Here is a 71,787-nt window from a genome sequence, read left to right on the forward strand (position 1 = left end):
TCAGAGGAATCTCTTGGTCAAGCCATAGCACAAGCATTAGAACAAGGTCTTATTAAAAATCGTAGTGACATTTTTGTCACTACTAAACTATGGTGTACTGAGTCACACCCTGGTCTTGTTTTCCCTGCACTGAAAAATTCATTGAAGTAAATCAATTACTCTCTTTCATTTCATTGGTGCAATTTTTAATATGAAATTTGAATAGTTTGGATAATTTTTTTTACAGAAAGTTAATTTAGTTTTTATTGGAGCTTCTTTTCTCACATCCATGATTATTAAAAAACCGCACTTTTGGATTTATTCGTCCGGACAGGAAAAACACTGTTTTGTCCAAATTTACTCATCAGGTTGGAAGAGAAAACTTTGTTTTTCCTTTCCGTTTGGATGAATAAATCCAAAGGCTTGTGATTTTTTTCTTGAATAGGGTAAAAATGGGAATAAATTCTCTTTGTTAAAACCATCTTTATTTTTTCTTAATTCCTACATCTCAACCATTAAACACGAGAAAAAATTAAAAGAGGTATATTATAAAGAAAAGATGTGCTTGAGTTTGATGATTGAGATGTAACAATAAAAAGAAATGGAAAAGATTCATTGATTCTAACAACTGATTCCTGAGTGCATCATTCGGATGTTTCAATTCATACATGTGGATCTCACACCTATGAACGAGAGTTTTTTTATTTTTCTCTTAATATTTGGCATGTGTTGTATTTGATTATGTCTAGCTTGACTTAATTGTTTTATATATATATTTTTTTTGTGATGATTCATTCCATAAGGAGGTTGGGCCTAGAATATGTGGATCTATACCTAATCCATTTTCCAGTGAGGTTGAGACAAGGGGTAAAAGCGATCAACTACACCAATGAAGACATTCTTCCTTTTGATATGAAAGGGACATGGAAAGATATGGAACAATGTGCTAATCTGGGCTTGGCTAAGTCTATTGGTCTTAGCAATTTTGGTGTGAAAAAAATTTCAGAAATTCTAGAATATGCAACTATTCCTCCTGCTCTTGTCCAGGTACAATGCATTGATTTTTTTTCTTCCCTTTTTCATTTTCTTTTTCTTTTTCATTTTTGGGAAACCATTTAAAAATTTAGCTACTGATATAACCATTTAAAAATGTAGCTACTGATATACCTAATGTATTTGATATATATTATAGATCAAATACATTAGGTGTTGAATGAACCTAAAAAGTGATTTTTTGCTTATGGATATGACTGGAGGGAGTACAACGATTGGATTCGTTGTATTTTGAGATTAAGAAAAACATAATTAATTTTCAAAAATATCATCAATGTTCTGCCAATAACCCATTAGAAATATTCATTGGTTTCTTTGCCAGGTGGAAATGAATGCAGCATGGCATCAAGAATATCTGAGAAAGTTCTGCAAAGAGAAAGGGATTCATGTGAGTGCATGGTCCCCTTTGGGTGCTAATGGAGCACCGTGGGGTTCACTTGCTGTTATGGACAATCCAATAATAAAAGACATTGCAATCTCATCAGGAAAAGCTATAGCTCAGGTGAATTTTCATACTAATCAAATTTCTTTGCATTGTTAGGAATTTAGAGGTTCTTATAATAAATCATGGCACTAAAATTTATTTTTTGCATTATACAAGTTTTCAGTTATAGGTGTGATTGCTTTTACATAGTTATGTTACAACTTATGATATAGTAGAAAATAGTGAATAAATGTAACTAAAATCAAATATTATGATGAAGGAGAAATCTACCATTAATAATTTTCTTATTAAAAGCTGAGACTATTTATTTTGTCTCTTAATTAAATTGATTTTTTTTTTTTTAATCAAATAGTCTAGTGACTGAAGATCACACATTTTAAATGTGGAGAAATGGGTGTCCGGGTTCGAATCTCATCCCCTGCATATGTTATAAAAAAAATAAAAAATACTCAAACACCCTTTATTTTTCTTTCGCCATAAAGGTAAATAAACACCCTAACACATTTTCAATTTCAGGTTGCATTAAGATGGCTAATAGAGCAAGGTGCTACTCCAATTGTGAAGAGCTTCAACAAGGAGAGAATGAAAAAAAATATTGAACTATTTGATTGGGAGCTAAGTGAGGTTGATTTGGAGAAGATTAAACAAGTATCACAATGCAGGGGTTTTAAAGGAGAACGTTTTATCACTGAAAATGGACCTTACAAAACTACTGAAGATCTTTTTGACTGAGAAGAAATGAAATTCAAGAACATTTTCTTTATGTTTTCTTAATAAATAAAAAATTATGTATGATAGTTATTTTAATGTCTGCAATTTAGAATAATGTTTGATAATCATTATAAAACACTATAAATTGTATAATAAATCAACGGTTTAATATTTGTGTGTTTGTACATGAATATGTACCTCAGACACACCAAATACAAACACACTTTTTATTGTCAAATTCCATAACTATTTATTTTACTTTATTGTAGGTGAATATGAATTTTTCATTGACAAGGTTTTTAGGTGGTGGGAGTGTATATATTTTTAATGTTTTGACTAATGACACCTCTCCTAACAAGATTTATGCCACACTTTCACCCAAGCCGGGTTAGACCAACTTGGTAAGCCCAACATAATCGATTTATAAGAAAATTTTGCTGATTATTTAAACACTAAATCCCTATCATCAAATTCTAATTGCCTAATAGCCAAGGACTACACACTTTTCCCACGAAACTTATTAATTTATTTTTCTCTCGTCGTCACTTCCACCCCACAAAAAAAAAGTTTAAAGAGATATTCAAGATTAGATATTATACCTAGTCGAACATTGAAAAAAGAGAAAATAGACTGGGATAGCTTACAAGATTGATTTTAATATAACCACTCAAGAACCAATAAACAAATGTTTATACTTCCATATAGACAATATGGATCACTGAATTTATCAATGGTTGCAATGTCAATCTTCTCCTCGGGTTTGCACCAATCAATAAACAAAGGTATTTAAATGGGGTGCTTCCTATTATGAAATTTAAAATATTTGCGGCTTCTTCTAACAAACTTTGTGCTATGTTTATCCTATCAAAGAGACTCTCGTGGAAATTAACTTTCATCATCCCCGATAGAACACAAAAGATATAAATTTTTAGAAAACCTATAAATAATCGTTTTATGACCTTGGGTGTGCAAAGTGGTTTCTTATTAATTTATTTTTTAAATAACACAAATTTTTCAAAGGAATTTCATCCCTAGATATAATCTCATCAATAAACCAACATATTTTTGCAGTGTAAGTTCGTTGGCACCAACTAAATATAGATGCTCACTCACATTATCTCAACATATTTTTCATTTTGTAAAATAAACAATAATATTACCCTTGTATTTTCTTTCGTTCCACTTTTTTCCCTTGTATTTTCTTTCGTTCCACTTTCGCATTTTAACCAAACAAAGTATATATTCATCTTCATTTTTCTTCCATGTCGACGTTGGGAAATGGAATCATAATCATTCACCACCTATCTACTATCATTCATTATTTTAATCAAACACGTGTCTTCTCTTTCACATGCACTCCCTACATGTATCTCTTTCCCATAGTATATATACATCACTATAGTACTATTATTTTGATCAAACAAGTGTCTTCTCTTCCACTTCCACTCTCTATAATCACACACATGTATTGCCTTTAAATGGCATTTCACTACTATATATTAATTCTTATAATCTTCTTTCTTTTGCCTTTGAATTATAAACACAAATAACAATTCACACGAAATTAAGGAATAAGTCTTGAAGGTAAGCGTGGCTACTTCAATTTATTTTCTTCCTAAAATTGTGACATCGTTTCTTCAATATTTTCTTCCTCTTCCCTTTATTAATAAATATTTGTGGTGTTGTAGGATCTTGAAGGGACTTATTATAGAAGGTTGTGAGAACAAGATTAAGATTCATCATGCTAAGGGGTAATTGGATGCACCGTGAATTCATAAACTTGGTTACAAGATATATGTGATTATATTCTTGAAGTGTCAATAATCCTAATCTTAAGGTTTGATCCTTTCTCTTGACTTACATATTATATGATAATTACTTCGGTTATTTTATTGCTTGAAAATATTGTAGTCTTTGAAAATATTAGAAAATTGAAAGGAAATAGGTAAAATGAAAAGAAAACAATCTAGAACCAATGAAACAAGACCCTCCAAAACTCTTAAAACTAGTAACCTCATGGAGGGGATAAAAAATGAATCTATAGAAACTTCAACAAAATCAAATGATATCAACAAAATTTTACAATCATTTGAACAATTAAAAATAGTTGAAAAGGAAAATAAAAACATACAAAAATTAGAACCAGCAGAAACAAGTGATGACAATGAAGTAACATTAGGTTATACTACTTCAGAAGAATTAGATAATGAAGAAGTAATACTAGGTTACACTACTTCAGAAGAATCATACATTAATGAAGAGGAAGCAAAATATTGTATTTCGTCGGATGAATTCGACCATTTAGAACGTGAAGAATCAAATTATGATCAAATATTTATAGAAAAATGAGAAACAAACATTGATGAAGAAGAAATATATTGTTGTATTTCGTCAGATGAATACAACGATTTAGACCGTGAAGAATCAAATTATGATCAAATATTTATAGAAAAAGGAGAAACAAACATTGATGAAGAAGAAATATATTGTTGTATTTCGTCAGATGAATACAACGATTTAGACCGTGAAGAATCAAATTATGATCAAATATTTATAGAAAAAGGAGAAACAAACATTGATGAAGAAGAAATATATTGTTGTATTTCGTCAGATGAATACAACGATTTAGACCGTGAAGAATCAAATTATGATCAAATATTTATAGAAGAAGACTCAAATTATGATCAAATATTTATAGAAAAAGGAGAAACAAGTAATTCTAAACGCAAAAGAAAATGGAAAGATTATTGCGGTAATTTTGATAACTCAAGGGTTGTATATGAGAATGAAAGTGATGAAATAAGGAACAATAAGAAATATGCAACCTCTCAAAAGAAAAAAAGGATATGCAAGAAAAACAATTAAAACAAGTGTGTTTAGTTCAATGTTTGTGGTCTTGTACCATTTTTCTTTCCTAGCTTTTACATTATTTTTATTCTTTTTTGTTACATATAGTGTTAATCTAATTTTTCTTTTAGTTATTTCAGCGTCAGCTGAGTATTATGACTACATCTTCTTAGCTTGGGTTTTTAAGTTTTTTTAATTAAGTTTTTAATTAAAAAATTTCATATTCTTTTTGGTCTTTTGTTATCAGTATATAAAGGTTGTCTATTTGGTTGGAGTTAGTTAAAAGATAATCCGAGTTCGAGTAAGTTGGCCGCTCAACATGCAATCCCACTATCTTGGAATGTCCTTTAGCTAACTCTAACAAAGTAGAGAACCTTTATAAGTTGATATTTGTTCACAAAATTTCCTCGTATTTTCCGTGTAGAAATTGCAGCATACGGTGATCATTTTCGTTGGTCCATTGTGATTCCCTGCATTTTCCAAATTACTAGACGTATCTTAAGAGAGAAGTTATTCTATGCCTTCACTCTTTTATTGTGGTTTCATTCACCATAGTATGGGTTAGTTTGTCTGAGTGAACATAATTCCAATTTTTGAATGTTTGCATAACAAGCCAATATCTAGAAAAATAATATGTTCCCATACAAGTTAGGGTCGAGGGATGCAGTTTCCTTGGAGTACGGTTTTGTTTTTAATTTGGTTTGAGTGTACCAAGTACCATGGTATACTTTTGCTATTGTGTTATTGCATTAAAAAAAAAGATGAAAAAATAGAAAAAAAAAAAATGTATGTACCCAAAAGAAAAAGAAAAAAAAAAGTGTAAAATGAGAAGGAAAAAAATGCATGGAAAAAAAAAGTTGTCAACCCTACCTTGTCTACAATAGTCCTCTTGTTGTGTGCTTGCAATTTCAGAGTTTTGTCAATCCTAGTGAGGAGAAGTGAGGGACACTATGTTACTCCTTGTGAATATTTTGTTTTGGTTGCTTGGTTTGTTACATTTGGGAAACATGAGTGTTCCAAGTATTGTGGATTATTCAAGAATGTTGCTTGCAGCTCAAGTAACAGCATCCTTGTTCATATCCTTCTCTTCATTCTCTAATATTTTGGTTGCTTGATTTGCTACATTTGGGAAACATGAGAGGAAAAGAGTAAGTGAAATGATTCTACAGTGAGAGTTCCAAGTATTGTGGATTATTCAAGAATGTGATTAGATTTAAATGAATTTAATTACTTAAGAACTAACCAATAAGCTAAATTAATTAGATGACAAGTAGTTGTCAAATAAAGTTACTCAATATATTCATAGCAAGAAAAATTAATTAGATGACAAATGAAATTTGTCAAATATAATTACTCAATATATCCATAGAATGGAGATTACACAACTGAAGTACTATGCTCAAAGCAGCCAACTAAAGCATAATTAATTAGTTGTTATTGGAGTCACCACTCTATAACAGATGAACTTATTGATGTTAATTACTAAGAAGAATGAATTACTAAGAAGAATAATTAGTTACTCAATTATCAAGCATTTACTAGAAAGTACAAATAATTTGCTACTAGAAAGACTAGTGTTCCACTTTAAGGCAGTACTAAGATCCAACAAGATGCAGATTCTAACAAAGCAATTAAAGATGAAGTTATTGATGTTAATTGTGTAGAAGATTGAATGACTATGATAATTGCTAATTATTATCAAGCATTTACTCTCAATTTCAAGCAACAGACAAAGACTCTTGCCTCAAAGTGTTATACAAAGGATCACCAAATTTGCTACTCAAAACAAGAAGTGTTCTACTAGATGGCTATATCAAGATCCAGCAAGATGGAGATTCTTATGAAGAAATAGTAGATGAACTTATGGATGTTAGTTATGAAGAAGATTGAATTATTATGAAATTGTTAATCAGTTATCAACCATTAATCTCAATGTCAAGAAAAAGGGAGAGACTCTTGTCACAAGGTATTATACAAAGGACCAAATAATTTACTACTCAAAACGCAAGTGTTCCACTAGAAGGCTATACTAAGATCCAGCAAGAACGTAGATGGAGATTCTTATGAAACAATAGTAGAAGAAAGATGTAACCTCTACATCTTTAGAGAAAATTATTGAGAAATGATTTGCATCATTAAAGTGACTTAGGCTATAAGTAAGTCTTCTTACCTTAGAGTTCCATATGAGTTTTACTTAGACAAATAGTGTGACTAGTTCCGTACTTGAGTGTGCATCAAGTTATCTTGTACTCATGTGACTTATCAATAAAATTATTCATTCCACTTATTTTTCTTCTACTTATTCTTGACCCTCCTAAATCTCTTGAATAATCTATCAAAACCTAGCTTTCAAACCAGCATAGTCTTAACACTTTATGGTTAACTTGTCTTGAACTTAGAAACAACTCAGCAAAGAGGGCTTCAACACAGTTGAAAAATAATTGTTTTATTCAAATATACAAAAAAAACGACGCCGTAATCGGACAAAATATACATAAATACAATGTTGATGTTGGTGTGAGCTGAGAGAAAAAATTATTTAGAAAAGGAAAAAATACATTTTCGTCCGCTGTATTATCTGTTTTGAGTGTTTGAAAATTTAATGATTTCTTATTTTATAAGAATTCATGTGTGCAATTATCATTTTGAACGCCATGATTCCTATCAAACATAGGAAAAATTCATTTTGCTTTTAAATGGTACAGTGGAAAAGATAAGTTCAGCTCTGATGTTAATTCGTACAAAATTACACCAATATAACAAAGATGTGTGGAGCAAAGGAAGTCGTAATCAATGAGCAAAAGTAGTCTCAAGCAACAACAACAAAATAATCCTAAGACTTAGTGTAATCAAAGCAAAAAGATAAGCAATGAAAGAAAAGGAACAACCACACCAAAGATTGTTTACCCAGTCGGTCCAATATGACCTACTATGGGGGACAGAGTAGCCCTCCAATCAACTAAGATGAAAGTGATACAACGGGGTTACAAAAAAATTAGCATAAGAGCTTATAGAGAACAAAACTGAATTTCTATCCATTTTTGAAGTTACCCACACTCTCTTGCGTGCTTGAGTATATAAGTCTCTTAGTGAAATCTTGGGCACCTAGGAAGTCTCAGTCAGTTGTGATTGAGTAGGGTAAAATCTTGAGAAGTTGTGCTTAAGCAAGGGAAGTCTCTTGCAGGTGTGCTTTGTTGGAACAAAATGTGTTTCACAATAAACCTTAATGAGTTTTGATGATAACAAGGTATTAAAAAATTTCAATTGGTTATTGCTAACAATTGTTCAAGTGTACAGGACCATAGGCAAAGTCATTCAATTTAAATAGGTCTGGGAAGAACAATGGAGAGCAAAGGAATCCAAAGCATCTGAAGAAAACTGCATCTGAAGCTAAGAAGTGCTTATGAAGTAACAAGTGCCTCTGAAGATGACGTCATCAGAAGCAGAAAGTTCATCAGAAGCAGAAGACTATCAGAAGCAAGGTTTCATCAGAAGTTATATCATCACCAGAAGCTACAAGTGATCAGTAAATTTAAACTGAAGATTCAAAGGAGTTGTTTTTCGTTTCAACATCGTCTAGAAGAACGAAGAATTGAAAGGGAGGTATCAACGGTCATTTGAAGAGCACTGTGTACTTGTCCTTCATTATCAGAGTTGACAAAGTACAAGTGTACAACCACTACCTCCACTACACTGTTCTTGTCCACGCTACAAGACAAGACAACGGCTCTGCCTGCAGAATTGTTCCTTCAAGATAGGAATGAATTTGAAGTTGATCCTTCAAAGGACTTCACCCAAATCAGGCAAAAGATTACTGGTGGATGATCAAAGAAACTCAACGACTCTTAGACGTGCTAAACATCTCAACGTCTCTTTCACACTTCTATATAAAGGAGTGAAGACTTGAAGATTGATAAGAGACATCAACACAAGTTAAAAGCGCCAAAACTCTGTCAAATTTTATTCTACAAAGCACATTGAATTTCTGCACTGATTTGATACATCTTAGAAATTCATAAGTCTAGAGTCTTTATTGCATTGTATTGTGAACACCACTGATTGTGTATCAAGTGTTCAATTCAAACATTTTCTCTGTATTTTTGTTTGAATAGAAGCCTCTCGCCTGCGTGCTTGAGCATTAGAAGACTCTTGCTTTAGTGCTTGAGCATTGGAAGACTCTCGCCTGCGTGCTTGAGCATTTTGAGAAGTCTCATACTTAGAGAGTATTGAGCATTTGTAATCTTTGTGATTATTAGTGAAATCTCCTTGAAAGTGCAAGGGGGACTGGACTACTTCCGATTTGTGGAAGGAACCAGGATAATTGCTTGTGTCTTTCTCTCTTTTCTCTACTCTATTTTATTCCGCTGCATATCTGATTTTGATCATCACATCAGAAGCATTCCTAACCTGCTTCTGAAGTGTTTTCAGAAGAAGAATTTTTAGAGAATAGAAAACACAATTCAACCCCCCTTCTTGTGTTTTTCCTCACTTTCATGCTTGAGCATATAAGTCTCTTGCAGTTGTTCTTGAGCATTGAGAAGTCTCTTGGTGTGTCCTTAAGCAAATTGTAATCCAAGTGATTATAGTGAAATCCCTTAGAAGTCCAAGGATACTAGACTACTCCGGTGTTGTAGGATGAACCAATATAAATTGCTTTGTGTCTGTCTTCTCTCTCTGACTCTTTATCGTTTATCATTGTAATCTGTATTCTGCTGCAATCAGAGTTTGGGTCAGAATCTACAACATTAAATTTTTTCCAGGCTGCGTTCCACATTAAAAAAACATAGTCGAAAAGGCCAAAGTTTTTTCACCTTCAGTGGAGAATTTAAGACGTTAAGGAATTGTGTAAATCTTGACTTTAGCTTTGAGATAAATTCAAGGTTAAGTTATATTGGATTAAAACTTCAAAGATATAGCAATATATTGGAAAGGAATGTGTAACACATGTGTTCTGCCATTTTCATAAGGTGTTTAAGCGCGCCATTAGAAAAATGTTCTAACTTGAGTGAGGTTTGTGTCTGACATTTTATATTTTAATGTAAGACACCTCTGATCTAATATTTTAAAAATTTAAAGAGAAACTTATTTATTTATGTAATTTAAAATCGACGAGTTTTAAGTAATTTTTTTTATTATTTAAAAAATATTATTCGGCTTTTTTCACTAAGTATTACAAAAGTTAATTGGGGAGGTGTTACTTATTTTTTTTTATTTTTTTTTTGAAAAAAGACTAGACATTTTATTGATTAAAAGGTCCCACGTGACTTCAGTTACAATACAAGAGGGAGTTTCCTCCAACCAGATTCTATTGGACTCAGTTAGAGTGTGTTGGGCCAACTTATGAGCTGGGCCATTACCCTTCCTACCCACATGACTAAAGTCCACTCCTTTGAATCTATTTTGTCTAAGAGACATTACTCTTCCTACCCACACATTTTTTATAACATTGTTAGCATAGAGATTGGGACATTTCTTCTTCGCTGTAAGAACCCTAACTATCATTTCGTTGTCCGATTCAAAGATTACATCCATAAAACCACACTAAGCTGCAAACTCCATGACCCAAAAATATTGTCTTCAATCTCATACCGTTATCAATTTCTCAAATCTTAAATGTAATTTTCTTTTCTTTTTCTTCTATTTCACTCTCAGATTATTCCTCAGATCTAGTCAAAAAGAAGTTCTTGTCTGATCCATTGTATCAATTAATATGTAAGTCTTCGTGTAATCTCTATTGTTTTCTTAAATAAATCTCAACACATAGTCAATGATGTTGGATCCATTCAGATCAAAGTCGGAAGTTCCATATTTAAATGCATAATTTATTTATTTTTTAAATACAGTTCTTCAAGGCTATGTGTCCTTGGTCGTTTTTCCTATATAAATCATAAGTAATATTTTTTAACACATATTGTGTTCAATCGCATACCGTTGTCAATTTCACAAATCTCAAACATAATTTTCTTTTCTTTTTCTTCTATTTCATTCTCAGATCATTCCTCAAATATAGTCAAAAGGGAGTTCTTCCCTTATCCCACCATATCAATCGGTTTGTGGGTCTTCTTGTAATCTCCATTGTTTTCTTAAAACAATCTCAACTTTATTTCCCAATATGCTCAAGGAAGTTGGTTCAAGTTAGACCGTGTTTGGAAGTTCCATGTTTCAATGCATAATTTATTTTTATAAATTCAGAATTCTTCAAGATCTGGATATTCCGATCTCGATCAAGATATCACTGACGTGTTTGACTACGTGAATGTGTTGACTATAACTAATTCAAAGTTCAGACATACATCAACATGCATAGATCTATATCAAAGTTTTCATGAGTTTTGAGACCGAATTAAATAGTTATTCTGGTTTGTTATATTAGTAAAACAAATATCAAAATTTATGATTTTATTTTATTTCAATTTCAGGTATTCTGGTGAATGTTGCAGCTAAAGTTGTGACTCTATGGTAGAATTCATTCCTATTAGTATGTTTTTTCTTCTTCATGAGAACATATTTTTATCAATTGTCTATGTGATGAATGGTTAATTGTTTATTTGGTAGATTTAATTTATTCCTATTGTATTTAAGGGCGTTAAATTAAAAATCTTAATCAAACACTTGTTTTGAGTTTTCATTTTATTCAAAATAATTTTTTTTAGATTTAAATTTTGTTCAACAATATAAAAATGAAATTTTTAATTATTTATGACAAAGTTGTGTGAATTGATTTTTAAAATGAACGAGGATTCATAGAAATATATATAAAGGACGCATCCCTCAAAATTTCCTCATTAACAACCAAAGAAATCAAATTATCAGTAATATACATGCTTACGGGGTTGTATCATTAATCTTTGCTAAATATTTGTTTCCATAATTGCATGAATTATAACAATTGAATCGGAAAAATCTAGTTGATATTGCACAACCTTTTCAATTTCATTTTTCTTAGAAAATAATTTTTGACTTGTGTTTTAATTCAGTGATGATTAAGATAACTACCTATTTGTTAATTCTTTCATTGTTTAGCAATAGGAATTTTAGGGTTCTGATTATGAGAAGACAAACCTTGTTTACTTGGCCAACTTGTTGATTCTATTAGATCATAAGTTGGTCTTATACTCACTGTTGGGGATGGGAAATTTCTAGGAATAAAAGCATAATGTGTAGATTTTATGACCTTCTGGAGTTGGAGCTGAATTTAAATCGATGGATACACCCTTTCCATTGTTCGAAGAAATTGTTTGATTAATTTGCACCCCTCTTGATGGATTAAAAGGTTTAAACACAACAGGCTCAACTTTTCCATAGTATAGCAAGAGATCAGGCATTTGAATTTCATGTGAAGGTGATATCTCAAGATATGAGTAATCTGAAGAAAAATCATCATCCACTTCAAATTCATGAGTCTTTTTGTTGGTGTTGAGATCGATACGTACTTATGAATTCCCAGCATTTTGTGTAAGATTGACATTGGTTGGTACCAAAGAAACATTCACATTAACATCACCTTGAATCAGTGAAGGTTTATAAGAGGTTAACATGGAACCCCGCAAAGTAACACCATTTCCCACTCGAATTGTGAGCAAGTATCCACTATGAAATATTCCATCGATAACACTAGTGAATTCCTTTCCTACCTCGATTTCTTCATGTGGATTCTTCGGGGGAATTACCGGTGTACCATTGTGATGGTTGTGATGTTTCCAATATAGTCCACTCATTGTTCTTTTATCTCTGTATTAACATAAATTATTTTTCATTCACTTGAAGTTATATTTGAAGGAACGAGCTTCCCTAGCACTATGTTCAACTTATTCAAGATAAAACTAATATAGAACACTTAATTCATTAAGTATGGAACTTGATTAAGCTAACTACAAACAATGAATTAAGTTCCATACTTAATGAATTAAGTGTTCTTCATTAGTGTTATCTTGAATAAGTTGAACATAGTGCTAGGGAAGCTCATTCTTTCAAATAGAACTTCCAGTTAATTTCAAATAATTTAAGTTAATACATAGATAAAAGAACAATGAGTGGACTACATAGGAAACATCAAAACCATCACAATGATATACTGGTAATCCCCCCGAGGAATCCACATGAAGAAATCAGGGTAGGAGAGGAAATCACTGGTGTTATCGATGGAATATTTTCTGGTGGATACTTGCTCACAATTCGACTGGGAAATGGTGTTACATTGCAGGGTTCCATGTTAACCTCTAATCAACCTTCAGTGATTCAAGGTGATGTTAATGTAAATGTTCCTTTGGTACCAACCAATGTCAATATTACACAAAATGTTGGGAATTCAGAAGCGTGTATCGATCTCAACACTAAGAAAAATACTCTTGAATTTGAAGTTGATGATGATTTTTCTTCAGATTACTCATATCTTGAGATATCACCTTTACATGAAATTCAAATGTGTGATCTCTTGCTGGAAAATTTTAGCTTGTTGTGTCTAGACTTGTTACTCCATCAAGAGGGGTGCCAATTAATAAAAAAAAATTCTTCGAACAAAGGAAAGGGTGTATCCATCTATTTAAATTCAGCCCCAACTCGAAAAGGTCGCAGAATCTGCAGAGATCCTTTTCTTCCTAGAAATTTTCCATCCGCAACGGTGAGTATAAGACCAACTTATGATCTAATAGCAATAACAAGTTGATCAAGTAAAGAAGGTTTATCTTCTCATAATGAGAACCCTAAAATTCCTATTGCTCAATAACAAATAGGTAGTTATGTTAATCATCGCTGTATTAAAACACAAGTCAAAAATTATTTTTTAAGAAAAATGAAACTAAAAAGGTTGTGCAATATCAACTAGATTTTTCTAATTCAATTTTTATTGTTCATGCAATTATGGAAACAAATATTTAGAAAAGATTAATGATACAACCTGTAAGCATGTTTATACTGATAATTATTTTTTTCTCGCTCGGAATTTTATTCAATCTTTTCTTTTTCAACTACACCATTTTCGTTCTTTTCAACTACACCTTGTTCAGCCTCCTCCACTATACATCTTCATTCTTCTTTGTGACTTTTGGAACTAAAGGTGTTAAAACCTTCTTGCATCTCAACTCGATTACCTTACAATTTTCATTCTTTGGATTATCTTGTGTATTACCAGAAAATCCTTGGCTTGATTGATTTGCTATCTGCTTTGCCAACTGCCCTATTTGATTCTCAAGCTCTTCATTGAAGCCTCATTATTTCTTTGCACAACTTCTTGACTAGCATTCAACTTGAAAATTGGTTTGAGTCATTTTGACAAAGCTAGTCATGGATTCTTCAAAAACTGATGGCTTTCTTTGTTGTTGAGGGGATGGATTAGGTAAGAGTGGATTCAAAGTGTTGTGGTTATAGTACTTCAGGTTATAATGTTGTGCCCAAGCCGGGTTGTATGTGTTGGAATAAGGGTTCCCCTTTTTGTAGTTTCCCATGTACTTTGCTTCCTCACTTACCCCTTCAGGCAAATACTCATCATTTGCATGTCTTTCACCACATAAATCACACTTAGGAGGAGCCACTTGTTGACCTTGAGCCTATTGGTCTTGCAATTGTCCCATGGTAATTGCTAGCACATGTTTGGTCAAGGCTTCTATCTGTTTGTTCATGGCTGTTTGATTTGCTAGGATGACACTACTCTCACTGACCCCAAAACGCCCATTTTCTTTTTCTCGGGTTTATCACGGTACTCATTTTGGGCCATGTTCTCTATTATGGTTTAAACTTCATGGTCAGTCTTATCTCATGATTCCTCCGGCTGAAGCATCTAAGAACATTCTATGGCTATGTGTCAACCCCTCAGTGAAATCTTGTAGGTATGACTTCTCGCTCAAGTCATGTGGAGGACACCTTTTAAGCAAAAGTTTAAGCCGCTCCCCGGCATCATACAATGAATCATTCTCCCTCTGTTTAAATTTGGTGATCTCATGTTTTTCTCCTAATATTTGGACATAGGAAAACACTCTCTTAAGAACTTATTGAAGCTATTGGATGACAAATTTCACTTGTGAAGTATAATTACTCAGTGTAACCGTAGAATGGAGAAAATTAATTGAATTGATTGAAGCAAATTATTTAAAAGTACATGTATTCCAAAGTAGCCAACAAAGCATTTAGTTGTTATTTGAGTTATCAATCTCTAATATATGAACTTATTGATGTTAGTTTGTAAGATGATTCAATTATTATGATAATTGCTAATCAATATCAAGCAAGAGGAAGACTCTTGTATCAAAGTATTATACAAAAAACCAAATAATTTGCTACTCATCAAGTTTTACTCTAGAAGGCAATACTAAAATGAAGCAAGATGGAGATTCTTATGAGGCAATAGTAGATGAACTTATTATGTTCATTATGAAGAAAACTGAATTACTATGACGATTGTCAGTTGCTAATCAATTATCAAGTATTTACCTTCTACTCAAGACAAGTGTTCAACTAGAAGGCAATACTGAAATCCACCAAAATGGAGATTATTATGAAGCTATAATAGAAGAATGATGTAAGATCTACATATTTGGAGAAAATTATTGAAAAATGATGTGCATCATTGGAGATAAAGGATGGCTTAGACTATAAATCGGTCGTCTTATGCTAAGGTACCTCATAGTTTTAGATGTAAAATTTCTAATTTCTAGAAATAGTTTCTCTTACACAAATTATGTGCTAGTCATGTTGTAGGGACTAGTTGGATACTCAAGAGTGTATCGAGTTTTCTTGTAGTTGAGATTAAGTGTGGCATGTATCTGCTTTGTGTTTGCCTGAGACTGTTGCATCGAAAACCTGGTTACTGAAATGGCTAACATGTAAGTTTTCTGTGTAACTCTAGGGATGATATGGTTTGGAAGGACCAAATTGTGTTGAAATAACTAACATGTAGGTTTTCTGTGCAAGTCTAGGGAAGATATGGTTTGAAAAGACCAAATTGTGTTCAAACTAAAATTTCTCAATTCAGTGGACGTGGCTAGAAGCGCTGAAGAATATGTTGTTGACTTCAACCAGGCAAATCTGAGAAGAGAAATGCAAGGAAGTATGTAGCAGAACCAGTTGAGTAGCAGTCTTGACACTGTACCTCAAGTGCATGCTATAGTCATATCATGTGTTTTTAGAAACCAGTCTGGTAATATTTATGGCAGCTTGCGAAAAGAAGAAGCTTTCGGTGTGAGATGGTGCCTCCGAGTGGAGCGCATACAAGCACGATAGAATGTGGAAATACAAACTGACTCACTGGTGGTAGAAGAATTCATCATAGGCATGAGGTCCAGTGCAGCTATAGAACCTATAATCTCTTGTTGACCGAGCTGATGAGTACATTTAGATTTTCTGTTACGCTTTTATTTGAAGACAATAATATTGAGGTCCATAGGTTGGTTGCTGTAACAAAACTTGTAGGTTCAAGAATTTGGTTGGGACATGTATCAGACTTTTTCTGGTGCATTATATACCAGGGTAACTCTGTTTCTGTTTTAATGCACTATTAAGAAAAATGTATCTTGTACTTATGTCAGATATCAATAAAATTACTCATTAGTGGGTTTCTTTTTGTTTTCAGTTATGTTTGAGCTCTATTTATATAGCAGTGAAGTGTTTGTAAGAGTGAGCTTGATGTTATCAAAATATTTTTGTTTTCTAATACGTCATTTCCATATTACTATTTCTCTCATATCTCTTCAAAACCAACAAATTGGTATCGGAGATTATCTTCTTAAGGGATATGTGAATTGAGTACATAAAAAAACCATCCTAAAAAATGAAACAAAAGGAAACTTCTCCCTTCTCCACCCATTTTTGTGATGAAAACATATCTTGAAGCCTTAGACCTTTGGGAAGTTGTGGAAGAAGAATATGAAGTGGAGTCATTGCCGGAAAATCCAATGGCGGCTCAAATGAAGATTCATAAAGAAAAGAAGACAAGGCAGGCCAAAGTTGAATCATGTCTATTCAATGCGGTGTCAAGCACAATATTTACAAGAATCATGAACTTGAAATCCGCAAAAGACATCTGAGACTACATCAAATAAGAATATGATGGAAATTAAAGAACCAAAAACATGCGGATACTCACCTTGATTCGGGAGTTCGAGATGCTGAAAATGAAGGTGGCAGAAACCATAAAAGAGTACTCAGATAAGTTGCTGATTGTTGTTAACAAGGTGAGATAACTTGGTAATGATTATTTTTCTGATGAAAGAATTGTGCAAAAAACTCTGGTTTCTATGCCTGAGAGATATGAATCAAAAATTTCTTCATTTGAAGAAACAAACGATTTATCGCTAATTTCCTTGGTATAATTGGTGAATGCATTCCAGGCACAAGAACAGAAGAATGATGAGAGGAGAAAATGTCCATAAAATGTTCATTGTATGTGATATCCATGGAGCATCAAGAAGAAGATCAACTTTTTGTTGCAACATGTTTTGCTACAAGCAATAGTTTGTGACTCGTGGTTACTTGACAGCAGATGCACAAATCACATGACCAATGATCATAAGCTCTTTAAAGAGGTTGAAAAAAATCGTTGTTTCGAAAGTAAAAACTGAAAATGGTGATTTCAACTCAGTCAAGGGAAATTGGACTGTTGCTATTGAAAGCTTATCTGGTATGTGATATATTTATGAATGTTTTATTTGTTCTTGACATTGATCAAAATTTGTCTAGTGTTCCACAACTTATTGAAAAGGGCTTCAAAAACATATTTGCAGACAATGTTTGCTTGATCAAAGGTGTTAAAGGCAGAGATGTATTTAAAATTAAAACAAGAGCTAAATGTTATGCTCTAAATCAGCCAATAAAGGAGGTGATGCCATAAACTTCTGAATATTTTGATGATGACATAGAGGATGTTCCAATTAGAAGAAGCAATAAGATTTTGGTGAAAGAGTTCAAAGTTGTTAACTTAGACCTTCATATTTTTGTCCCGATGAAAATATGTCCACTTGCTAACTTAAACCTTCATGATTTTAGGTTGGTTTAAATTAGCAAACTATATACACACAATGTGGATCAATACACATTGTAACACTCACTTCTTCCGTTCAATTTTACTATTCACAAAATGTTGAGTTTCCATATTCTTTATTCTCTAAATTCATATTGTAAAACATGTTTGATTTCAAGCAAACAATCCTGACATGTGATGTAAGAGTACTTGATAAGAAAGGAGAAATGATATTTGTACAGCCACGCACGTTATAACAACTTTTTTACAATTTTCTCTCTCATACTCATATTATATTTTTATTCTCTCTCTTCATTTTTCTCTCTTTATTATTTTGGACCAATAAGAAGAAAGCAAATGAAAGTTGTCATTAAAGATGTCACAAATTATTTTACAAATATCACTACTCACAAGAAAGACAAAAATTTAAATTTTTTATTGAATTTGAAAAAACAATTTTCTAACCTCTATAAAGTTGAATAAATATTTATCCGCAAAGGTGTTACACAACCGACAATATCAACATTATTAGATCGAATATCTTTTGTGGTGTTTTTCGGAAGCTTCCACTTTTTTTTTTTTTTGGTGTTAACTCTCCGGTTTTCAAGGGAAAGATGCCCTGGTAATTTGGAGTTCCATCAATAGCTAAGTAAAATCTGACAAAAAATTGTTTCATCTTAGAGTCAAACTCAAGTTTTTCTCAACTCATTTACCACTTGAACTCAATTGTTTGGTCCCCAAATCTTCAACTTTTTGTATTGAGTGTTGTATTGGTGATTCGGACTAAAAAATAAGTTGAATAAGTATTTTCCAACACATTTTTTTTATAGACAAATGTTTAATTATTATGTTAGCATTTTTTCCCTACTTTGCTAGGTTTTTTTTTTAGTTTAATTTATATTTGTAACCGTACCTACAAAAGTTTTATTCATGTATCTACTAATGTGTTTCATTTATCAAATTAAAAATACTTGGTTTCTCATGCTTCATTAATTTATATGCCAACACATATTAGATTTGTAAAACTTTCGTACTAGTACATATAAATTAAACTCTTGAACTTTAGACCACTAACTCATCACTTCCTTTAATAACCTCGCATTATTAAGAGGTTTGAAGTTTGAACATCCATTGCTTGTCCTTAAAAGAATCATAAATCAAATCACCCTTCCCTCTTTTACCCATCTCCATCCTCGCCCACCCCGTCTGTAAAAGAATAATGTTGTTTACACTTCACTCAATACTAAAAAACATCAGTAATTTATTAATATAACCTCATCGGCAGTTAACTATCGATGAATTTTAATCGGCGGCAGTTAACTGTCGATGAACATTTACGTCTTTTTCTAATGTGTTTCAATCTTGTTAGAAGCGTACACACCAATTTTCTCCGTAAATTCATAACATTTCACGTGCTTCTACCCCTCTATTATATTGTGCTAATGTCTGTTTGCTTTTTGAAGTTATTGCACTCCAAGTGATATGCCGACCCTTTTGTTGTCAGCACTATTCCAACCTTTTGTGGTTTGTATTTTATCTATTCCTGGCCCACATATTTGTCTATGTTGCAAGAGAAATTAAACTTCTAAATTTATCAAGATTTACATTTATTTAGTTTTTCTTTTTAAGTTTTAGGTATAAAGTTTCCACTGATCATTTGCTTAAGAAATCAAAATAACATACAACTTTGATCAATCTATTGTTATTACACTATGTAGCGTAGGCACCATATCTGACTCCTCCAAACATTCATGATATATTTGAATTGATGATTTATGATGAAATAAAGGAAATTGCATGACAAAAAAAATATAAAAACATTTTTTTAAACTATGTAGCTTGTTATATTCCTTTAAATTCCAATCCATTCTATCCTATCATATACCTGAAATTTATACAAAATCTAAGGTATTAAGTATACATATTTTCTCACTTATATGATGTTCAAACATTAATTTTTTCTTCTTCATATAGTGTGAGATTTTTACTCTAGCAAACAATCTTTTCCCAAGCAAAATTCAGGAGAAAATGATGCATACCAACATATAACTAAGAGTAACCACATAAGCGACTTGAATACCATGTTTTCATCTACAACCTATTTATATGATGCTCAACATACCCATTTTTTCTTTCAATGTGAAACTTTTACTCCCACTTGACAAACTAGCAACTATGCCGTTTTTCTTGAATATATAATATCTTACGAATTATTTTAATTTTCATTTTTTTTATACATATTTTTCTCCTTAATGTATTTCTGTTTAAATAAAATTAATTATAAGTTTTTGAATTGTCAATGCTAAGCATTTTTATAACTATTAGTTTTTGATTCATAAATTGTACATAAAGTTAATATGCACATATCATAATGTTTTTTTGGCTACAACGTATAGGAATGTCTTATTGTTACAAATCATTTTTGCAATTTTTTAATTTTTTAAGATCTTATTTCAGTAATGCGTTTATAATCTCTTTCAAATAAAATTTCTATATATATATTTTTTTTATAAATTAGATTAAATAGTATTGTTTTAGTGAACATGATTCAGTTGGCAACAACGAGATATTGTGATATGCACGTATTATCGCAACGAGTGGATACAACATGATATCTAAGTGAACCTTCCTTAAAAAAAATGATATCTAAGTGAACCTACCAGGACAACCTTTTTACGTTATCATTTTACCTTTTTGTAATTTTTATTATTACAAAAAATGGCCACAAATAATAATAAATTATGATTTATATAATTTATTTATATTATTTTAATATTTTAAAATTACTAAATTAAATAATGCAAATGCTTTGCTTTTGCATGCCTTAAAATTATATATTACATATGTAATCAGTTTTTATGCCCGTGATGGTATATATAAAAAATAATGTAAAGCATAGAGTTATACCTCAAATTTAAATTCTTCAAAAAGAAAAACATCAAATTTAAAAGTACAATAATTGGTCTATTTGTAATGTCAATTTCGAGTTTTGTTTGATAGTTACCCCAAGCAATATAGCCAGGAACGTGGACCAATAACGACATACCAAATGTCCTAAGACACAACATAATATCTCAAACATGCCACAAGAGCCATTATCAACTTTTTGTTTCATTATTTTATATTAAAGTAAACAAAAAAGCAATTAACGGACAAACTATCACCATAGATGCCAATAAAGGTTATACACGTTTACATAAATGATTGAATATTTTCTGCATATTATTTATGAAGCCGACAACATTCACTTTTCTTTCTTTTTAGTAGTTTAGTGGTTAAAGTTCACCTTTTTTAAGGAGAATAAGTTAGGTGTTTGAGGTTCGAAAATTCCAACCCCTGCATATAATCATGCATGTTCCTGCCAACATTTACGCTAATGCTCTTGAGAGTATTCATTTCAATTGCTAATATATCTATAAGTTGTTACTATTATTGTTGAGGTCTTAAAATGAATCTCCTATGGTATAAAAACCTTTTTTATAAATCGAATGAGTGTTATCCATAACATTAACAAATTAATTTCTAGAATGTCGTGAGGGTCGGGAAAGTTTTAAGATGACATCAAAGACTATTCGTAATTGCCGCCTTTTGACTACTTCAGTCAATCTTAAGATGTTAATCCTATGCGCGTTGAGAGTTTGACACATATATATATATATATATATATATATATATATATATATATATATATATATATATATATATATATATTATGTGATACACACTAAATATCTTTATAAATAAGAAACATTTCTCAGCTTAAATTTCAGTTTTCATAAGTTGAAATATATCAGACCAAATTCTAAAAAGTTATAATTATGTAAAACCAATCATTAACTTTCTTATCAATAGTAAACTATAAAGGGTTACGATATTAACTAATAATTCAAGAAAATAGAAACATTGAATATAACTATATACATCCATATAGCGTTGGATATCGAACACGTCTTCAAACTGAAGTGTTGGTTTTTCATAGATAGATAAAATTACTTACCTTTCACACCCAAAATACTTTTATCCTTAAAAATAATTTTGTTAACTTTTCCCACCACCACATATCACCACAAACCACTTTATATAGATGAAGTGCCACCAATCGCCAATCATGCATTTTTTGTAGAGCTAAAAGAAAAAGGAAAAAAAAAACAAGAAAGAAAAACATGGCAGGAAACAAAATTCCAGAAGTGTTATTGAATTCAGGACACAAAATGCCAGTCATAGGAATGGGAACTTCAGTAGACAATCGTCCATCAAATGATGTTCTTGCTTCAATCTTTGTTGATGCAATCAAAGTTGGTTATCGCCATTTTGATTCTGCTTCTGTGTATGGAACAGAAGAAGCCATAGGTATGGCTGTGGCAAAAGCTTTAGAACAAGGTCTTATTAAGAGTAGAGATGAACTTTTCATCACTTCAAAGCCATGGAACACTGATGCAGATTATGATCTTATTGTTCCAGCTCTCAAAACCACATTAAAGTAAGCTATATATGAATCTATAAACTCATTCTTTAGTTTGTTTTGTTGAAGCTAATGTTAATTAGCTTTACTTTATCTTTTACTTAGCTTTTCTGTTTTCATTTGCTATCTTTTACTTTTACTGTCACTGTAGTTTTTTTTTTCCTTCTGTTTTTATTCCTTTCACATATACATTTTTTGGCTATTGGTCCTTTATTGTTTCTTTTGGTCTTTTGAATATCTTTTTATTTTGGAATTTATCTCAATAATAAGTAGAACATTTGATTTTAATAGAGTAAACAATCAAATTAGTCTCTGACTTTGTAGACCGCATTCAAATAAGTCTATGACTTTATGAATATTTCAAAAAGTCCCCAAATCTTTTAATTTTAGTCATATTAGTCCTTCAAAGATTATGCTAGGGATTAAATTGATAGTAAGTGGATAAACTTTGGGATTAAATTAGTAAGTTGTTAAAATATGGACTGGATTGATAGTAAATGGTTAAATATAGGGACCGATTCAAGAATTTAATAGAATCGAGGATCATTTTGAAATATTCACAAAATCAAATACTAATATGTCTACTTGATTTTATGGTGGTATTGGTTTGGAACCTGAGAGTGTGCTCCTCCTCGAGGTCTCAGATTCAATTCTCTCCGGTGTCAATTTGGGTGGACTAATTTAGCTTTAAAAAAAAAAAAAATACCTCCCATACTGACTATGGAAGGACTAAAATGAATATTATGCAAATATTACACGTGGACCACTAATTTCAACATATCAAATTTTACAGGAACTAAACAACAATAAAAGGACTAAAAACAAAAAAGTGTGTATTTCCATGGATTTAGAACAACTTTTTTACAATAACTAAAGGTGAAATGTGGTATATTTACATGGTAAGAAACATATTTAGTTAAAATTAGTTACAAAACTACCACATTGTTTGAAATCGATGTCCTGTTTTCGGTGTTTGTATAAGAAAGTTCTTTCTATTCGATGTTTCTTGTACAAATCTTTAAAAAGGGGAAAATATTGAAAACAAAGGGACAACTTTGTAAACAAATGTGGAAACATAAAATCTTATATCATTGTGACCAATGGTTGAGCTCAAATCGTTAATAAGTATCCGACGAATTGTTTGGTAAAATCCGAGTTCAAACTTGTTTGGAACAATTTTTGATAGACTTTACCTACCCTTGACGGAAATCTGAATTACTCCCTCCGTCCTAAAATATAAGCAAAAAAGACCAATTTTTATGTTATTATTATGTTTTTTCAAAGAAATCATATTTTTCAATGTAAAATTAAATGCAAATTGAATTCAATTTGTTCTCCTTTTTATTTTCTCCATAATTTTTAACCAATGAGAATTATTTTTACATTTTTCCATGAAACTTATTCCAAGGAGAACACAAAAAATTATACCTCAAATCACTAAGTGTTAGTTTTCTTAATAAGTGTGAATTAGTGTTTTTTCTTATAAATTAGGACGGAGGGAGTACCAAGGTTTCTTTTCCCTAAAAATTGGAGGATTAAGACAAAAAGTAAATTAAAGGGTATGTTTTGCACATATATTTTCTTACCATGATTGTTTCTTAACTGCTTCTATGTGCTATGTACAATGTTGTTTAGAAAACTGGGAACGGAGTATGTAGATCTTTATCTGATTCATTGGCCAGTAAGACTGAGACATGATCTTGAAAACCCAGTCATATTTACCAAAGAAGATTTACTTCCCTTTGATATAGAAGGGACATGGAAAGCTATGGAAGAGTGTTATAAGTTAGGCTTAGCAAAGTCCATTGGCATATGCAATTATGGTACCAAAAAATTGACTAAACTCTTGGAAACTGCTACCATCACCCCTGCAGTGAATCAGGTATGTATTATAATGTGATCACCCATTTTTGTACACTGTTATCAAAATGGTCTTGTAACCTTTGGAAGTCATGTTTAGGATTGTTAACAAAAACTAAAAATAGAATCGATCCGTTAAATTAAACAGAAAAAAGTTGAGTTGTGACTGACACAATTGACGAGCTAAACTGAATCAGTCCGGTTCAACTCAGTTCGTGAACTATTCATCACAATTTGGTTCATTACCTTGATGTTCAGTTCGGTTTTTTGTTTTTTAAAATAATTCTAATATTCAATCCGGTTCTATTTATAGTTTTTATTTCAACAGTCCAAGTTATCAGTTAAAAATAGCAATTTGGTGCAATTCGGTTTACAAAGAATCAGTTTGGTTCGATAAAATACAGTTCTGTTTTTTTGTAAAGATAGTTCCATTTCGGAACCACTAAACCAGTACACATAACATTTATAACAGTTTGGTACGAACTAGCAAAAGTTCGGTTCAATTTTATCGAACTGTTATGACGGTTCAGCTTTTCTCATTATCTGAACCATAAATGAACACTCCTACTCATGATTATGAAGTTAAATGATGGTTTCTTTTTCAGGTGGAGATGAATCCTTCTTGGCAGCAAGGGAAACTGAGGGAATTTTGCAAGGAGAAAGGAATTCATGTTAGTGCTTGGTCAGCTCTTGGAGCTTATAAGGTTACTTGGGGTTCAGGAGCTGTCGTGGAGAATCAAATTCTTCAAGACATAGCAGCTGCTAAAGGGAAGACTACAGCTCAGGTAAATTATATATGGTCATGTATATGATAAAAGTGTTGTTATTTTGTTCAACCCTTACGAGTTACGACATTTCTGCTATAGCGAACATATAGTGTTGCGATATTAATTCATGTCATGATGGCCACATTATGATATCATTTCCAGGTTGCACTCAGATGGGTGTACCAAATAGGATCAAGTGCAATGGCCAAAAGCTTTAACAAGGAGAGGATGACACAAAACCTTGAAATATTTGATTTTGAGCTGAGTGAAGATGATTTGGAGAAGATTAAGCAGATTCCACAACGCAGGCAATACTTAGGTGATATGTGGCTATCGGAAAATGGATCTTGCAAGACCTTAGAAGAACTTTGGGATGGAGATGTTTGAAAATTTCCTCTTAAGTCCTAACTATATTAAAGGAAAATAAAGTTCATGATTTGAAAATTATTATGTATCAGCTTTTCTTATTTCACAAGTGTCCTTGTTTGAGACCTTGAGTTGACCAAGAATGTTAGTGTGACATTCATATATGTAGCCTCAGTTATGTGGCTCTGCATAATTTGTTCCAACTTCAAATAAAGAAAAGTTTTATTCTCAAGTCATATATGATATGATCATTGCTTTGTGATTTTTAGGTATGAACCGGGTATATCTGCGTGCAACTGCAGAGACTAGTCTCTCAAGCCGGGTGGAACCGCAATAGGTGTGAAAGCTCTCCCTCAAGAGGATTGCTTTGTAATTTGACAGATCATTTATAAATGATTATTATTGTTGAACGATATAATACTTATTCATTAAAGTGACACTAATAGTAATTTTACAACCATTGCTTAAGAGATTTAAACACTAATCCACGAAGTCACAAAGTCAAACTCTTAGTACTGGCCTAACACCTCGTCAAATTGTTGAATAATAATAAGTAAATAAATATCATATAACAACATTAATCTTCTATATATGGTAAGTGCTAATGAATTTTTCTTGGTTAATAGCTGTTTTTTGGAAAAAAATTGAAGTGCACAATGTTTCTATTGATAGCATACCTCAGCTATATTATATATACAGATTATTAAGAATATGATATGAAATTTTGTTATACATTGAACAAAACCCACCAACCTTAAATAAAAACTCAGTGACTAGCAATCAAACACTTGAAACATTAGCTACCTTACATTTTTCTTATTATGGACCAAGCATTTATGATCATGGCCCAAATAGTCAATAAATTGGACTGTCTTTTATGCAACCTAAGGCGTAAAATGTGTCTTCTGAACTTTTATTTATGCAACACATTAAGGTGTGGACACAATATAGCCACACTTCAAAGAATCAAACTCAAAGTTAGCATCCATATCTCAGAATCAATGGTGAATTGAACTAACACTAGAAAAGATGGAAGCAAATAAACTCCATGAGGTGATACTAAATTCAGGGGAAAAGATGCCAATGATAGGCCTGGGAACTGCTACATCTCCACTTCCATCAAATGAAGCTCTCACATCAATTTTGGTTGATGCCATTGATATTGGCTACAGACATTTTGATACAGCTTCTATCTATGGTACTGAAGAACCTCTAGGCGAAGCTGTGTCAAAAGCTTTAGAGCTCGGCCTCATAAAAAAAAGCGATGAAGTTTTCATTACTTCTAAGTTATGGTGCACTGATGCTCATCATGACCTTGTTCTCAAGGCTCTCAAAACCACCCTCAAGCAAGCATTTTTCTCTCGAACTTTTTCTTTTAAGGTTGTATTTTTTCGTTCTCTAATTTTGTATCATTTTTTTCTTCGAATTGTTTAGGAATCTGAGGTTGGAGTATGTGGATCTCTACTTGATTCATTGGCCAGTCAGATTGAAAGAAGATGTTGAAGGCTTTAACTTCACAGGTGAGGATGTGATTCCCTTCGACATAAAAGGAACATGGAAAGCTATGGAAGATTGCTATAGATTAGGCTTAGCCAAGTCTATTGGTGTTAGCAACTTTGGTATCAAAAAGCTTTCCCTACTCTTGGAAAATGCAACGATTTCACCAGCAGTTAATCAGGTATAAGAAGTAATCAAATGAATTAACAAAGTATTTGTACAAGTCATTAACCAATCAATATTACGTTAACACTAATATATTGTGTAAGTGTAACGGTGTCTTTACGCGTGTGTCAAAAAAGCCTTTTTTTATGAAGTTAGTACTAGTTAATCCATTCTTGCATAGAGATGAAATTCACTTAATTGGTTGAATTTCTATTATTTGGATTTAGATAGAAATGAATCCATCATGGCAACAAGGAAAACTCAGGGAATTCTGCATGAAGAAAGGAATTCATGTGTGTGCATGGTCACCATTGGGAGCATACAAAGTATTTTGGGGTTCTAATGCTGTGATGGAGAATCCTATTCTTCAGGAAATTGCTGAGGCTAGAAAGAAGAGTGTAGCTCAGGTGGAATTGATTTTATATTTCAAACTAATTTCAACAATTTTGAATTATCTTGTCCTGAACAAACTGTTTTAAAACCTTAAAATGTTAGATAAAGGGCCTCTATGGATTTCTTAGTGAAACTTATCTACAAACATAAGTACTTGTGAGGCAGATTATGAGAGCTCATCGGAACAGCTTATGGCATGATCATAAGCTCTTTTCAGCTTATTTTTATAAGCTCTTCATGATAGTTAATGTAAATAGTTTGTTTATATGAAAACAGTTTAACTTTATATGAAATTTTGTTATAAAAACAGCTTTTACATAAGCACTTTTAGGACAAACATCACACGCAGACTAATATATTGTGACGACTCATGTCTAACTTGTTTACCATGCAGATAGCACTAAGATGGATACATGAGCAAGGGACAAGTGTAATTGTGAAAAGCTTCAACAAAGAGAGGATGAAACAAAACCTTGAAATATTTGATTGGAAACTGAACCAAGAAGAATTGGACAAAATCAATAAGATTCCACAATGCAGACTATACAAGGCAGAAATGTTTTTATCTGAAAATGGACCTTACAAATCCTTGGAAGAGCTGTGGGATGGTGACCCTTGAGTAGAATCTTGTATTAAACAATCAAATGCAGCATCTTTGTTAAATATCTTAATTTGTTAGGAAGAGGTTGTTGCACTTGAAACCTGAAAAGATTAAGGGTTATGCATGTAAAATTCAAAGTGCATGGGGTTGCCACACTAACCTTTCGGTTAAGCAATGCTAAGGTTCATTAAGCACCCCTTTGTCAAAGGTTCCAATGTATATGAAAGATCCCCATGAAGAGTTTCAATTCTTGGTGAAGACTTACAACATTAGGTTCTAAAGTGATTCCATTATTTTGGAAATCACCAACAATCCCCCACCATTTTCAAAATACTAAATCTCATAAATCTGGAAATTTCATGCCTTGAGATAATGGTATCTCATGATTTGAACCTTACTTAGTAAGTTAACTTTTCGCTCATTTCCAAAGAGTATGGTAGGCAAAATTTGAACCAACTATTCATTAAAAAAGTGTGCATAACTTACATATAGAATCTTAACACCGTTGATAAAGAGACTTGTAAAATGACACATTAAGAATGCCTTGTGTCATATATCCTTTTTCATGAGAACTTAAGTGTCAAACCCTTGAACTCCGTGAAGCGGCCAAATTTCATTCTCACATATATATTATATGTCCATTAAGAGGAAAACCTCATCCTACCCTTTTTTTCTTCTTATGGTCTAAGTATTTTTACGCCCTTGGGATGTATCTATTGTCAAATACTTCAATCACTGTAATAGTGTACTTTCACCATTGAACCCAAAACTTGATGTTACTCAAATGTGGGTTGAGTTTCCACCATTGGTGATCAATTAGATTTGAGTTTGTACCACATCTCAAATAATGTCTTCAATGTATTCAACATCATTTCCAAAGACATCATATCCTTGTCAATTATTTCGTCAAATAATTGCAAGATTTTATTTTAACTTTTATAAACTTTGAATATTCAATTCTTCACATAGATTTCTAATTCTCATAGCTATGTCTATGGATCAACTAATATATTATCGGTATACACTTGAATCAATGTTAAGGTTCATTAAGCACCACATTGTCAAAGGTTCCATTGTATATGAAAGATTCCAATGAAAAGTTATAACTCTTGATGAATAATTTACTCCATTAGATTTTAAAGTGATTCCATTATTTTGGAAATCATCAGCAATCTTCAATCATTTACATATTTTCCTTTTTTACCTTGCACAAAGACATTCTTAATTTCCTTTATCTCATTAGTTGCCGAAGTTGTTGATCATGAGTTGTTATATATGGCAAATTTTAAAAAATACGTAAAGTCAAATTTACATCTAAAAGATTCATAAACTCGTTTTTGATGCGGTGGATGCTATGGAAACAGCTTGGAAACAAGATTCCATCAACCTCTTCAGCATTTATTTTTGTTTAATCTAATCTGGTTTCCATGTCTCTTTTGATTATGAGTAGCTAGATTTCCCAGATTTAGTCAAGGAGAGGATCTTCTTTTTAATTCCTTTTGAACAATGTAATTTGTTGAGCACCTTTGAATAAAATTGCAATGCTTAGTTTTCATTTAGTTCATAATTGTTCTTAAAGCTCGTCGTATGTCTACAGATATTTATGAATGATTATTAACCCGGGCTTTTGAGACTCAACCTAAACTATCTATTCAATCTGTAATAGATTTAGACATATTCTATTACCGTTTTTGTGACATTTGTTTTAATGTATGATCAAACCTTCAATGAGCAGAAACTCGTCTAATATATTAGGGTGTTGCGATCAACACCCTAATATATTAGGAGTCAAAACAGTAGTCATAACAATTTCGTTAAAACTTCGTGACTCTCTTGTCTTTGAACATGGTTTCTGGGTAACAAAATGAGAAGTGATTCGAAAATGACCGAATCATTCCTTTTACCTAATTTTATCAACTTTTATTTCTTTTATGCAAACTATTTTTATATTTTGTCATCCCCCAAATTCACGTTACAATTGACATTGTTGAATAGAAGTTTCATAATACCTCTAAAGTCGGGATTTTTTAAATATTATTACTTAACGCCAATTTAATACAAATGATAAATTATCTACCATTTTTTTATGACTGAAATTCAACTAGATTTTTGTGATTGAGTAGTGCAATACACGTTTATATTTTATACAGAAATTGATGAGTGCACAGTTCACCTATTATGTGTATAATGTCATTTTCTTTCCTCTTTCCTATGCTATTATAGGATTTGTATTAGGGAGCTTCTACCGTACAGTCAGGAAACTGACTTTTTTGAAAAAGTTAATTTTGATCTTAATGTTCGATTCATTTTTAAATTGTTGATTTCTGATTAATGATCAATAGTAATTCATCTAGTAATACTTGCAACATAGTTGATGATATTATGCGATAGTCTTAAGTGTCACACTTCTTGAGTGCTACACTTAAAACAAGGTAGGATAAAATTAGATTAAGTGCACTCTTTTTAATCTGATGAATTGATGATACTATGAGGACTGAATTTTTGATGCCACCGTACAAATAGGGTGCTACTCACTACACTTTTGATGTTATAGTGTTGACTTCACCAGAAAAGTCATTCATGACTTCCCAGTAGAATTTTCCTTTGTATTAATGAATACAAAGTCTAATAAAGGTCCCACAATTTTCCTATTCTATAAAAAAGACAAGTAACTTTTTTGTTCTTTCTTCCATCAATGTACTTTCATAGTGTAAAATGAAACTTCATCCATCTACCATCTTTATCATAGAACAAAGGCTACTGAACCTTCACTGTTATTAGGTGGAAATATTCACCATACAAGTTGGAGTTGTAAACTTTTGTCCTTCTCTGCTATAGATAGTTACATGAAAGAAAAGTCGCATTTGGAGGGTGCTTTATTACTAATGAGGATGCACTGCATTGTTGGGTGGCATTTTAATGGAAAATTGGCATTGGTTGAAGGTGTTTTATTGGTAATAAATGTGTGTAGACGTTGGGTAACCAATTGTCTCGCTAAACCAAAAAATCATCACTATGCGAACAACTTAGAGAAGAAAAGCCATTGTCTAAATCGGTCGATAAAAGATTGATTTAGCAACCCATTTTCGTAAGTAGTCTCCAATTAATCTGTCGCTAAAAATGCTAACGGTTGATTTGGCAATAAACCGCTTTCTGTTATATATAGCGACCAATTTATCAATCAATTTGAAATTTTGGTTTCCATATCGATTGTTAAATCGGCCACTATAATAGATATAGATGATTGTTTGTAAAGTTTACTGAATTTTTTCCTTTTATTATTCTAGACAACTAATGTTGCAAGTGTTAATTCATATAAAGATTTAAGAGGTTCATCTAATGCTCATAACATTTGATATTTGTTTTAGGTGCAATATTATGAGATTCAATATGAACACAACATGTACACACGCAATCAATTTACCGTAGCTAGGTAAGTCAGTGTTCTATATTAATTGTGGCTAGCGTGTGTCCTCATGAGTTTGGTGGAGAAATTAAATAAACACGGTTTGGACATGTAATTCAAATTTATTATTTTGTGTTCACATCACTTGTTACCTCTATAAGTAGATACCTTAATTCACAACCAAAGTAAAACCATTCCCTCACTTTGATACACAAATAAATCCTCCAACAAGAAAGATGACACTTACTCGTATAGGTGCTGCATTTCGTTCATTCAAGCATAATGAATGTTACGTTTTTGTTGATGATAAGTATGTGGTTTTGAATTATGCACCGGGAGCGAAGAAGCATGAGATTTTGAAGGGGCCACTTCATATTGTAGCTGGTTTTGCAATGCTTGCTAGAACTCCATTTGAACATGGAATAGATTGTGCCTTTGAGACCCAACACAATGAGGCATTCATCTTTTCTGGAAATCACTGTGCCCTAATAACCTATGGTCCACATGTCCCACATCATCAACATCATCCTGCAAGAATTCTTGCGGGTCCGAAAAAAATTGCAACCATGTTTACTTGTCTACATGGAACGGCGTTTGAACACGGAATAGATGCAGCAATTAGGACACTTGACAAACGTGTTTTGTTATTTAAAGGAAATGCATATGCTCTTATGGACTATCACTCTAACCGTGTTTTAGCTAATCATTACATTCGCACCGGGTTTAAAACTTTGGTTGGCACAGTTTTTGAAAATGGAATTGATGCAGCTTTCAAATCTGATAAGAAGGATGAAGCTTACATTTTCAAAAATCAATATTATGCATGTATCAATATTGATCAAGGTCATCCTATTGGTGGTCACCTACTAGGTGGTAGAGTCAAGCGAATCCATGATGATTGGTCCAATCTTACTGGCATATTGAATCCATGATTATATTTTCATCATTAACGGTGCTTGGTTTATATTTCCATGGTGTTTATGTTTTCATTATGCTTGTCAATGCAATGTGTGTGTGGTTTGTTAATGTCTTTCTCATGTTGTTAATGTTTAATTTTTGCAAAATTATGTAAGATATGTGTGCTTGTTTGCTACTTTGTTTCAAAGAAGATATATTAGCCAATTTTACAAAAGTTGAATTTCGCCCAACACATTTACAGTATATCAACTTAGTCACTGGCTTTTGGAAGTTGTTTCAATTTGGTCCTTTTGATCAAGGTTGTCAAAATCGAGACTTTACTTCAGGTCAAAAGGGAATGACAAAATCGGGACTCATAAAATCGCAATCAAAATTGAAGGATTTTACTCAAGGTCTTTAGTAGAATCGCTATAGAAAATTGTAAAATCGCAATCAAAATCGATAGATTTTACCATAAAACAATAATACTAAATATATGTTATAAATGGTATATAAGAAATCATAAAATCGCAATCAAAATCGATGGATTTTGTCTATTTTGGGATTCTACTATGGATTTAAGTCGTTGAAGGTGAAGAAAGTCACAAAATCCTGGATTTTAGGATTTAAGTCGGTAGTTTGACAACAATGCTTTTGATAGCCACAGTCGGTTCATAATGCTAATAGAACCAACGTCGCATTTTTTCTGCTGACGTGGTGTACTGTCAGCTGGAAAAAGATGGACTAAATTGTAACTCAGCCAGAAATTTGGATGACTAAATTGATATTTGTTCGACCCTCAAGATCCAGAGTCCATTATCACAGACATCTAAGGTTTAATAAGGCGTTCATCTACGACTTAAGGCTACATGAACCGGTAGAGAGTCAAGATGCGCAAAATATCAGGCTCAGAGCACATCTGATCCCTCTACGTGATGCCACAGTAGCCTGTCCATTGAGCCATAAGGGTAAAACCGATATAAAGTAAAAATGAGCCATGGTAGAGCGGTGTAATTTGATCGGTCATCATATATATATATATAAAGGGATGTATAAAGTGAGAGAGATTCTTATAATGAGAGATGCCAGGAATTACTGTGATCGGTAAGATTAAAAGAATGGCGTAGATAGTTTTACAATTAAAAACGTCATGTGACTCCTCTAACTTCTCACTCACGCATTCATCTCTTTTTCCACTGAATGTTGAAACGTTCCTACTTTGTTCCTGCCTTCAACCTTCTTGCTTCCTCCATTCAATGTAAAAACTTCCATCATCTCTTTTACCGCAAAACTTATTTATCGATCAGAACGCCTGGCTTAAAAACATTACGAACTGAATCAACTTAATTAAGCTAACGTGAGGTGATTCCATCAAGCTTGAGATGAGCCTGTCTAACTTCCTTGAATTTAGTCTAATTGATTTTGAGCTTGAAATAACCCATCATTTCATTCATCAATCGGTGCGTGTGATGGAAACAATTACAGCAAGATCGAGATTGGGAATAATCATAGAGGGTTTCGCGATAACAAGAGTAAGAGTGTGTTTCTGAGATAATGTATTTATTTTATTTAATTTTTTTTTTAAAGAAGATGTATCTTTGATAGGAATGTCTTTAAACATAAAAAAAAAAAAATCAAAAGAAAAGTAATTTCAGTCATATAGTAGCTATTTATTTTGATGTTCTCTATCGTTAAATTTTGTAGGAATAAAAGTAAAGGAATGGAAGAGAAATAAACCCCAATTTGTCTTAAATACAAATTGCTTCAACAGATGAAGACATAAAATTCCCTGGGATGTATAATTGACTGAAGTTCTGATGAAATAACATATAGGAAATCTCTTTTGCAAGAGGATCAGATGCAGTGATGGATAATCCAATCCATAAGGAAATCTCTTTGGCAAGACATAAGAGTTTTCCTCATACGCGATTTTACTACCAGAATTATAAATGTAAATGCGTGTTAAAGGTTGTGTTGCTAGTACTCCTCAGAATACAAACACACATTTGGATTTTTATTTTATTTTTCTTGGATATGGAAATCTCCCTTTAGATTGTGAGTATACTTCTTTTGAAATACTATCTACACTAATTGAACCGAACAAATTAAAAATATAAACTAAGCATCCACATTTTTGAAATGTAAGTTCACATCAATAAATAGAGATTGTGATGAACCATCTGTTGGTATCACAATATGTACAAACTCTTGCATTCTTAAAAGAAATTTAATCATAGATTGTTAATACATAACAAGGAAAAATATGAAGATGGATTACAAAAAAAGACTTCGTATTTAATACTTCTGTGTCTTCAATTATGTGGTTTTCGTTGAAAATATGGTCTTCGTAAACACGAGCCATGCAGTTTCTGCTACACAAGATCTGTCTCAGAAACATCCAAGTTCTGATCTTCGTCCGATTTACTCTTTCTGTAAGGATTGGTGAAAATCACATCCTCTTCCATGTTTCTTTTCTTATTGAACAAATGGGATCCAATTTGTGCACTAAGATTGAAATTCTCAAAAATCGTCAACTGAGCTGAAGAGCATATCATTGCTCACCACCCTTTCTAAAAACCAACGGATTCTGTGGTGCGAGCGACTACTAGACATCCGGCATGACAATGCGAATGGCTAGATGACAACAGATGGTTTCTGACAATGTACAGTCAAAGAACAAGTAAATGCTTAGTTTTGGTTAGAGAAAAGTTCCGTAAATTATTGACAGGCTGATATCGAAGGGAATGAATTCTCTATGTTCAATGTTATGAGAGAGAATGTTTGAAAATGGGGATAGGGATACAGAAGGAAGATGTTAGAAATGACAAGTTATGCATATTTAGAAATATATTACTTTGGGATAATTAATAATCAATTTCTTTTTCAAAAAATCTTTCACTAAGATTACGATTTCAAACATTTATATTTTCAAAGTATAAGTATCTTACTTGTAACTACATTCATCTAGGATTCGATGTAATTTATTAGACGATTTGTGAAAGTGGCCAACTTCAACTACACCTGAATTGAACGAATATTGTCGGAAGCCCTAAGAGATGGATTCCAAAACTTTTATCAGAACTGATTGCTTCTGATGCCTTTGAAGCATCCTTATGTAATGGCTATGGCTTCTCCTTTCTACAGGTCACAGGCATTCAAATAGAAAAGAATGCCATTGATAAACCGACAAAAAGCTTCTATCATAGTTAAATCTGAATCATAACTAATTAGAACAATAGAGGTTCATGAAATGTATATACTCGCCAAGAGCAAGCTTTATGTGCAAAATGTTTTCGCTTATAATTTCTAAAATTTCTGTCAGTCAAGAGGGAAAAACCATTTCCCGCACTGACATATAGGACAATGGACTCGACAATGTTTTGTTAACACCGATAGTAATTTGAGAAAATAACATATTTGAATGTAATCACATCTATTGGTGTTGGATGCGAACACATCTCAGAGACTAAACATGTCTCGATAATTTGAATAACATCTCCAAATAGAAACAGTTAATCAGTTTATAATTATGGTAATGATGTACCTGGACCAAGGAATTTAGCCATGGTGTTACTTTTCTTTTGTTTCAGTAAGCACCAAGTTCTTCATTCCTGACAATAAAGCTGCTAAATGTTGCTGATGCAAAATTTCTGTCTCTGAAACTCCAACTTCACCCAATCTTTGCTTTTTCAGAGAAGGCTCAAATTGTGATAAAGAAGTATTGCTATATTTTCTATAAGGATTGGTGAATATCACATTCTCCTCCGTGTTGCTTTTTTCCTTCAACACGTGGATTCCCATTTGTACACTCCTTAATATTTGAATCTCATCCTCTCTAAAATCATCCACCATCGTGCAACTAAACTTACCCACAATCAGCTTTACATGAATCCATTCATTTTTTAGAGGTGCTTTGTCCATTTCCAACTCGAATTTAATCTGTTCTTCCAATTTCAGATCAAACAAAAATGCATGTTCCGAGTCCAAATTGAACATCATGCCAGAACCACACAGTAAGAAATTAATATCTTCCAATCTATAGCCATTGAAAAACAAATTGATTCTTGGAATCTGCATAGATCTCGGAAAAAGTAGAATCGAAGTTATAGAAGGGATCTTTTTACGAAACCAGAAAGAAATTGTGTCTCCCTTGATTTGGTGCTCAAACCAATCTGGGATCCCCTCTGTTCCGTTTGGGAAGCGAAAATTGGTGTCTCCAGCCTCATATAGTTTCTGTTAGTTTAGCATATGATATATTACAATATAGATTGCATAAAATATTATATATCAAATAATAGTGTAAGCTAAAACAACAAACCTGATTCAATAACATTCTTCTACTTGAGGAACTCAATGATTTGCATCTCAATGCAGAAAAGTAATTTAGATTTGGTGGAATCCCTCTAATATCCTCAAGACACCAGCAGCACTCAACATTTAGGTTCCAAAGTCGGTGACACTCACTAAGGCACTCAGGAAGAGTTTTGAACTTGTTACTCGATAAGTTTAGATTTTTCACATTAGCACACCACTTGAGAACTGTTTGGAGACATTCATCTGAGAGGTTGCAGTTCAAGAGAGTAAGTTCTGTCACATTTGAAAACACTATAGAATACATTTTATCATTATGTTTTGGGAACCTCAGCATTCTAACATGATATATTTGTAAGACATGAAGTTCACTGAGATTTTGAAACGAAAATGGCAATTCTTCTATGGAAGTATGAAAAAATAAAAAAATATCTTTTATATTTGTCATCTTGCATAACAACTCTGGAAAACTCTTGAGACTCTCACAATAAGAGAGTTCCAATTCCTTAAGAGAGGGCAGCAGTAAGGGTGGAAAACTCTCGAGCTTGCAGCAACCGGTTGCTCTTATGATTTCAAGTTTATTCAAGTGCCCAATAGAATTGTGAATTGTGATTAAATTTTTACAATCTTGAAACGAAAACTCTTCTAAATTTGGAAGATTTGAGACATTGGATATATCGGTTAAATATTGACAACGGTCCAATATCAAGACTTTCAGATTCTCGAACTTCTGCATAAACAAAAAAGAAGCAACACAGATAAATAAAAATTAGACAATATACTCATTGTGAATTTATAAAAATATACACAAATGGAAAATGAAATTATTTCACTTGCCTTGTTCGAAAAACATGATAGAGACTTCGAAGGATACTCTTCCCATTTCCAACATCTCAAACTACTTGGAAGATAGTTAGGACCTTCAGAAAAATGACCATTTTCAATGATAAGTATTTTGAGATTTGTCATTTTCTTGAAGGCATTTCCATCCCACTCTATTACGTTTTCCGTTGAGTGACAATTCAAATATATCATTTCAATGTTCCTACTTCCCTATTAACAAAAAAGAAATAAAGAAAAGAATAAACCACAGTACAAATAATAAATAGGTAATTAAGTGAAGAAAATCAACTAGTATGAAACAAATTGTTCATGAATATTAATTTTACTCACCATATTTTCTTTTAAAACTTGAACTATATCGTCGTAAAACCACAACCTGCTGCGTTCTCCAGGATTCTTGGGTGATTCTTGACGGACGACTTCTTTAGCCATGTCCTCTATCAAGTCGTGTAATGTCACACGAACATCATCTTTGTATATGCGATATTTTCCATCCAACCCTTCAGCATGATGTAATGTCACATCATCGTCATATTCCCAATGGTCTATGAGAGATTTTTCAGCCAACACTCCAACATGATGTTTTACGCAATGGCCATAACGAGCATGAAGTATTTGTTTGACCTCTGTCCATTTACACCCATTGAAGCAACAAGCAATGTCTAGAAAGACACTTTGATCCTTTTCCTCCAAAGCATCATAACTTACTCTAAGTATCCTTTGGATCTCTTTATTCGGAATCTTGTCATACTCATCCAATGTACGCTTCCAATCTTCTACGCTCCTTCCAAACAAGTTCGAGCCTATTGTTACTATAGCTAATGGAAGGCCAGAAGCATAAGTAAGTGCACGAATTAAAATGTCATTATAACTGGAAGGAACATTGCCATTTTTAAAAGCCATCAACTTTAACAATTCAAGAGCTTCTTCCCCATATAGCCCTTCAACTGCATGCGTACTTTCTATCCCATGACAGGTTAGTAAGTGTTTGTCTCGAGTGGTAATGATTACTCGGCTTCCACAACCGAACCAATCAAGTCCTCCAGCCAAAGCCTCTAGCTGCTCAAGTCTGTCAACATCGTCAAGAATCAAAAGAATCTTCTTTCTACACAGCCTTTCCTTAATGATTGGAATTCCCTCACTAACATGGTCTAAGTTAATTTCCAACCCAGTTGCTTTTAAAAGGAGCTTCTCTTGGAGATGTTTCAAGTTATTTTTAGCTGAATTCTCTTTCACATCGTGAAGAAAACATAAACCTTCAAATTGATCAGCAATGAAATTATAAATTGCTTTTGCAAGTGTTGATTTTCCCAAGCCTCCAGTACCATAAAGTCCTATCATGTTAACCTTTTCATTAGATTCCTTATCGAGAAGCAGTTTTACCTGTTGTACTCGGGATTGTAATCCAACAGGGTATTTGGCTACATGTAAAATATCACGATTGATCTTGTTGGAGATGTCTTTGACTATCTTCCCAATAAATTCGTATTGATATCTATTTGTGTCCAATAAGATAAGTTAGTACATACACTACAATCACAATCACATCATGTTATAAAAAATAATTAATACTTGTTTACAAACATAATTAAAACATGTGTTTCCCATTTAAGCTATAAGATGAGATTATTGGGAAATTGAAATTAAATAAGGGATACGTAAAAAGGAAAAACAGGATTTAAGTAAAGTGGGGTACCCAGGACAAAAATGGTAGCCGGACAAGTTAGAAGCTTGGCTCAGAGCCACTTTCCATCGCTGCAACCTCTCCATGTTACTCTTATCATTTTGAAACCTTTTTTCATGCTCATCCAATGCTTCACCATAACTACCTGTCTGATGTCGCACATTAGTAGGTTCCACACCCAAGAAAACAGGCAAAACGAGGCGACCCTTTGTCTTATAGCAATGAATGATGTGGACAAGTTCGTTCAAACAAAATGAAGAAGATGCATAGTTGGCAGAAAATATGGGAATAAAAATCCGAGATTCGTCAATGGCCTTGACGAGTGATGGTGTGATTTCGTCTCCTCTTTGAAGATCATTGTCATCAATGAAGGTATGGATTCCCTTGTCAGTAAGAGCCTTGTAGAGATTGCCGGTAAAACCGTGCCGAGTGTCAGTGCCCCTAAAACTAAGGAACACTTGGTAAGTGAATCCAAAGGAAAATGAAGAGGAAGAGGAAGGTGATTGTATAGCCATGAGACTTGAGAGAAATTGGATGAAAAGAGTTTTAGAATGCAGAATATGAATGAGTATGTTTTTGTGGTATGTGATATGTAACTTTAAAACAAGGAGAAAACTTAAGACAAAAATGTTCTATGAAACTTCCTATTGCCGTGTGGACCATTCAATTGCTTTTATTCTTCTGTTACGTGTAGTTATTCTTCTAGTAATGCAATATTCTCTTTTTCTCTTTATTTTCTCAATTTTTGGCTCTACAGTCTAAACTTTTATCACCAAGTCTGTATTGGTATTTATAACAATGTGCTATTTTTCAAATGTTGGAAAAAGAAAGGTTGAGACTAGGTGATGATATTTATAACAAACAGTTTAATATATATAAATTTGCTAGCTATTTAGTTAACACATAAAAAAGCTCATTATTCTCTCTCCAATTTTATGTCTCATGTTTTTATTCTACTATTAGTAGGACCCTATGCTATTTTTGGTTCTACACTTATACCAAGTAGGAAACTTCCTTCCCATTTTGTATTTCTGTAAAGTAACCCATCTCATCACTTTTCCTACATCCTCCTTCCATGTAATTTCTTTAAAGTAATGTGAATGTCTTAAAGAAGAGAAAGAAAGAAAAAAAGGTAAAAGTTTAAGGGAAGCTTCAGTATGAATGGAGAGAGACATATAATGTGATTGATTGGACCTACAAAATCATATAGCTTAATAACAGTGAATAAAGGGATAAAAAAAAGTGATGATATTTCATTCCATTGTAAACAAGTCTCTTAGCAAGAATACCACACACTGATACTATGAAAGCATAAAGTCTCAGACTTTTTAAAATGCTTTTGAGTATTAGTATCATCATGGGTTTGAAAAATAACAAATGAAGATGCATAACCTGGATGTACCATTGATCCAGAACTTCAATGCTCGCATCACATCCAGAAGTTAGCTCCTCAAACAATGAATCAGAGCGACAGATTGGTCAGTTATTATGCTACGAACCCATGATGTGCTCTAAGCAGCTGCAAACTTCCCAAACCAGTATCGGCCAGCAGACTTCATTTTATCATCCAAAGCATCAATATCACAATCTCTTTCGCCAAGTGAACCACTTAAATTCCACCAATACAAAACTTTACCACATGCCAAGATATATTCAAAGGATTATATGGTTTCTGTCGGGATAATATCCATTCTGCATTGAATTTATAAAAAAAAAACATCATCATCGCACATAACATGTAAATCATCACACATTCTGGGGAGATTAACTCGGAACATCTTCCCAAATCCACAATCCCCATTGAATTTCTTCCTAATGACTAACAAGCTTCTAACACTAACTGATTTGGGAGCAACACTAATAAAGTGTTATAAAATAAGCTTAACAAAACCAAATACTCATTATAATATAGTTCATGATTCCAAACCGTAACCAAAAAATCCAAATACACAGTTGGTCCTGTTTGGATAAATCACTTTAGTAAGCGCTTTTGAAACAAGTGTTTATGTAATATAATCTATAATCTGTTTTTAAAAGCTATACTAAAGAGTTATGGAAATAGTCGCACAGATGGTAAAATCAGTTCATAAGCTCAAATAAGTAAATCCAAACAAAATCCCATAAAACACATCATTGACAACACTCAGCAACAGAAACACTGATAATAATTAAAAATCTAAACAAAACCACTTGCAAATTAAACACTGATAATAGACCCAAACGCAATTTCATTGAACCTTAACCGTTGAATCGACTTCTCTCATCAGAGACTCATCACACTTCCTCTTGCTTCGTTGCAGGATAGCGGCGCCATCGTTTCTTCTGCTGGGCTATGAGAAGTGACTTCATTAAACTCAACTTTATAAATTGACAAAAAAGTCAACATTTTTAATAAATTATCCGTTTACTTTTCAATGTTATTACTCCGTACTTATTTGATTTGGTTTGATTTGATAACAAGAGTTTGCGCCAATTTTTAGAATTTTTCTAATTACACTTTATGTATTTACGGTTACATCCTAAAATAATAAAATTATCTTTAAATAAAATTTAATTTTCAAATTCACTCATTCATCAAGAAAACTAACGCATCTTTTTTCTACTAAGATTGAAATTCTCAAAACTCTTCCAACTGAGCTGCAAAGCATATCATTACTCACTGCCCTTTCGAACAACCATCGGATTCTGTGCTACTAGCAACCGCTAGACATCCTGAATAATAATGTGAGTAGCCAGATGACTGCGGATGGTTTCCTGACAATGTACAGTCAAAGAACAACTAAATGCTTAGTTTTGGTTGGAGAAAAGTTCCGTAAAAAACCAACAACAGGCTGAAATCGTCAGGAATGGTTTCTCCCATGTTCAATTTTATGAGAGAATGCTGTTTAAAAATGGGGATAGGGAGATTGAAGGTAGACGTAAGAAACATCACTTCCTCATGTTTATTTCAACATGAGAGGATCCACTCCAGTAATTATCATACTTGCCATTATGCAGAAAACATAAATTCTAACATGTTACAGTCCTAAAAATTAGAAAATAAAGTGATGTAAAAGATTTATAAGTCATATTAATTCTTTAAAGAAAAATGGGGAACCAATTTGTAAGAATTTAAAAACAAATGGAAGAAAAAAGGACTTTCTTTCTATTAAGTTATTCCAATTCAGTTATCTTCTTGATTTATTTCCACTCATTACAACCTTAACGCAATACATGGAAGCACATAACCAAAAATTTGAGTTATGAAACAAAATTTGCCAAATCAATTCCGGTCATACATATAAATACTTCCACAGCATTTTCTTTTCTTTTTTTTTTGCAATGTTTAAGACTATGATATAAGATGAAGTTTCTATGTATCTTTGAGAATATTTATTTATACATTTTAACCATATGAACAAGGATAAAGATAAATAAAAAAAGTTGGTAAGCTTTAAGTGTTAAATGTTTTCATTTATAATTTATCAAATTTCCATCAATCGAGTGGGAAAATATCCTCCCTACAAAGCACAAACACGGAGAAATTAACACATTGATTAGTCAACACCGATAGTAATTTGAGAAAATAACATAATTGGAAGTAATTATGTGTGTCGGTGTCGAACACAAACACATGTTGGACACCAGACACATCCTCCATATTCATTTCAAACAATACTTTAGACCGTACAAATACTGAAATTAATCAATGTTTACAGTAATGTAAAGTTTAAACAGAAAACCACAAACCTGCGATTAATTGAGGGAATCTAGCCCTGCTGATTCTTTTGTTTTTTGAATCTAGCCCAGAATTTAGGATGCACCCAAATCTCTTCCATGGGAAGCTGGTCACCACATGAACTTAATTTTTCAATTTAAGAGGTAGAGAAGAGTATTTAAACTTAAGGCGAAAATTATGTTAATTGACTTAAGGCTTAATTGTACTTTTGGATCCCTATCTTTCCAAAAGTTGCGGTTTTGGACCCCTAACTAATTTAAATACAAAACAGCCCCCTATGTTTTGATTCTTTGGCAGTTTTGGACCCCCGGTCCATTGTTGACTCGGTCAACGCTGACGTGGCACCCTAAGTGAGGTGCCACGTGTCAATATTTTTTATTTTTTTTTGCCTTGGGGGTCCAAAACTGCCAAAGAATCAAAACATAGGGGGCTGTTTTGTATTTAAATTAGTTAGGGGTCCATAACCGCAACTTTTGGAAAGATAGGGGTTCAAAAGTGCAATTAAGCCTTGACTTAAAAACACAATTTAAAATCAAAAGTAAGTTTACCATCCGAAAGAAAAGATGGAACTCAACGATAGGATCATTTTACCAAGAGCACTTGATAATGAAAAACAAATTGACTACTTTTTCAGTTGAAATTATAGAAGAGATTTCTTTACGAAACCAGAAAGAAATTGAGTGTCCCGTTATACGGTGCTCGAACCGTTCAGAAATCCCCACTGTTCCGGTTGGCAAACAAATATTGGCGCATACAGCCTCATGTAGTTGCGGGTTAGTTTAGCATAAATATTACACTATGAACAGGGGCGGATCGACATTTGATATTGTTGTGGCAAAACTTTCAAAGCAACTATATATATATTAACAAAGTAGACCATTGACACTTTAAACAGTATAGCAAAATGGTTGATATTACATGTTCGATTCCCTATAGCACCCTTTTTATTAATATTAATAATTTAAAAAAAAAATTCAAAACTGCAACTCGGCGAGTGAAAAACAAAGATGTGTTGAACAACGGAAGTGGTAATCAATGGATAAAGTATCCTCAAGCAACAACAACAACAAAAAGTTCTAAAACTAAGTGTAAAGCATCACCACAAGCATAATCAAAGCAACAAGATAAAAAAGCAAGAAAGAAAACAAACACACACAACATGGTAACCCAGTTCGGTCCAATATGACTTACTCTAGGGGAGAAAGCATCCCTCCAATCTACTAAGATGAAAGTGATACAAATGAGTTACAAGAAATTAGCTTAAAAGCTCACAAAGAACAATACATAATTTCTATCCATTTTTCAAGTCACCCACACTCTCAATGAATCCTAAGAGAAAACACAAAAGGAAGCTTTTTGATCCTTCCAATGATGAAATATCACTACACAAAACCATTTTTGTCAACATCTCAAAATCTATGTCAGTAGTATATGCAACCAAATCTCAATTGCAAAACTTTTGCTTAGTAATTCATAGACAATTTCAAATAGAGACCATATTAATGTTCATTGCCTTAAACATAAATTTCAACCACAAGAAAATATGTTCAAAGGGTGTGTGTCCCATTTTGATAAATACTTTAACTATATAAATCACAAAATATCAATAATAACGATAATTAAAATAAATGATAATGATCGTCATCAACTCACTGTTATGATGAATCAACTAAGTTTGCTCTCTAACCACTTGTGAAGAAGCATCTGAAGCGTCTGACGTCATATCTGAGCATCAATAATATTTTCTCATGAATTTGAAACTCATTCTACTATTTCTCTAATTATATAGATAACCATAAAATCCTCATATCATCTATTCTAACCTCTAAAATAATTTCTAAACAAATTAATCATGTCTAAATTAGCACTAATTGAATTGTAAGTTGATAAATATACCTCAAAGAGTTACAATAGACAAGTTTTATGAGATGGGTATTCTTCTCCTTTTTTGGAGCACTAACTCAAATATCAAATTCTATCCAATAGCACTTGTGTGGTATGAGAAAGCTTTTATTTGGAATGAACTAGTATGGAGCCCGCGCCAAGCACGGGTAAATAAATCACCTTTAATAAAATAATTTAGTTATAGGGAATAATCTTCATGCATAGACGGTGTAAATTCTTTTACATTAAGCTAAATCATGTCAAATATATATATATATATATATATATATATATATATATATATATATATATTTTGTGATATTTTAGAAACTAACTTAAAAAGTGGTATCATGCTATAATTTGGTTGGACATTTGTGTAAAAGATTTTTCTAATATCGATATATACAAACGAAAGTTTTGGCTTTATGATTGACCAAACTTACTATCAAGCATGAGATAAAAATTCATTGATAAAATTATATACAATTTGATACTATGATGCATAACTCTCTTTTTATTTCAAGCAAAGTAGCAATTGATTCATAAGAGAAGAGAAAATTTTGAAACTAAATTACATGTTTACTCTTGGAGTCTTTAATTTTAATTTGACTTCCTATTCTCCAATGTTTCTACCTTGCTCGTTCCATCCATCCTTTAATTGTCTACCACTCTTTGCTCTGCTGCCTGCTTCTCTATCTCCTTATACTCCCTCTGTTCCTTTTTAATTGTCACTTTGAGAGAAATTTTTTGTTTCTATTTAACTGTCACTTTCAAAGTTCAATGCATCATTAAATACTGTTTTATCAATATTACCCTTAGATATTTATTGTGGAGAGAGAAACATATGAAATGAAATATTAAATTAACAAGGTCATTATAGTAAAAGTAATAGCAATTGTATCAAAAGTAGTAACATTTATTAATTGTCTTGATTTGTGTAAAATAACAAAAAGTGACAATTAAAAATGAACGGAGGTAGTATTTGTTTAATGATCCCGCCTCTCTTCCTTCTCTCCTGCCTATCCTGCTTCTCTCCCATCTCACTCCTCTGCCCTTTCACTCCAAAATAGACTTGATATGATCAAATTCACTTATAGAATCTCCAGCAAGAATGATATCATCAACATACACAAGAAGAACTGTGAATGAGGATTCAGTTTTCTTGACAAACAAGGAATGATCAGATGCAGCTTGTAAATAGTCTTGAGCCAAAAGAGTAGAAGTCAATTTCTCATACCACTTTCTACTAGCCTGTTTAAGTCCATAGAGAGACTTTTGAAGCTTGCAAATTTGATTTTGTTTGATTGGTTTGATGCCAGGAGGAATCAGCATGTACACATCTTCCTGAAGTTCACCATGAAGAAAGGCATTATTGACATCAAGTTGATGTAAATGCCAATTATGAATGGAGGATAAAGCAATCACAAGTCTGACTGTTGTGAGTTTAGCAACTGGAGAATACGTATCAAAATAGTCTAAGCCCTCAATTTGATTGTAACCTTTGGCAACCAATCTTGCTTTATATCTCTCAATAGTGCCATCAGCGTGAAATTTGACTTTGTAAATCCATCTACATCCAATAGGCTTAACATTTGGGGGTAAATCCACAAGTTTCCAAGTACCAGTTTTCTCAAGAGCTTGAAGTTCAACTTGCATAGCATGCTTCCAACACTCATGTTTACTTGCTTCAGCATAGGATTTAGGCTCAGGTTGTGAATGTAAAGACATAACAAAAGAAGAATGATTGTTAGAAATATTATTATGAGAAAGAAAATGAGAAATAGGATATGTGGAAACTTGAAGATTGTTACAAATATAATCTTGGAGGTAAGATGGAGTAGTGGTGTTTCTGGTAGAATGTCTAGGAATAATAGGTGGAACAGGTGAAGAAGGAGGCGTAAGAGGTAAAGTTGATGAAGAAGAAGTGGTAATATCATCAATGATAGGAGGTTGACAGGAAGGGATGGAAGTATCAGTATCAGATAAAGAGGGAAAATGAGAAAAATATTCCCAATCAGGAGAAGTAGAGGATGGAGAATGAGGGTAAGGGAGATGGTTTTCATGAAAAGTAACATGTCTTGACACAAAAATCTCTCTAGATTGAAGATCATAGAGAGTAAAACCCTTATAACCAGACTTGTAACCTAAGAATAGAGACTTTCTAGCTCTAGGTTGCAGTTTGGTTCTATGAGAATGTAAAGTGGAAGCATAACATAAACAACCAAAAACTTTGAAAAGGACAATATCAGGGAGTTTATGATGAAGAAGGAAGTAAGGTGATTGGTTATGAAGTAAGGGTGTAGGAACTCTATTTATGAGGAAAACAGCATGATGTATAGCATAAGACCAAAAGCAAGGAGGAAGTTTAGACTGATAAAGCAAAGCTCTACCAACATTTAAAATGTGTTGATGTTTTCTTTCAACTCTACCATTTTGTTGGGGAGTTTCTACACAAGATTTCTGGTGAATAATGCCATGTGAAGCATAAAAAGAAGGTAACATGAATTCAGGGCCATTATCAGTTCTAATGAATTTAGGGGTGGTGTGAAAATGATTCTGAATCATAGTAATAAAATTCTTAACATGTGAAGACACTGCAGCTTTGGTTTTAAGAAGAATGACCCAGAGAAATCTGGTGTGGTCATCTAAAATGGTGAGAAAATATCTATGACCATGAACTGAAGCAACTGAAAGAGGACCCCAAATATCTAAATGGAGAAGTTCAAATTTAGTAGCAGCATATGAGGAACTAGAATTGAAAGGTAAATGTTTGTGCTTGGCAAAATGGCAAAGATCACAAGAATCTTTATTATTATTAAGAGTAATAGCAGGATACAAGCTAGACATCATATGAAGTCTTTGATGAGACAAATGACCAAGTCTAAAGTGCCATAAGGCATTGTCAGGTACATATTGACTAGTCTTATTACAATTGGAAATAGAAACAACATTACAAGAACTTTGAGATAAAGCAGAAAACTCAAAATTAGAAGATTTGCATGATGGATAAAACTTGTATAAACCATCTTTCTGTTTAGCCAAACCAATCATCTTCAAAGATTGTTGGTCCTGTATAAGACATTTTTCAAGAGAAAAGTGAAAGAAACAAGTTAATGAATCACAACATTTTGCTACAGAGATAAGATTGAGGGTAAAATGAGGTGAATAAAGAACATGACTCAAATGAAACTTGGAATTGAAAGAGACATTACCAGCAAAATGAGCTAACACAGAGTTACCATTGGGCAAGGAAACATAAACAGGTTTTATTCTATAAAAGGAACTAAATGAAGCAATATCACAACATATATGTTCATTAGCACCAGAATCAATAAGCCAAAAAGGAGGTTTACTTGTTAAAGAAGAAACAGAAGCAAGTATACCTTTAGAAGAATCTGGAGTGGAAATGCTGGCAGATGCAATGTGATTGGAGGTAGCTTGTGAAGGAGAAGGTGCTGAAACAACCAAATTTGATTGTTGTAACATGGACACAAGTTGAGCTAATTGCTCTTGAGAAAAACCAGCAGAAGGAGAGCTTGCAGAAGTACCCAATCCAGAAGAAGACATTGCACCATTTTCAGAATCTTCTTGAGAAGCAGCATTCACACTTGGTGAAGGTTTGTTAACATTGGGATAACCATGTTTCAAGTAACAAAAATCCACAGTATGATTTGTACGATTACAGAAAGTACAGAGTCTAGTAGGCTTATTTGAAGAGAAGCTTTTGCCACGACCTTGAGGTTTTCTATTATCAGTAGCATTGATTTGAATGGAGGTATCAGTAGATACACTCAAAGAAGTAATAGAAGCATGATTACTTTCTTCCTGAACAACTAAAGAATAAACTTTGTTCATAGAAGGAAGAGGATCAAGGAGAAGAACTTGAGTTCTAACAACAGAAAATTGATCATTCAATCCTGTAAGAAATTGCATAATCTGATCCTCATTTCTATGAATCTTAGCAACTTTAGATGCAGCACAACGACAAGGATGAACACAAGAACAATTAGGGATAGGTCTATGTGAAGATAGTTCCTCCCATAAGGACTTCATTTCAGTGAAATAATCCAAAACAGATTTTGATCCTTGTTTCAAATTATTGATGTTAGAACGTAAATTTGCAATGCGAATACGATCAATTTTGGAGAATCGTTCTTTCAAATCAAGCCAAACCTCAAGTGCAGAATCACAAAAAACAATAGTTTGAGCAATGGACTCAGAAACAGAGTTGATAAGCCAAGATTGAACCAAATGATTACAGCGTTCCCATGCTGTGCGGTTCAAATCATCTTCATCAGGCATAGGAATGGAACCATTGATGAAACCAAGCTTGTTCTTCGTTCCCAACGAGCGTTCAACGGTGCGACTCCAAGCGATATAATTGGAACCGTTGAATTTAGGAGTAATGGAAAGAGAATTGGGACCTTCACTGGGATGAACGAAGAACACTGATTCAGTATCAGGTTGAACAACATTTCTTGGCGCCATGGATGTAATGCGAGAAGATCAAGAACAGAGTATAACAATGATTGAAGAAAATCAATCAAAACAAGAAAACGAGAACGAGAAAGAAGAATCAAGGTGTGAAATCGTGAAGATTTAACACACAAAAACCAGAAAAATTGATCAAAAGAAGATCAATTGAAGAAGAAGATGCAGCGGAAAAACGGTTACAAACCGTAATGGATCGTAACAAACTCTTTCTCTTTAGAAAGAGCTTCTGATACCATATCAGAAATCAAAAGAAAGGGAATGATATGAATTCTCATTACAAAGAATAGAGCTTACAACAAGTATATATACTAATAACTAGTAGTATGGTAAGCTACAATGATCTAACTATAGAGAAACAATATCCTAAGCTAAGTTACTTGTCCAACAACTAATAACAATTCAAGTGATTTTGCTATCATCAATATCATTCTGTAATACATGTCATCCTTTTTTTTATTTTGTTCCAAAATTATTCCAAAACTTGGAATTTGATTTTGCTCCTATTTCAAAAATGACAGTTGTTACTTATTATGAAATCTTCCAATTCCAATATCTAAGAATATCATATTGATCAACGTAGTTTGGCAAGCCAAAGAACTAAAATGTGTAGTTCTCTCTTCAACTATATCTATCTATTCCAATCTGAGCAAGTTCCATGACAATTTGTATAGACAACAGGATTTTCTGATAAATACTAATTTAGCTACCACTTATGAAGAAAGTTTTTTTTTTTTTTTTTTTTTTTAAAAATTTAGAGATATTTTGATTGTTGGTTTAATAATATAGGTTAAAGTGCACTTTTCCCCTAACTTTCAAAAACTTGCAATTTTGATCCCCTATGTACATAAACTACAATTTTGGCTCCCTATGATTTAGCCCATTTGCATCTTTGGTCCTTTTGGCCAATTTTGACTAAGTCAACGCTGATTTGGCATGCCATGTGTGTAATTAACCATTTTTAAAAAATTAAAATGTAATCTATTAAATTGTTGAATTAAAAAAATGAAAAAGGAAAGGAAGAAGGAAAAGCACGTGAGAGAATTTGTGTTCCTCATTGCACATGTTTTCATATGAACCAAACTAAATTCTCCTTCTTCAGCATCCTTTCCGGCCAGCCACCGTTGTGATTTCGGCCACCCTTTGACAAACTAAACACATATTATTCATCTTCTCTTCATTCTCTATATCCTCCTAAAATTTATTTTTAGATCTGAGACATTTTTTAAGATTCAAAACCACCACATTGTGTTAGATCTTGATTACCACAAAAGGTTTTTCAGCGAACCACCACCATATATATTTGTGAAAAGGAATCTTGAAGAAGTCAAATATATATCAAGGGATTATCATTGTTGAAGGGGTTATCATCGAGGATTATGAACTGGACACACAACTTAACATTAACCGATAAACACAACCTCCTTCAGACCAACTTAGACCAAATAAAAAGGAAATGCTATAGAAATTAAAGTCAGATTCAAAACCAAATCCACTAAGCTACTAATTTCAACTTAAAATATACACTATTAAAAAAATTAAAAACAAAATATTTAGAAATCATATCATATTCATGGAAGTTAATAGTTAACTGAGAAATTCAACCGATCTTAAAATGAAAACAAAATAATTGGTTAGAAGTGTCAATTCGTATAAAGAATATACATTGCTCATTCACATGTAAAAGAGAACAACCATTCATAAAAACAAAAACACTAAGTAATCTTCTCTTTCTTCTAAAGCGTGGTTTTATTTAAAGTGATACATGTAAAAAAAAAGTATTGATGATGAAGAATAATCGAAAAAGATATGAAAATATGAGAATGAATCCGTTTTAAAAAAAAAGAGAGAGATAATTAATCAACATATAAAAAATTAAAGATATGGAAACATTTTACCATCCATATAAATTTCGAAGAAATAAAAGAACAATGCTTCTTTATAAAAGAAAATATATATATAAATATATATATATATATATATATATATATATATATATATATCGAACAAACGATGAAAAGAAGATCAATGTGTTTTTATTTGAAGCACAAAAGTTCAAACGAAGAGTAGATGAAGGGAAGCATTGCAAACTCCTTCATATATAAGAACCTTTTTTTAACTATCCACGTTCTGTGTTCAATTTAGAAATAAAAATCCCTCTTTTGCTTGATTGATGATCTTCAATTTAAATAAAATTTAAATATTTTTTTTATAAGAGAAAGTTGAACATATTAAGGTGAAACCAATTTAACATAATTTCGACAAAAATCAGAAGAAAAAAAATAGCATTTTTAAAGGAGATGTTTTGGGTTTTTTCTTTCTTTCTAGAATTGATTTTTTTTTATTTTTTTTATAGTTCCACATAAAATATTCAATTATGGTCCATTACTATTTTTAATAAAAAGTGATTTTCATAATAATTAACAGTGAAAAATAAACATAATATTTTATTAAAATTAAACTATACAAAAAATATAATTATTTCTTCCATTTGACTGGTTCATATTGGACGCTCACTAAATATTATTTCTTGGGGATCATTTTGTGCGAAGACTATTGAGAAGTTATCTTTCGTAATTTATTAGATAAATTTTTGGCATTTTTGCTAGTTGAGCTGTGATTTATGGGCATACAAAACAAATTTTGTTATAACGAAATTGTTAAGAATTTTATCGAAATTCTTGCAAAATAGTAACAATGGTCTTATAATGTTTTGATGTCAATTGAATATTTGAGATTGTATTGAATAATTCTTTGTACAAAACCGAAATTGAAGGCTTTAGTCAAAAAGTAGATGAAGAAATTATTGGTTGAAATATATGTAATGAAATTTCAATATACGATTTTAAAGGTGAAGGTCAAACATATGAAAGCTCTTTATTGTTTTGATGACAATTGAATGTGGAGGAGATGTTATTTAAAATCTGAATCTCATCTTTTTTATTTTTTGTCAAGTAGCCTAGTGGCTAGAGCTCACACAATTTAATTGTGGAGAAGTGGAGTGTCCGGGGTTCGAATCCCGGCTCCTACATATAATATGCAATATCCCTATCAACTGAGCTAAGGTCACGGGAATTGAATCTCATCTTATTATCGAACGTTTCTCATGTTTGACAAAGATATAATTTGATTGGAACAAATGACATTTGAATTGACTTACTTAGTATGGTCTGAAATTATAAATTTACCCAAAACTCATGCATGCTTCCTCAATCTCTTACAACTATTGCACCGCCCAAGAAAAAAATCTCTTACATTGAAAATACATTCGATAAAGGTAAAAAATACATTCGATAAATCAAATACTAATTGAACTTAAAGATTTCATTCGATAAAGGGGCATATATTATCTACAGAGGCTCCAACTAAATAAGTTCAAGTAAAAAATAGAGTAGAGAATTTCAACCCCCTCACATTGAATGTATTCCTATGATGCCGCTGTTTCTAGCATCAAGTATTGTGTTGGTTGGATATAAATTTAAATGAGATAAGCATTAATGAAGCTAAACTTGGTTTGAAATACTACATACATTAATTGGAATACCATAATGTAATGTTATTGTAATGAATAACCAAACACATGAATTGAAATATTTAAAACATGAACTAAGCATCCAATTTTCTGAAATGAAAGTTCACATCATTGATAAGAGATAGTAATTAACCATGTTTGGGTATCAAAATATTTACCAACTCTTGCTTATTTTCTTACATGGAAGTTCACATGATTGCACAGAAGTTGAGGTCTTTTTCAGAAGAAGTTACCACATATGGAGGTTGACTGATCATTGTCTTTAAGACTCGGTATCTGGGAGGTGTTGCTGATATGTCTTCATCATTCTGTAAAGAAAATAAAAAGAGTTTGTAAATAAACCTTTGCATAAGGAAGTAATGAATATGTAGCAAGTAGAAACAACAAGAGCCGAGCAATCTCACCAGTAATTTCATAACTGACCGTGAGCTCTTGAGATATTCATCTGATATTTTATTTTTGCGTAACAAAGAATCAGTGAATTGAAAATCATCCATGTTAGTCAAATGTTTGATTACGTGGATTCCACTTTCTACAACATACTCTTTTCCCCAATCGCAAAACCTAACTTCAGCATGAATCCATTCATTTTTCAAAAGTGCTTCGTCCAGCATAGATTTCAATTTTTGGTATTCTTCTAAGTACCAGTCTTGCACTTTAAAAGGAAATAGATATGTATGACCCGGTACCAAACCAATTCTAGAGTTATATACATTATCATTGATAATCAAATAGACTCTTATAGAAGGGTACATGTCGCTAACCAGTTTTGAAGAAAATAAGAAAACTAAGGAAGGGAGGTTGTTACGGAACGAAAAAGAAATTGATTTGTTTGTTTGGTGCTCAAACCACTCTGGAATTCTCTCATTTAGTATTGATGGAAAACAACACTCGATGCTTCCAGACTCATGCAGCTCCTGTAAGTTTTTAGCAATAAGATAAATTAAACTATATATATGTTGAATCATGACATATTAAATCAAATGGTTATGCAAGATAAAATAACAATACCTGACTCATTAGCATTCTTTTACTTGATGAAGTTAGTGATTTGCACCGCAATGCAGACAATGCTTCTAGATTTGGCGGAATTCCTCTAATTTCTTCTAGAGTTCCACAACCATACAAATCAATGCACTTAATAGAGAGGCAGTTTTTTAGGCTTTCAGGAAGAATTTTAATATTGCTACCCGACAGGTGTAAGGTTTCAACATTCGAAAACCACATCAGAGCTATTGTTAGAAATTCATCATTGCTTGCATTAAGGCAAAGAACATTCACATTTGCGGACAACGTGGAACTCAATTTATCATCAGGTTTTGATAATAACTGAGTATAACCCGAAACCGTAACTTCGAACAAATTTGACATCATGAGAATGCTAGTTGGCAACTTAAGTATTCCACATCCCTCTATAGTTAAATCAGTGAGTCTAGTAAGATTATTAAATGAAAAGGGCAATTCTTCTATGCCAGTTTTTCTCAAAATAATCTTCTTGATATTTTCCATCTTGCCCAATATTTCTGGAAATTTCTTGAGACTTGTACAACCGGAAAGTTTCAACTTACGAAGAGATTTCAACTTTAAGGGAGGAAAACTCAATAGCTTGTTACAATCCGCAGCATTCAAGATTTGAAGTTGACTTAGGAACCCAATAGAATCATGAATTGTAACTAAACTCTTGCAATTTTTGAATGAAATTTTTTCTAAATTTGGGAGACACGAGACGTCGGGTATATTTGTTAAGTATTCACAATTATCAATTTTCAAAATTTTCATCTTCTCGAACGTCTGCATAAACAAAGAAGGAAAAAGAAATAAAAATAAAAAAATCAAATGTCTAATCTCATCGTGGATTTATAAATATGCACCATAAAAAAATTGATTTTATTTCACATACCTTGTTCAAAACACATAATAGAGATGCTGAAGGATATCCTTTCCATTTCCAAAATCTCAAACTACTTGGAAGATAATTGGGACCTTTAGAAAAATGGCCATTTTCAATGATAAATGTTTTGAGATTTTTCATCTTCGTGAAGGCCTTTCCACTCCACTTTATTACATTTTCCACTGAGGGACACTTCAAATATATCATTTCAATTTTCCAAGTTCCCTTTTAACAAAAAATAAAAAATAAAAAACAAATAAACCACAATACAAATAATAAACAGTGTAATATACATGTAATTAAGTGAAGAAAAAAAACTAGTATGAGATGGCCATATATAAATCGAAAATGATCAAAGTCAGTTTAAGTTAAAATAACAAATTGTTCATAAATATTATTTTTACTCACGATATTTTCTTTTAGAACTTGAACTATATCATCGTGAAACCACAACCTACTGCGTTCCCCAGGATTGTCGGGTGATTCTTGTCGGACAACTTCTCTACCCATATCCTCTATCAAGTCATGTAATCTCATATAACTATCATTTTCCCGGTGGTTAATGAGAGATTTTTCGGCCAACACTTCAACATGATGTTTTATGCAATGGCCATAATGGGCATGAAGTATATCTTTGACCTTTGTCCATTTACACCCTTTGAAGCAACAAGCAATGTCTAGAAAGACACTCTTCTCCTTTTCCTCCAGAGCATCATAGCTGACTTTAAGTATCCTTTGGATCTCTTTATTGGGAATCTTTTCATACTCATCTAATATACGTTCCCAATCTTCTACACTCCTTCCAAACAAATTGGACCCTATTGTTACTATAGCTAATGGAAGGCCAGAAACATAAGTAAGTGCACGATTAAAAATGCCTTCATAACTTGAAGGAACTTCACCATTTTTAAATGCCATCAACCTCAACAATTTATGAGCTTCTTCGTCATATAGACCGCTTACGTGATGCAATCTTTCTATCCCATGATAGGTTAGTAACTGTCTGTTTCGAGTCGTAATGATGACTCTACTTCCACCACCAAACCAATCAAGTCCTCCAGCCAAAGCCTCTAGCTGCTCTAGTTTGTCAACATCATCAAGAATCAAAAGAATCTTCTTTTGACATAGCATTTTTTTTATCTTTGTAATCCCCTCACTAACACCTCCTAACTTATCGTCTAATCTAACCGTTTTCATAAGGATCTTTTCCTGCAGGTGTTTCAAGTTATTTAAAGTTGAATTCTCTTTCACATCTTCTAGAAAATATGAACCTTCAAACTGATCAGCAATGAAATTAAAAATTGCTTTTGCAAGTGTTGATTTACCCATGCCTCCAGCTCCATGAAGTCCTACCATGTGGACCTCTTCCTTAGATCCCTTGTCAAGAAGCAATTTTACTTGTTGTATTTGGGTATGTAATCCAACAGGGTGTTTGGCAACATGTAAAAAATCACGATTCGTCTTGTTTGAGATGTCTTCAACTATCTTCTCAATAAACTTGTATTCATATCTGTTAATGTCCAATAAGATAAGTTAGTGCATACACCAACATCAATATCAGATCCATGTACTGAGATTGTATTATATAATTCTAACCCTTTTCACATATAAAACACTTATACTTGTTTAAAAACATATATAAAAATCACATATGCTTGTTTAAAAACATATATAAAATTGTTTCCTATTTAAGCTTTAAGGTGATATTATTGGGGAATAGAAATTAAAGAAAGGAAATATAAAGAGGAAAAAATATTGAAGTAAGCTGGGGGTACTCAGAAGGACTATAATGATAGCCAGATAAGTTAGCAGCTTGGTTAAGAGCTATCTTCCATTTCTGCAACCGCTCCATGTTTTCCTTGTTATTTTGAAACCTCTCTTCATGCTTAGCAAGCGCTTCACCATAACTGTTGTTGTTCAGATGTCGCAAGTGAGAAGGTTCAACGCCATAGAAAACAGGTAGAACAAGGCGACCTTTTTCCTTGGAGCAATGAGTGATGTGGACAAGTTCGTCCAAACAAAATGAAGAAGTAGCATAGTTCTCTGAGAATACAATAACAGAAATCCTCGAGTCTTCAATTTTCTTGTGGAGCGAAGATGTGATTTCGTCACCTCTCTGAAGCTCCTTGTCATCAATGAAGGTTCGGATTCCTTTGTCACAAAGAGCTTTATAGAGATTACCGGTGAAACCGTGTCGAGTGTCGGTACCCCTGAAACTAATGAACACGTCATAGCTGAAATTATTAGAGAGGCCGGAGGAAGAAGTAGAAGAAGGTGGTTGCATAGCCATGAGAGGAAATGATAGTGAGAGTACGTTGGAGTGTTGTGTTGCTATCAGGATTTGTAAAAAAAGCAAAACATAAACTGATAAAATATGTGTTATCGCGATTTTCGGGTGTCAAGTCATAAATTTGGCTTGAACCTTTCAATCTTTGATATTCTCTATTTTTTCTTGGGAAGGGCAAGATTGAGAAAAAACCCTTAGATTCTGAGTTCGGGGGTCGTTTTCGCTACGGGAAGGTGTTAGGCACCCGGAACGATTATGGTATTCCACAAGAACCGTTCTCCTAAGTTTATTTCTACGTTTTATTTTTAGAGACTATTTGTAAAAAATAAAGGTGTGATTAGTGAAGAATGGGGGGAGAAGAAGTAGAATTTGATTTTATTTCGGCTTGGAGGGGTTAAAGTCCCTTGCCTACGTACCGTTTTACGGGATCAAAACCGGCGTAGTTCTTGCTAAAAGGACTTGTTGTTTTTTTTTTTTGATTGTTTGATTTTAAATTTTAAAAATGATTTTGAAGAAGGGGATTGAGAGGCTTCATGAGCATTAGAGTATGAAAAAGTGGGGGTTTGTTTAGTGATTTTGCAAAAAAGTCTAAATGATTAGATTCATTTGAGAATTTTATTAAGAAAATAAAAGGTGAAAAATTGTTGGAGTTTTGACTCCATTTTAATGAAAAATATTTGAAGCGAATTTGTTTGCATATTTTTTTGGAAAAAATTGGATTTTCTCTAGGTGTTTAAACCTAAGCATTCATCTAACCATGCAATCCTGGCCATACATCTACACATGCAATCCTAGGCATACATCTAGGGTGAGTGTGTGCGTGCCAGTGCGCCATAGTGTCCATAGTCCATATTACAAAAATTGCCTAAATACATTCTATGGCCTCTTTGCCAAGCTACAAACCAATGATAACAAATTACATCACCGAATGAATTAAAATTTGCAAAAATAAATGCTAAGCTAAAGAAAGTGGAGGAGATAGTGAAATGCTATGAGTGAAGTCACATAAGGAACAAAATGTTAGTGAAACAAGGAAAAATATAATGGGAATGATGAAAAATGCACCAAATGAATATGCAATAAAAGGGGTAAAAACATGAGAATTTATCAAGCACAATGTGTAACAAATGGCCTATAATGCAAGAACAAGTATAAACCAAATGAAAACAGTGGCACAATCATTGGATTATCATCACATCTATCATGAAAATGCATTCTAATTAGCCATGCTATGCACCAAAATTCTTAGGACAAGAATCAACCTAAAAATCATGAAAAAGCTAACTAGAGAAGTAAATTGAACAAGAGGCCTATGCACATATTTTTACCAGTTATTTGCAAGCAAAATATCATAAAAAAAAATCATCAAGAAAGTGGTAAAAACATGTAGTAATTTTTGGAATTTTTTGTAAAAAAGGTGAGCAAGAAACAGGTTCAGATAGCAAAAAGAATGGTGCAGATAGCAAGAAAAGCAAAAACACAGAAAAAAGCAAAGCCCAAACCAAAAAGATCCGGACGCACAGGGAGCGTTGGATTGATCCAGGGAGGGAAACCCTAGATCCAACGCTCAGGATTGAAGGGATTGGACCGGTCTTGAACCGGTCCGGTTCAGTTGCCTATAAAAACAAACTAGCGCCGGTTTTTTCATTTTTCACTCCCCTCTCTCTCTCTACACTCAGAGCTTCTCTCTCTTCTCTCTTCTCTCACCTTGTCGGATTCTGGCATGGCACGCCGGAGAGGATGAAGAACTGGCCGGAACCTTCATAGGTCCGCCGGAAACTTCATCTTCTCCGGTGAAGATCTAGGGTTCCGCCATGAAACTTCTCAGAAACTTATGATTTTTACATCTTTTGATTCGTCCTCTAACCCTAAACACGAATCCAGCAAAGATTTTCTCGAACACAGCTTGAAACGATGTAGATCGGAAAATCTTCGTACGGTTTTGAAACTAATTTTTTGATCTTTTTTTTTGAAAGAAAATGTTTATATCTTTAAGGATCTACATCGTTTCGTCGTTTATCACTTCTCTGGTGCTTGATCTTGCTTTCAAAACTTGGATCCTCATGGATCTAGGTTTTGGTGTTTACGGTTTGGTTTTAGTTTTTAATTCTGGAAACTTTTGGATTCTGTTTGTTCACGTGATTTTACAGGTTAAACTATGATATCACTTTTGAAAAGGAATTCTGAGTTTTACCTGAAGTTTTTGATTGGAGGTTTTATGAGATTCTTCGGAAATCTTGATTCTGTTCTTGATGATTTTTGATTCTTCTGCTTGTTCTTTGGACCGAAAATAAATCGGTGATTCACTGGCTTAATCCCTTCATCTTCTCCGATTCTTTCTCTGTGACTATACGCTTGAACTTGCTTTCCCTCTTCTGATCTTCTCTCTGTGATCAACGCTTGAGCTTGCTTCAATGCGAGCTCGCGTTTGGAATTGCAGGGAAACGACCAATTCAGTGATGAAGATTCCACAGAATCTCTGAGAATTGATCCAAAAATTGTTGATTCTGATGAATTTTAGGGTTTCTGGAAACGGTTAGGGTTTTGTGTTCTTGGTGTTCTTGAGAAATTCTGAGAAATTTTCTGTTTTGATTCAATTGCTGAGAGAGAGAAAATTAGAATTGTGTTTATGAGTTGGCGTGTAGTTAATGGATTGAAATCTGACTCAATGTATTTATAGCTGACATGTGTACACTTGAGCCAATAGAATTGTGACATCTGGACTCTGATTGAAAAAAAAACGCAAATTTGACCTTTGAGCCTTTTCTGCAAAATTGAAAAATTAAAGGACTAAAATGAAAATAACAAAAAGGACTAAAAATGCAAATAAAAAGAAATCTGGACTGAAATGCAATTTTGGACCTCTTCGAGGACCAAAATGCAAAAAGGTAAAAAAAAATAAAATTGAATTAAAATTTGTAACCTGACAAAACGTAAAGTGAAACCCAAAATAAAATCAACAAAAGGACTAAAACGAACCAATGGCTGACATGAGGTATTTCAAAATACCTCCCTGCCAAAATTTTAACAGGAAAAGACCAAAATGCCCCTAGGGACTAAAATGACCTAAGCTGACTCAGATGCAATTTGAAATGATATTTTTAAAACAGAGATTTTATCAATGATTTTATAAAACAATTTGAAAAGACTCAGAGACAGTCACAAGGACCAAAATGGGTTCCCCTGCAGAAAATGACCAAAATATCCTTTTGTATGATTCTCTCTGAGACAGAGACAGTAAAAAGTGCAGATGAAACAGAATGAACATTCAGAGTAAAACAACAATAATTTGACATCTATCCGTAGTAAAAGAGTTTGAACGAGTATTTTTAGGTCCAAAATCAGGGTATAACAGCTGCCCCTATTTAAGTTTCTTCGTCTGGAGGGTCAAGAGACGGAGTCTTTGGCTTGACGGGACGAAGATACTTAAATATCAACATTTGCACTGTGTTTGGACGTAAAAATACGCTTGTACATTTTCAAATATCATGAATACCATGCAACATTTGGATTATGAGTGCGAGACAAACGAAAGTTGGAATTAACAAGAGATGTCGTATCCATTGCGGGATTGGTAGATATTGACAAGATAACAGATAACAGGGTAGATAGGAGACTAGGAACAAATTGACGGGTACAAGCTGCTCTTGGATTGAGCTGGGCACTTGACCGGGAATAAAAGCAGACAAACAGGTGCGAGTTGTTCTTGGATTCGAACTGGTCACTCGACCGGAGACATAGAAAATTCAGACAGGTACGAGTTGTTCTTGATTCGAACTGGTCACTCGACCGAAATCAAGGCAAATAGACACGCGCGAGCTTGTTCTTGGATGCGAACTGGTTAGTCCACCGGGGACAAAGATCAAAATAGACAGGCGCAAGCTGCTCTTGGATCGAGCTAGCCACTTGAGCAAACAGAAACAGATAGACGGGTACAAGCTGTTCTTGGACTTGAACTAGCCACTTGACCAAAATCATAGACACATAGACAGGTACGAGCTGTTCTTGGATTCGAACTGATAACTCGACCGATAACATTGAAAAGTAAACGGGTACAAGTTGTTCTTGGACGCGAACTGGTAACTTGACCAAACAGAAACATATTGACAGGTACAAGCTGCTCTTGGATTGAGCTGGGCACTCGACTGATAACATAAGCAAATTGATAGGTACAAGCTGTTCTTGGACTTGAACTAGCCACTTGACCGAACAGAAACATATTCACTGGGGATTAGTTTTTTTGACAAAATATAGATTGAAACTGACTTGACGTCGATTCAATTTGAAAGGTAGAAATTGACCAATATTATTGGCTCATAAGGTTTTGACAGAGAACATGACATAAGTATTGAATTGAGACTGATGTTGACATTGGAAATGCAATATGTATGGATGATATAACAGTTTTATTAAATGCATGGGCACGTAGTATGCATGGTTATGCATGTATGAATGCTTGTAATGCATGACTGTTGGCAGTTTGTAGACACAGTTTCGCAGAGATAGACAAGACATTGGAGTATTGGGCACGTAGTGGCTCGTGCTAGATTACATATTCCAGTAAATCCTCTTTGGAGATAACGTCGTTGGGAGACGTATCGGAACCATGGCTGAGGGCAGGTAGCTATGCAACTTGCTGGGGATAGAATCTTGGGAGACTCTACTGGGAATAATGCCGGATGTATCGTGGACGTCGCATCTGTGGTCAATGCTTTTTGCATGTTATTTTCTCAATTTTCATTCTTTCATTTTTTGCATCCCATTTTTGCCTGGATCGCCCTTTCGGGTTTTCGATCCACCGGGGAAATAAATTCTTTTCAATGCCCCATTTTTGCCTGAACTGCCCTTTCGGGTTGTCAATCCAGCGGGATGCTCATTTTTGCCTAAGCCGCCCTCCCGGGTTTTCAACTTAGCGAGCCTATTCATTTTCATGCATTTTCATTCTGTTTTTTCATTCTTGCCATTGACCACAGACTATCCTGGGGAAGAGCCTGCTTGTAACATATATTGAAATAGACATCAACATACTCTCGCTCATGCACGTTCATTTGAATGTACCCTGTTGCTCAAGTTTGCTTTTCAAAAAACTTTTTCAATTTTCAAGATGTTTGTTTCGAGCATTTGTCATTATTAAAAAAATAGAAGGAAAATGTTTTTGTACATAACTTTGAAAGTAAAAAGAAAATAGAGTTTCAAACAAAAGCACACGCTCAAATTGATGTATAAGAGTGGTGGTCAGCCGAAGGCGTGACTCCACGGATTTACAAAGCTTGGAAAATGGTAATTTTATGGGTTGGTGGTACATTGAACACAGCAATCATTACATTTCCTAGAAACTTTGAATTCGCAAGCATAGGAGCTTTTGATGAAGATAGTCATTAACAGCTGCAGATGCCCCAAGGGGGACGGTTGTAACGCCCACTTTCGTTTAATCATTATTTAATCGAGTTTAGGCAATTATATTATAAGTATATAATATATGCATGATTTTGATATGTTTTGATGATTTGTGGTGATTTTGATGATTTGATTGATGACGTGATAAGTTATGAGTTTTGGAGGATTTGATAAGATTAGAGAATTTATTTTATTGATAAATAAAATAAAGATTTGAAAAATATTTAGTTGAGGGCTGTTTTGATATTTTAGATAGTTTGGGGGGAGAAACTGAAATAAGATAAGTTATTAAGGAGAAGTATAAAAAGGCTAAACCTAGTTTTAGAAAAACACTTTGTACGTGAAAACTTTTGGAAAAGGGAGAAAAAGCTTAGAGAGGAACAAGAGACCAAGAGGGCTGTGTTTTTCTTCATAACCAGGTAAGGGTGGGACTAATAACTTAATAGCATTAACCTCTGTAATTCTGATGATTAATTGACAAAGTTAGGATTGATTCAGAGAAGTTTTCGAATTAGGTCAAAACCCTAAAAATTGAGAATAAACGGTAAAACTTGTTTAGATTGATGTAAGAATTGTCCTGTAACCTTAGAATATGTTTAGGATGAATTCTGGAATCAAAACCAAGCTTAGAACCATGTGAAACGTCGAATTTTTGTGATTTTAGGAAGCCTGGCCGTAGCGACATTCATCGCTCGCCACGGCGAGCTATGATCCTCGCCTCGCGAGTGATGAAGATTCATCGCTCGCCACGCGAGCCTTTCCCCTTCGCCTCGCGAGTTGTCTGGTGCAACTCGCCATGGCGAGCAACCCCTCCTCGCCTCGCAAGCTTAGGCAGAGTGCATGTCATATTTTGTATTTTTGACTTTTTAGTTGGACCTTGAATGCCTTTAAGTGCCTAGACATACCTAGAGATGATTAGGAATGATTTTAGGACAGGATTGAACCCAGAACAACATTAGTTGGGAGTTTGAGTGGTACTCGCCATGGCGAGTAAGAACTCTCGCCTCGCGAGCAAGTCCAGAATGTAGTGTTTTGTGTGTTTGCGCGATCTGTGTCGCACCTTTTGATCAAGAGTGAACCCCTGGTTGGTAATGAAACCTAAAGGTAACGTCTAATGCAGTTTGTAAAGCTATTAAGATATATTAATATTATTTGAGCATGATTAAGGTATTATGCAATATGTAAGATAAAATGAAACGATTATGATTCTATTGAATTAATGTTGATATGTTAATATCCCCGCTGTTATGTGACTTGATTATGCTGCTGCTGTTAATTAACTGGGTATGCAATGTTTATTTTTGAATATAAGAAAATGATGACGTTTCGCTTCAAGTTATTGAATGCACATGATTACGATGAATACGATGTTTTGTTGTTGAGAGTCCATGCATAGCATATCATTGAGCTTAGTCCTCACCACGAATATTAGGAGCTTTGTCCTCCGCACGTTTTATAGGAGCTTTGTCCTCCGCACGATTAAAGTATATTAATACTTATGATGACGATTGGTACCACATGCATATACGGAGTCTAGGAGCATTGTCACATTGTCATGATTAAGATGCCTTGTTGATAATGATTGAATATGTGATTACGTGATATGTGTTTATTGATTATGTTATGCTATTCCTAATTAATGGATATACAATTACGTGGTAACTGTTTAGCAATTATGCAAAGTTAATAATGGAATGATTATGATGTTAATTTATGATTCTCAATTACATTGTTTAATGTTATTCTGTTATGAAATCTCACCCCTTCTGTTTGAATGTTACCTCGACCGTGGGTAACGTGCAGGTGACCGAGCTTAGTGTGCTGTTTCCGTCGTGAGTGGCCTTGCCTTCACTGTGTCTTCTAGGTCGCTCTGATACGTAACGGGATGGGGCTTTATGATTATGCATGCTTCATTCTATTACGTGACTTTTATGCTATTTATGTTTATGAACTATTTTGATGGGGCCTACGTGCCAAACTGATTTAAGATTTTTGAACTAAATATTCCGCTGCTATGTCAAAGATATTGTGAAGGTTAAATTATTATTTAACTGTTTTTGGATTACGTTTCTATGTGATATCCCGTTTATGGTTGATACTCTGATAATTGTTTATGAAATTTGTATATTGGGAAAACGGGGTGTTACAATTGGTATCAGAGCAGGTCGGTCCGTCCGGTCAATTAGAGAGTTGTGTCGAGTCTTAGTAATATTATATTACTATCTTATACTGTTGTTGCTACTTTTGTAGAATATCAGAATGGCTGGAAGGAACGATGCTGCGTTAGCTGCTGCTCTACAAGCTGTTGCCCAAGCTGTGGGACAACAACCTAACGTGAATGCTGGTGCAAATGCTGAGGCTAGGATGTTGGAGACGTTCATGAAGAAGAACCCTCCAGCTTTCAAAGGACATTATGACCCTGATGGAGCCCAGACGTGGCTCAAGGAGATTGAGAGGATTTTCCGGGTTATGCAGTGCACGGAGGATCATAAAGTGCGGTTTGGTACTCATCAGCTGGCAGAGGAAGCTGATGATTGGTGGGTTGCTCTTCTGCCTACCCTTGGGCAGGAGGGAGCTGTTGTGACTTGGGCTGTTTTCAGGAGAGAGTTCTTGAGAAGATACTTTCCGGAAGATGTTCGCGGGAAGAAGGAGATCGAATTCCTTGAGTTGAAGCAAGGAAATATGTCCGTGACAGAGTATGCTGCCAAGTTTGTGGAGCTGTCGAAGTTCTACCCGCACTATACTGCTGAGAATTCTGAGTTCTCAAGATGTATCAAGTTCGAGAACGGTTTGAGGCCCGACATCAAGAGGGCGCTTGGGTACCAACAGCTGAGAGTTTTTCAAGACTTGGTTAATAGCTGCAGGATCTATGAAGAGGATACGAAGGCTCACTACAAGGTAGTGAATGAGAGGAAGGGTAAGGGACAGCAGAGTCGTCCTAAGCCGTACAGTGCTCCCGCCGATAAAGGGAAACAAAAGATGGTCGATGTTAGGCGGCCTAAGAAGAAGGATGCTGCAGAGATTGTGTGTTTCAATTGTGGTGAGAAAGGCCACAAGAGCAACGCCTGCCCTGAGGAAATCAAGAAGTGTGTCCGGTGTGGTAAGAAAGGTCATGTTGTAGCTGATTGCAATCGTTCGGACATTGTGTGCTTCAATTGCAATGGAGAGGGTCATATTAGTTCTCAGTGTACTCAGCCTAAGAGGGCGCCGACTACTGGTAGAGTCTTTGCTTTGACTGGGACTCAGACAGAGAATGAGGATCGTTTGATCAGAGGTGTTATCATGGTTTTTGGGTGCCAAGCCATTAATTGGACTTGAACCTTTTGACCGTTGATATTCTCTATTTTTTCTTGGGAAGGGCAAAATTGAGAAAAACCCTTAGATTCTAAGTTCGGGGGTCGTTTTCGCTACGGGAAGGTGTTAGGCACCCGGAGCGATTATGGTATTCCATAAGAACCGCTTTCCTAAGTGGATTTCTACGCCTTATTTTTATTGCTTATTTTTGTAAAAAGGAGGGTATGATTAGTGAAGAATGGGGGTGAGAAGAAGTAGAATTTGATTTTTTATTTCGGCTTGGATGAGCTTTGACTCATTGCCTACGTACCGTTTTACGGGATCAAAACCGGCGTAGTTCTTGCTAAAAAGACTTGTTGTTTTTTTGTTTTAATTGTTTGATTTTAAGTTTTGAAAATGGTTTTGAAGAAGGAGATTGGGAGGCTTCATGAGCATTAGATTTAGCAAAAAAAGTGTGGTTTGATTAGTGATTAAAAGGAAAGTCTAAATGATTAAGATGAATTGAATTTTTCTTAAAAAAGAAAGGAAAAATGAAGTGTTGACTTCATATTTATTATGAAAATTTTTGAAGTGAAGTTCAATTGTTTTTTTTTGAAAAAAGATGGATTTTCTCTAAGTGTTTAAAACCTAAACGCTTATATAACCATACAATCCTATGCATACATCTAAGGTGAGTGTGTGCGTGTCGGTGCGTCATAGTGTCCATAGTCCATATTACAAAAATTGCCTAAATACATTCTATGGCCCCTTTGCCAAGCTACAAACCAATGATAACAAATTACATTACCAAATGAACCAAAACTTGCAAAAATAAATGCTAAGCTAAAGAAAGTGGAGGGGGTAGTGAAATCACATGGGGAACAAAATGTTAGTGCAACAAGGAAAAAAAAATATAATTGGAAAGATGCAAGATGTGCCAAATGAGTATGCAACATGAGAATTTAGCAAGCACGATGTATAACAAAGTCAAGACAAAATAATAAAAAAAAACAATTCAAAACAGCAAGATCAATATGTGATTAGAGGCATAAACATCTCACATCAACATATCAAAAGATTATTATCACATATTAACACATTAAGGATAAAAATACAATGAAAAACTCATGGCAAATGATCCAAAAGGAATTAAAATGCTATGAATTAATCATGCAATACTTTTATCAAGCTCAACATGCAAAAATGTCATAGAAACAATAAGAAATCAACACAACGTATACCTAAAAAAAACTAGGAATTTTTATCAAAATTTTAGTCAAGGCACAGGTTTCAATAGCACAGAAAAACGGTGTAAATAGCACAAAGGAGCAAAAAACGTACAAAAGAAGGCCCAGCCCAAAACCAGAGGAAACGGATCTCACAGGGATACTCAGGGACCGTTGGATTGATCCAAGGTCCTAAACCCTAGATCTAAGGGCTCACAACGCAGGGGATTGGACCGGTCTTGAACCGGTCCGGTCTAGCGCCCTATATAAAACCCTAACGCGCCGGTTTTTTCATTTGTCACACACCTTTCTCTCTCTAACTCTTCTCTCTTCTCTCATCTCTCTCTAAACTCACCGCCGGTGAGGATGAAGCTACGGCGGAGACCTTGAAGGTCCGCCGGAAACTTCATCTTCTCCGGCGAGACCTATGAACTTCCGGTGACCTAACTTTCCAGAATTCAAAGATTTTTACATCTTTTGCTTCGTCCTTTAACCCTAAACACGAATCCAGCAAAGATTTTCTCAAACACAGCTTGAAACGACGTAGATCTGGAAAAACTTTGTACGGTTTTGAAATGATTTTTGATTTTTGAAAGAAAACGTTTAGATCTTTAAAGATCTACATCGTTTCGTCGTTTGTTACTTCTCTGGTGCTTGTTCTTGCTTTCAAAACTTAGATCCTTATGGATCTAGGTTTTGTGTTTACGGTTATGGTTTTCTTTGTGATTCTGGAAATTTTTTCTGTTTATTCACGTGATTTTGCAGGTTTAAACTATGATATTATTTTTGAAGAGAGATTCTGAGTTTTACCTGAGTTTTTATGGAGATTCTGTTAGGTTTCTTCGGAAACACTTGGATTTGGCTTTTGCTTGTTGATTTCTGGCTTTGAAACCGAAAATAAATCGGTGATTCTTCTTTTCTCACTGATTCCGCTTCTTCATCTTCTTCGCCGGTTTAAAACCTTGCTTCTTTCCCTTTTCTTCTTCTTTTTCAACGCCTCTGTGATCGGTGTTGGAGTTCTTCGCCTCTGGAGAAGAATTCTCACCTTGAATTGCAGAGGGATCAACTCAGTGATGAAGATTCGCCATTGAATCTCTGAGAGTTTGATGCAAAAATCAATGAATTTGTGTATGAATTTTGGTTCTGGAAATTTCTAGGGTTCTTGTGCTCTTGATGAACTTGATGATTTTTTCTGTTTCTGATCTAACTGAATGGAGAGAGAAAATCTGATTGTGTTTGTTGAGTTGGCGTGTGATTATCGCTTCTGATTCTGACTCAATGCTTTTATAGCTGACATGTGTGCATTGGAACCAATAAGAAAAGGACACCTGGACTTGTAAAAAAAATGGCACGGCTTGGACCTGAAAAATGAACTTTGGACTTTTCTGCAAAAATAAGAACTTGAGGACTAAACTGCAATTTGACAAAAAGGACTGAAATGAAAATTGGAAAAGAAACTGGACTGAACTGCAATTTTGGAACTCTTTGAGGACCAAAAATGCAAAAATAATAAAAACAATAAAAATAAAAATAAAATTGGTAATTTGACCAAACGTAAAGCGAAACACAAATAAAATTGACAAGACGGACTAAAACGAACCAATGGCCTAAATGAGGTACTTCAAAGTAACCTCCCCATGCCAAAATTTTATGTGAAATGACCAAAATGCCCCTAGGGTTAAAAATGACCTAAACAGAATCAAATTAACTCGACACTGACTCAGATGCAAGTTTGAAATGAACCTAACAAGGTTTACTGATGAAATGTAAAAAAAACAATCTGAAAAGACTCAGAGACAGTCACAAGGATGAAAATGGGTCCCACTGCAGGAAATGACCAAAATACCCTTCTGTATGACTTTTTTTGCAAATTTTGAAATAAACTGTAGAAAAAGCAATGTAATGATTCAGAGACACTTTTGAATGACTTACGAGACAAGTAAAGACATTTCGAAAGGTTTTATGCAAGAAAAACATAGGTAAAATTGTGATTGAAAATACTGCGAGGCAGAGACAATTTGAACTGTGCAGTTGAAATTTGATAATTGACAAAGTTTGAAATGAAATTGGGCCCAGTATTTTTAGGTCTAAAAACAGGGTATAACAGCTGCCCCTATTTAAGTTTCTTTGTCTGGAGAGTCAAGAGACGGAGTCTTTGGCTTGACAGGACGAAGATACTTAAATATTAGCATTTGCACTGTGTTTGGACGTAAAAATACGCCTACCCATTTTCAAATAATATGCATGCCATGCATCATTTGGATTATGAATGCAAGACCTCATGGGGATTGGAATTAACAAAATATGTCGTATCCATTGCGGGATTGGTAGACATTGACAAAGATAGTGAATAGCAGAGTAACGGGAAACTAGAAACAAGTTGGACAGGTACAAGCTGTTCTTGGATTCAAACTAGCCACTTGACCGGGGATGAAACAAACAGACAACTGCGAGTTGTTCTTATGGATTCGAACTGGTCACTCCACAGGGGATAGAGGTTACTGGACAAACATGAGTTGTTCTTATGGATTCGAACTGGTAACTCACTTGGGGATATTGGAAAGTGCGAGTTGTTCTTATGGATTCGAACTGGTGACTCGACTGGAAAAAGAGAAAATTGACAAGTACGAGTTGTTCTTACGGATTCGAACCGGTGACTCGACTGAAAACATGTAAAATTGGCAGGTACGAGTTGTTCTTAAGGATTCGAACTGGTTACTCGACTGAAAGCAAGGCAAATAGACAGGTGCGAGCTTGTTCTTGGATGCGAACTGGTTACTCCACCGGAGACAAATACAAAATAGACAGGCGCAAGCTGCTCTTGGATCGAGCTAGCCACTTGAGCGAACAGAAACAGATAGACGGGTACAAGCTGCTCTTGGATTGAGCTAGTCACTTGACCAAACGGAAACATATTGACAGGTACAAGCTGCTCTTGGATTGAGCTGGGCACTCGACCGATAACATAAGCAAATTGATAGGTACAAGCTGTTCTTGGACTTGAACTAGCCACTTGACCAAACAGAAACATATTCACCGGGGATTGGTTTTTTTGACAAAATATAGATTGAGATTGACCTGACATCGATTTGATTTGAAAGGTAGAAATTGACTGATATTATTGGCTCACAAGGTTTTGACAGAGAACCTGACATGAGTATTGAATTGAGACTGATGTTGACATTGGAAATGCAATATGCATGGATGATATAACAGATTCATTAAATGCATGGGTACGTAATATGCATGATTATGCATGTATGAATGCTTGTAATGCATGACTGTTGGCATTTTGTAGGCACGACTTCACGGGGAAGACAAGACATCAGAGTATTGGGCACGTAGTGGCTCGAGCTATATTACACCTTCTTGGAAATCCTCTTTGGAGATGACGTCGTTGGGAGACGTATCGGAACCATGGCTGAGGGCAGGTAGCTATGCAACTTGCTGGGGATAGAATCTTGAGAGACTTTACTGGGGAAAACACCGTTGTGCTGGGCATGTTGTGGACATCGCATCTGTGGTCAATGCTTTTTGCATGTTATTTTTTCAATTTTCAATCATCATCATTTTTTTGCATCCCATTTTTGCCTGGATCGCCTTTTCGGGTTTTCGATCCACCGGGGAAATAAATTCTTTTTCAATGCCCCATTTTTGCCTGAACTGCCCTTTCGGGTTGTCAATCCAGCGGGGTGCTCATTTTTGCCTAGGCCGCCCTTTCGGGTTTTCAACTTAGCGAGCCTATTCAAATTCATGCATTTTCATTCTGTTTTTTCATTCTTGCCATTGACCACAGACTACCTGGAGGAGAACCTGCTTGTAACATACATTGAAATACACATCAACATACTCTCGTTCATGCATGTTTCATTTGAATGTACCCTGTTGCTCAGGTTTGCTTTTCAAAATAGACAAAAAGTTTTCAATTTTCAAGAATGTTTGTTTCAAGCATTGTCATTATCAAAATAGAAAGAAAATGTTTTTGTACATAGCTTTGAAAGTAGAAGAAAATAGAGTTTTAATCAAAAGCACAAGCTCAAATAGATGTATAAGAGTGGTGGTCAGCCGAAGGCGTGACTCCACGGATTCACAAAGCTTGGAAAATGGTAATTTTTATTGGTTGGTGGTACATTGAACACAGTAATCACTACATTTCTTAGAAACTTTGAATCCACAAGTACAGAAGCTTTTGATGAAGACGGTCATTAACAGCTGCAGATGCCCCAAGGGGGACGGTGGTTGGCCAGATATAGTTACTTGCCTTTTGTTTCAATCTCATTTTTGCATGAACCGCCCTTCCGGGTTTTCGGCTCATCGAGACGCTCATTCTTGCCTGAGTTGCGTACAATCTCAGCGAGCTTTTCATATATATATTTTTTTGTCCCTTATTTTTGCCTGGACCGCCCTTTCGGGTTTTCGATCCACCGGGAAGCGCATTTTTGCCTAGGCCGCCCTTTCGGGTTTTCGACCTACCACGCTGTTCTTTTCATATTTCTAGGCAAAGTATTTCTTGACTATATCGGCATTCACTGGATTTGGAAGTTCTACACCATCCACGTGTGTAAGGATTAAAGCACCACCGGAGAAGGCCTTCTTGACAACATAAGGGCCTTCATAGTTAGGTGTCCACTTGCCCCTTGGGTCGGGTTGCTGGCTTACCCTCCTTTTCAATACAAGTTCCCCTACCTTGAATTCTCGAGGATGGACTTTCTTGTCAAAGGCAGTCTTCATTCTTGCTTGATATGACTGTCCACGAGCCATGGCATCCATACGTTTTTCCTCAATCAAATTCAACTGATCATACCGGCTTTGGCACCATTCAGCCTCAGATAACTTTGCTTCCATTATCACA

At 33.8% G+C, this 71,787-nt stretch overlaps 6 protein-coding genes and 2 long non-coding RNA genes across 14 annotated transcripts in view; 6 read left to right on the forward strand and 2 right to left on the reverse strand.

Moving 5' to 3' along the window:
- The window catches only part of LOC25496670 (protein REDOX 2), a 2,380-nt gene extending 171 nt beyond the window's left edge, over positions 1-2,209 (forward strand). The window contains exons 1-4 of the mRNA XM_039827091.1: positions 1-46; positions 830-1,026; positions 1,355-1,534; positions 1,994-2,209. The exon at positions 1-46 is cut by the window's left edge and continues 171 nt beyond it. Coding sequence (XP_039683025.1) covers positions 1-46; positions 830-1,026; positions 1,355-1,534; positions 1,994-2,209 — 639 coding nt within the window. The remainder of the gene's footprint in view (positions 47-829; positions 1,027-1,354; positions 1,535-1,993) is intronic.
- Positions 2,210-3,594: 1,385 nt separating this feature from the next.
- LOC25496671 (uncharacterized) lies at positions 3,595-7,322 on the forward strand. 2 transcript variants are annotated; one of them, XR_005642249.1, is made up of 3 exons: positions 3,595-3,772; positions 3,877-4,025; positions 6,765-7,322. It is a non-coding gene; the product is annotated as an uncharacterized lncRNA (long non-coding RNA). The 2 variants fall into 2 exon arrangements; XR_003013051.2 differs by lacking the exon at positions 6,765-7,322 and having other exon boundaries at positions 3,877-5,795.
- Positions 7,323-13,977: 6,655 nt separating this feature from the next.
- Positions 13,978-16,597, forward strand: LOC120580837 (uncharacterized). 2 transcript variants are annotated; one of them, XR_005646602.1, is made up of 3 exons: positions 13,978-15,645; positions 15,717-15,852; positions 15,941-16,597. It is a non-coding gene; the product is annotated as an uncharacterized lncRNA (long non-coding RNA). The 2 variants fall into 2 exon arrangements; XR_005646601.1 differs by having other exon boundaries at positions 15,946-16,597.
- A 5,481-nt stretch (positions 16,598-22,078) lies between these two features.
- On the forward strand, positions 22,079-25,671 carry LOC120575885 (protein REDOX 2). Its single transcript, XM_039826719.1, has 4 exons — positions 22,079-22,464; positions 24,082-24,328; positions 24,912-25,091; positions 25,236-25,671. Exons 1-4 carry the CDS (start codon positions 22,148-22,150, stop codon positions 25,458-25,460), a joined length of 969 nt encoding a protein of 322 aa, XP_039682653.1. The 5' UTR covers positions 22,079-22,147; the 3' UTR covers positions 25,461-25,671.
- Positions 25,672-25,817: 146 nt separating this feature from the next.
- LOC120575886 (methylecgonone reductase) lies at positions 25,818-28,342 on the forward strand. Of its 2 annotated transcripts, XM_039826720.1 has the most exons (4): positions 25,818-26,785; positions 26,874-27,117; positions 27,329-27,508; positions 27,889-28,342. In XM_039826720.1, exons 1-4 carry the CDS (start codon positions 26,469-26,471, stop codon positions 28,111-28,113), a joined length of 966 nt encoding a protein of 321 aa, XP_039682654.1. In that variant the 5' UTR covers positions 25,818-26,468; the 3' UTR covers positions 28,114-28,342. The 2 variants fall into 2 exon arrangements, with proteins under 2 accessions (XP_039682654.1, XP_039682655.1); XM_039826721.1 differs by lacking the exon at positions 27,329-27,508.
- Positions 28,343-31,737: 3,395 nt separating this feature from the next.
- LOC11414072 (albumin-2) lies at positions 31,738-32,433 on the forward strand. Its single transcript, XM_003619945.3, has one exon. It carries the CDS (start codon positions 31,738-31,740, stop codon positions 32,431-32,433), a length of 696 nt encoding a protein of 231 aa, XP_003619993.1.
- A 2,070-nt stretch (positions 32,434-34,503) lies between these two features.
- LOC120575880 (disease resistance protein RPV1) lies at positions 34,504-40,005 on the reverse strand. Of its 4 annotated transcripts, XR_005642116.1 has the most exons (7): positions 39,249-40,005; positions 37,883-39,047; positions 37,547-37,762; positions 36,717-37,439; positions 35,943-36,631; positions 35,347-35,536; positions 34,504-35,053 (listed from the first exon to the last, which is right to left on the reverse strand). XR_005642116.1 is itself a non-coding variant. In XM_039826706.1 (6 exons), the coding sequence occupies exons 1-5, from the start codon at positions 39,749-39,751 to the stop codon at positions 35,969-35,971; spliced, it is 3,270 nt and encodes a 1,089-aa protein (XP_039682640.1). In that variant the 5' UTR covers positions 39,752-40,005; the 3' UTR covers positions 34,504-35,053; positions 35,943-35,968. The 4 variants fall into 4 exon arrangements, 1 of the variants encoding a protein (XP_039682640.1); XR_005642115.1 differs by having other exon boundaries at positions 35,347-36,631; XM_039826706.1 differs by lacking the exon at positions 35,347-35,536.
- Positions 40,006-52,685: 12,680 nt separating this feature from the next.
- LOC25496672 (TMV resistance protein N) lies at positions 52,686-57,074 on the reverse strand. The gene is made up of 6 exons (XM_024785618.2): positions 56,528-57,074; positions 55,161-56,262; positions 54,762-54,977; positions 53,873-54,652; positions 53,266-53,778; positions 52,686-53,169 (listed from the first exon to the last, which is right to left on the reverse strand). The coding sequence occupies exons 1-6, from the start codon at positions 57,040-57,042 to the stop codon at positions 53,050-53,052; spliced, it is 3,246 nt and encodes a 1,081-aa protein (XP_024641386.1). The 5' UTR covers positions 57,043-57,074; the 3' UTR covers positions 52,686-53,049.
- Between the last annotated feature and the right edge of the window lie 14,713 nt (positions 57,075-71,787).

This window comes from Medicago truncatula, chromosome 6, assembly GCF_003473485.1.
Source record: "Medicago truncatula cultivar Jemalong A17 chromosome 6, MtrunA17r5.0-ANR, whole genome shotgun sequence".
Taxonomy (NCBI): domain Eukaryota; kingdom Viridiplantae; phylum Streptophyta; class Magnoliopsida; order Fabales; family Fabaceae; genus Medicago; species Medicago truncatula.

Excerpts from the sequence above, each read along its gene's own strand:
- LOC120575880 (XM_039826706.1), bottom strand. The coding sequence starts at position 39,751 with ATGGCTATACAATCACCTTCCTCTTCCTCTTCATTTTCCTTTGGATTC. Across the intron at positions 39,048-39,248 it reads GGCTACCATTTTTGTCCTGG|ATATCAATACGAATTTATTG; the intron begins GTACCCCACTTT and ends GGACACAAATAG. Across the intron at positions 36,632-36,716 it reads GAAGAATGTTATTGAATCAG|AAACTATATGAGGCTGGAGA; the intron begins GTTTGTTGTTTT and ends CTAAACTAACAG.
- LOC120575886 (XM_039826720.1), top strand. The coding sequence starts at position 26,469 with ATGGAAGCAAATAAACTCCATGAGGTGATACTAAATTCAGGGGAAAAG. Across the intron at positions 26,786-26,873 it reads GCTCTCAAAACCACCCTCAA|GAATCTGAGGTTGGAGTATG; the intron begins GCAAGCATTTTT and ends CGAATTGTTTAG. Across the intron at positions 27,118-27,328 it reads TTTCACCAGCAGTTAATCAG|ATAGAAATGAATCCATCATG; the intron begins GTATAAGAAGTA and ends ATTTGGATTTAG.
- LOC25496672 (XM_024785618.2), bottom strand. The coding sequence starts at position 57,042 with ATGGCTATGCAACCACCTTCTTCTACTTCTTCCTCCGGCCTCTCTAAT. Across the intron at positions 53,779-53,872 it reads AAAGAATGCTAATGAGTCAG|GAGCTGCATGAGTCTGGAAG; the intron begins GTATTGTTATTT and ends AAAAACTTACAG. Across the intron at positions 53,170-53,265 it reads GGTCAGTTATGAAATTACTG|AATGATGAAGACATATCAGC; the intron begins GTGAGATTGCTC and ends TTTTCTTTACAG.
- LOC120575885 (XM_039826719.1), top strand. The coding sequence starts at position 22,148 with ATGGCAGGAAACAAAATTCCAGAAGTGTTATTGAATTCAGGACACAAA. Across the intron at positions 24,329-24,911 it reads TCACCCCTGCAGTGAATCAG|GTGGAGATGAATCCTTCTTG; the intron begins GTATGTATTATA and ends TTTCTTTTTCAG. Across the intron at positions 25,092-25,235 it reads AAGGGAAGACTACAGCTCAG|GTTGCACTCAGATGGGTGTA; the intron begins GTAAATTATATA and ends TATCATTTCCAG.
- LOC11414072 (XM_003619945.3), top strand. The coding sequence starts at position 31,738 with ATGACACTTACTCGTATAGGTGCTGCATTTCGTTCATTCAAGCATAAT.